The sequence below is a fragment of the Fistularia commersonii genome, chromosome 9 (assembly GCF_037954325.1).
Source record: "Fistularia commersonii isolate RoL2024-O1a breed Wild chromosome 9, RoL_Fcom_v1.0, whole genome shotgun sequence".
Classification (NCBI taxonomy): Eukaryota; Metazoa; Chordata; class Actinopteri; order Syngnathiformes; family Fistulariidae; genus Fistularia; species Fistularia commersonii.
In genome coordinates this window covers 1,597,909-1,668,998 of record NC_141292.1, presented here as the reverse complement: position 1 = coordinate 1,668,998, position 71,090 = coordinate 1,597,909, and the positions used below count along the sequence as shown (strand labels likewise).

At 46.9% G+C, this 71,090-nt stretch overlaps 3 protein-coding genes across 5 annotated transcripts in view; 1 reads left to right on the top strand and 2 right to left on the bottom strand.

The window, feature by feature from the left end:
• ermp1 (endoplasmic reticulum metallopeptidase 1) overlaps positions 1 to 17,187 on the bottom strand; it is a 22,753-nt gene extending 5,566 nt beyond the window's left edge. The window contains exons 1-11 of one of the 2 annotated variants that reach the window (XM_086151832.1): positions 16,820 to 17,187; positions 14,103 to 14,407; positions 9,908 to 10,035; positions 9,723 to 9,828; positions 9,441 to 9,587; positions 9,273 to 9,365; positions 5,782 to 5,994; positions 5,399 to 5,619; positions 2,637 to 2,814; positions 793 to 983; positions 554 to 706 (exon numbers count right to left, since the gene is read on the bottom strand). In XM_086151832.1, the coding sequence (XP_086007958.1) occupies positions 554 to 706; positions 793 to 983; positions 2,637 to 2,814; positions 5,399 to 5,619; positions 5,782 to 5,994; positions 9,273 to 9,365; positions 9,441 to 9,587; positions 9,723 to 9,828; positions 9,908 to 10,035; positions 14,103 to 14,407; positions 16,820 to 17,091 (2,007 nt within the window). In that variant the 5' untranslated portion in view covers positions 17,092 to 17,187. The remainder of the gene's footprint in view (positions 1 to 553; positions 707 to 792; positions 984 to 2,636; positions 2,815 to 5,398; positions 5,620 to 5,781; positions 5,995 to 9,272; positions 9,366 to 9,440; positions 9,588 to 9,722; positions 9,829 to 9,907; positions 10,036 to 14,102; positions 14,408 to 16,819) is intronic. The other variant, XM_086151833.1, reaches the window with a different exon arrangement.
• Positions 17,188 to 21,328: 4,141 nt separating this feature from the next.
• oaz1b (ornithine decarboxylase antizyme 1b) lies at positions 21,329 to 25,939 on the top strand. The gene is given in 6 exon segments (XM_086151834.1): positions 21,329 to 21,529; positions 23,737 to 23,788; positions 23,790 to 23,876; positions 23,958 to 24,130; positions 24,657 to 24,742; positions 24,855 to 25,939. Coding segments are annotated over 6 exon segments (654 nt in total). The 5' UTR covers positions 21,329 to 21,404; the 3' UTR covers positions 24,986 to 25,939.
• Positions 25,940 to 30,052: 4,113 nt separating this feature from the next.
• uhrf2 (ubiquitin like with PHD and ring finger domains 2) lies at positions 30,053 to 67,044 on the bottom strand. 2 transcript variants are annotated; one of them, XM_086151828.1, is made up of 16 exons: positions 66,789 to 67,044; positions 55,925 to 56,431; positions 52,798 to 53,105; positions 44,128 to 44,346; positions 42,785 to 42,894; positions 42,500 to 42,686; positions 40,983 to 41,106; positions 40,357 to 40,464; positions 40,176 to 40,280; positions 39,921 to 40,027; positions 38,223 to 38,385; positions 35,227 to 35,364; positions 34,896 to 35,130; positions 34,308 to 34,456; positions 33,920 to 34,018; positions 30,053 to 33,835 (listed from the first exon to the last, which is right to left on the bottom strand). In XM_086151828.1, the coding sequence occupies exons 1-16, from the start codon at positions 66,939 to 66,941 to the stop codon at positions 33,689 to 33,691; spliced, it is 2,859 nt and encodes a 952-aa protein (XP_086007954.1). In that variant the 5' UTR covers positions 66,942 to 67,044; the 3' UTR covers positions 30,053 to 33,688. The 2 variants fall into 2 exon arrangements, with proteins under 2 accessions (XP_086007954.1, XP_086007953.1); XM_086151827.1 differs by lacking the exon at positions 66,789 to 67,044 and having other exon boundaries at positions 55,925 to 59,434.
• Between the last annotated feature and the right edge of the window lie 4,046 nt (positions 67,045 to 71,090).

The window sequence follows — 71,090 nt, the reverse complement described above, 5'->3', positions numbered from 1 at the left end:
GCAAAACTGGCCTGGAGCTACCGGGCGAAGTAGGGGTTCACAAGCTTTGGGTAACTCGCTGTGCAACTACATCATAATCAGTAAAACTTTATTTGTCCCCAAGGATTGGGGGGCACATGGGGTAGCAGCATCAAACTTGTGAACATCAAGAACAAAATAAAAAACATATATATATATATATATATATATTTTTTTTTATATATGTGTGTGTGTGTATGTATATATATATATATATATAAATTACAAATTGTGCCAATTGTAGTCACGCTCGCTCTGCATTCATATAATAGATATATCATGAGCTGCGGTAATTAATTATATTGTAATAATTACATGGTAATAATTTTAAAATCATGGTCAGGAATAAAGTAATCATACATATGAAAAAAAAATCCTCTTTTACAGGCTTTATTTAGACGAGTGTATGACTTCTTTTGAGCCTTAATTGTATTGATGAATTGAATTGTATTGATGTATTTGTGACATAGTTCCTATGTGTGTGTGTGTGTGTGTGTGTGTGTGTTTGTGTGTCTTATGCATGTGGTGGCCCGACCTGCAGGAAGACCCTCTTCGGCCGCGGGCTGTCCTGACTGCTTGAGTAAGGAAAGAAGAAGCTGCAGGACACCAGCAGGAAAACGACCATGAATACGGCGCCCAGGCCCGCCAAAATCCTCCTGGTGCTCCGGACCAGGTAGATGAAATGAAGCTTAAAAAAACAAAACAAAAACAAGGGAATCTATCAACACCGTATCGATAATTCAGGTTTGTTGTACATGATTTGGAGGTACTCACAAAAAAAGAGGAGAGGAAGATGGTTGCCAGGGTAACCAGAGTGGCCAGGACCACGTCTGGGGGGATCTCGGTGCCGCTTCGCCCCATGATCGGGGTGAAGGTCTCAAAAACCACCCAAATTAAGAACATGAAGTGGACGTACGGCAACGCCAGGCCCAGCAGGTAGAGCACACTGTACTTCAGGGATGCTCCTGCGAGGAGGGGGAAGATAGGGCCGTCATGGTCTGTCCTGGCATATCCTAATTCTCCCTATTGATATCTTTCCCGTTTACTTTTACCCTATTTGTCAGCGATATTCAAATATTGCTCTGTTGGTGCTTTATAAACAGATCCAATCTGGGGTTTTCTAAGTAAGCTTTCTCCCACTCGTGAAAACATTAAAACCATAAACAGCTGGACTGGCTGGGTCCAAAATAGCTCTCTTTTCCCGGCAAGGACTGGAGATTTATCTGGGGTTCCCACACTCCGTCAGAGGTTCTTCTTCTTCTTTTCCTTTGGGCTTTTCCCTTCAGGGGTCGCACCACAACAAATCAACCTTCTCCATCTAACCCTATTCTCTGTATCCTCCTCTCTCACACCCAACTAACTTCATACCCTCTCTCACTACATCCATAAATCTTCTCTTTGGTCTTTCTCAAGACCTCCTGCCTAGGAGCTCCAATTCTGGTATCTCTACCAAGATTTTCACCCTCCCTCCTCTGTACATGACCCAACCACTTCTCTCCAAAACATCTACTATGCACCATCCCTCTGATGGACCCTCCTGGTCACTTCCAAAGAGAACCTCAGCATCTTCATCTCTGCGACCTCCAGCTCTGCTTCCTGTCTTTTGGTCATTGTAACTGTTAGTAGAGCATACAGCATCGCTGGTCTCACCTCCATCTCCACCGTTCCTTTCATTCTGGCTGATAGTCTTCTATCTCACAGTACCCTTGGGACTTTTCTCCACCCATTCCAACCTGCTTGAACACATTTCTTTACCTCTTTTCCACACTCTGCTAGGCTCTGGACTGTTGACCCTAGGTACTTGAACACCTCCACCTTCTTGATCTCCACTCCCTGTAGCTTCACCTCTCATTCACAAACATATATTCGGTCTTGCTGCCACTAACTTTCATTCCTGTCCTCTCCAGCTCACACCTCCACCTCTCTAGATGGTCCTCAACCTGTTCCCTGCTCTCACTAGAAATCACAGTGTCATTTGCAAACATCATGGTCCATGGATTCCTGTCCAACCTCCTCTGTCAGCCTCCATCCCCAATGCAAACAGGAAGGGGCTCAGGAGCTAATCCCTGATGAAGTCCCATCTCCACCTTGAACTTCTCTGTTACACCTACAGCACACCTCACCACTGTCTCACAGCGAGTATACATGTCCTGCACCAGTCAGACTTTCTCATACAATAACAGTTCTGTCAGAGGTTCTGTTCCAGGGTTTTTCCCGGGACCACCTCAGCCTTTACCGGGGCCTCCGTGCTCAATTATTTCCTACAAAATACTCCCACTGATTAAAAGTCTCAATTCAAAATGTCTATAAATATTCCAAAGAAACAGAGGTTTCTGTTTCTTTTATCACCCTTTCCATATATAAACACTCCATTTGAACCGTAAGAAAACTTGGCCCCTTTAAGTTATTGTGCCCTTTGGGGAGCACGCACAAGAACATTTCCCAGGACAACTTCTGCCGGTTTTCCACCGCTCAAGAATTTAGCCATTGTTTTCCAGGTTTTTCATGTTCTTGCAGGATGCGTGCGGAAACCTGGCACCGAACCGCCGCCTGATCCCGGCTGTCGAAATCAAAACAGCGTTCCACCTAAGGGCGAGGCCAGGCGGCTCGGCGATCACCTCTGTTTTTGAATTCCTTGGCCAGCAGGAGTCTGGTGGCCAGAGGGAAGGCCACCATCAGCATGGGCACGTAGGCCGAGCACAGCCCCCGCTGGGTCAACCACACCAGGCTGCAGCACCACAGCAGCAGGCTCACGTCGAAGTAGAGGTCGGCCAGCTCCACCAGGCGAACTCCCTGCTGGGGAAACACAGCGGCTCAGCAGCGTCCAGGAGGAATGTGCAGGAGAGGGCTTTGTATGTTGCTTTAACGGGCGAGGAATAATAAGAAGTCCGGGATGGTTGAAGTTAAAATACAATATAGGGGGAAAGCTTCTAAGGTTTCCCGCCTGAAGCAACATCTCATTATTCTTCACCTTCACCGCTGATCTGAGAAAGTAGTTTTTTATCTTAAGCTTAGGTACAGAACTGTGTTTGTCCCGAGTGGAAAGCAATATCCTATTTCTTGCAGATCTTTTGAAGTTAATTATTGTTAATCCCCGCCCCCCAGACGATTGTACTGATAAAACATTACAAAAGAAAGGGAGCGAAGGGGCAAAGATCAAAACCCAGACTATAATATGCGTCTGCGACAATATCACATTGTTTCATGACACACATTTGTGCCATGATCTGGCCTGCATACGTGCCACCGAGGAGGAACCGGACGTACAGCTCAAAAGAAAACTACGTCACGACGCCTGGTCAGCAAATGTTGAATGAGAGTTAAAAAAGGAAAGCAAGATAAACAGTGACCTGATTTTTCGATGCACCGCTTTGGGCTGCTTGTTAACCGTCGATAACGTCCTACACAAGGCGTAGGATTGTTCTACTGAATTACTCGACGGATCACTTTAACGCGCAAATAGGGAACTGAAATTTAAAAAAAATAAATCCGCATTTTTGATTCAATTCTTGCACCATTAAAAAAAAATTTAAGCTTTTCTGCAATGAAAGCTGACATTTTATCAGCTGGCTGATCGATCAGCTGATCCGTCACGAGGGCCGTCGTCAGAAATGTGTGCAGTGTTCAGCGACGCCGTTTAATCGGTAGTCTTGAGTTTGTAACCGTCCTCTTTGAAACTAAAGGAATGCCGCTGCCTTCTGAGGCCGTGGGGAGGTTTTCTCTGTTCCAGCCACATGATCCTGTCTCTCCTCTTTTTTTAACCAGGGTGGACACAAACCAATGAACAGGAGAGATGTTGGGAGCTGGAGCTTCAAGTGGAAGGATGAAACACACCCATCAGAGTCCGATTTGTGTCCCTCAAAGCTTCTCATCTTCTGTCTAGACTGTGCAGAGGATTCTGGAGTGACAGAATCGGAATGGTCCAGGAATCCAGAAGGGCTCCAAAGATCCCATGAGGTCAGGGTCACCAAACAAGGTCACCATGCTGCAGGTTTGTGGCCACAAACCGTAGGAATGTCGGCAGGTATGACAACGCAACAACACTCCAACAATCCAGCGGCGGCCATTTTTTGCCACTCTGAGATGTGTCTCAGAACCTTGTGACCTTGCTTCCAGAAAAGCTGGAGCCCGTGACAGGACCAGGCTTGAACTCACAACCCACATTGTCACCAATAATTGATTTTTATTTAACGGCTGCGACGACACGTCAGAATGAAGCACCTGATCTCAGTCTCCCTGAGTCCTCTGGTCCAAGAAGTGTCTGCCAGAAGAACCGCAGCCTCTTAAAAGGTCACTTTACGGCAAACGAATCCAAGTTCAGAGTTGATTCTATCCACGGGTATTCCCAGCAACTGCTATCTGTGTGTGTGAATAGTCCCTGTCCAACACTTTGACAGTTCCGTCATCGCGCACACACACACACACACACACACTGAGCCACTGTTCTCCACTCGCTATGAATCAGGAGGAACTATCTGTGCTTTCTTCTCCATCGAAAGCTGCTCAAACAAGTTGTCCTGAGCCACGAGGCCCGAGGGGGTAAACGTGACCCCTTCCTTCACCCTGGATTTATACGCTGAGGAGGGAACCAGGGAAGGGGTTATGGCTCATTTGGTCGCAGTCTTGCAATCTAAACAATCTTCGCTCTGTTGGAATATTTTTTACATCCAACAAGAAGCACAAGTTGCAGATGTAAATCTCACTCAAGCCGGTTTTTCAGACACCGACAGAAACTATTTAGACCTTCACTTTTGGCCCAGACTTGGAGACGCATCGCCTGATTTTATCATCCTATTTCAAATGAGGAAGAGGAATCGCTAACACCGTCCTGATTTGACAGTTAGATCCAGTTTCTGTTTTCTTGAGTCACCGGTGTTCAGTGACAGCAGGGGGGGGGGGGGGGGGGGGAAGCCCAAATCAATTTCCCTTCTTCTTTGCTTTCCCGCAAGGTTGTCATACCTCATCTGTCTCGTGGCGGGGGGTTTCGCACTTCACAAAAACTGCGGTATCGCTGTGATGTCCCAATAAAAAAAACAGATGTGGGAACTAAATTCAGCGGCCCCTGCATGAACCCGACCTGGCTCTCACCTTCACGTGACGAGACCAAACTAATAGGCCGCATTTTTATCTATCATTTAAATGAATTTGTCTCTGAACGCACTCACGATCATGGAGACCGGTGTTCCCGGTCGTTTCTCTTCATGAGAAAACTTTCCTTGCCCATTTTTAGACGATCTTCATGCAAACTTTGAAATAAGTTTCACGCAAGTATTTCCTGAGAACGTGTCGAGTATTTTCTTGCGCTTTTTCTGTCAATCATTGGCCTTCAGTTGTCAAGAATGGTACGCCAGCAGAATAATGCTTAGACGCTCTGACTCACCCCGTAGTACAGGTTCTTGGCCAGCGTGTGGACCAGGATCATCTTGCCGGTTGCGGCGGCCCCGTACAGACAGATGGCGGCGTAGAAGTGGTTGTACCAGAACATGGACTGGCCCAACAGCGTCACGAGCAGCGCCACGATCAGCACCGACAGCAAGGTGACGAACCAGCTCAGCAGGGCAACCCCTGTGGCACAGGCCAGGTCACGAACGTAGCGTCCACCTGAGACGGAGACAGATTTGATTGGGAGAGCATCTACATGGGCATGAACATCTGATTTATAGGACGTCGTATGTGTCTCCACGCAGAATGTAAGATGCAAGGAAGAACCCGCGCACGTCCACAACAGGAAAGCGAGCGTCCGGCGCAGGAAACCTGACCCACCCCCGTTCCCGGGCAGCGAGGCCTTCTTGGCCAGATAGAGGAAGGTGACCGTGGCCACCATGTAGTTGAGGATGGTCCCAACGCGGGCCGGATACGCCACCACCACCACGCCCAGCAGGTCAAAAAACACCATGTTGCCGTGACGATACTCCGAGGAGTCCGCCAGCTTCTCCGACATCAGCAGGTATTTCAGGACGGCCAGGATGTTGTCGCCTGGGAGCAGGACACGAGTTTGGAGTCAGAAATCGTAGAACATGATCGTCCGTGGTGCCGGGGACTGGCAGAAAAAGCTCACGTTACATTCACAAATTAGCAATGTAGAAATAGACTCGCGCTACATTTACAGTTAAATGGGCATTTAAGCACAGCAAAAATGAATGCAACACAAAACCGACACTGAAATGATTAGCCCACATATTCATATACATACATATACACACACACACATGCATATACAGGTATGCGTGTGTATAAACACACAAAACTTCATCATTCTACATGGTAGAACTGTCATTACATGGGAACAAACAGTAAAACACACATATATGATGTGAGTGGTGTTTTCAATAAAAAGTTGCGGCGTGGAGGCTGCACCTCTCGTGATCATACTCTAGTGGGAGGCGACGGCCTCAAGGAAGGAAATGATTTGACGTGATCGAATGTGAAAGTGCAATCTCCAGGGCATTTGTGCAAAACTGTAAGAAATGTATAGTCGTTGGAAGCCTCAACGCTGGAATTCAACTATGACAATGTGGCCATCTGGCAGAATACACCTTTTACCTCAGGTGTCTTTATTTTTTTATCCTTTTTAATTCAATCAGATCAGTAATTCTTGAGTTAGTGTTACTGTTCCACACACATTACACACTTGTTGCCACACAGTTCTGACCAATGGAAAACAAGGTAATTCACACCTGAATTCAGTTTTGCATGCAAAACCACTCAGGTTATAATAATGAACCCTCAAACACTGATCCCCATTTTCAATTTTAGCTTTTTTTTAATTTATCATTTTTGGCTGCAAAACATCTAAAGTTTATTAAGTAAAAAAAAAAAGTGAAGTAGAATTTTCAACATGATCGCTTGTGTAGTCATCTGAATAATTTGAAAGTAATTTACCGCCTACGACCGGACATGTGATGCGCTCTGGAAAAAAAAGTGGTTGCTTTCGACTCATATTATGAGACTTATTCACTGCGCTAATCCATCAAAATCACTACACGGTTTTTAAAATGAGGGGAAAACGCCGTCTGCAAACTCTGCAAGACGTGTCCTGCAAATAGATAGGTAAATGAGGAATGATCAACTTCACATTTTGCAAGAAAGCATGAATAAAAATCAGCAAAAGTTGCTGTTTACAAAATAATCTAAGTGACCAGTATTTCTCTGAGGAGACTCTTAGTTGCAATGTTTGTCCATTTTCACCCCTTATATACCCAGTTGATCAGGGCTGTGCAGGGAAACACCAGGCAGGACTTGTTTCCTGAGTTTGTAAATAAACGGCAGTGAGATGAACTCGACGGGCCTGTTTAATTATCAGCGAAAACCGAGAGCCCATATTTTCACCTATTCCAGAAGTTGGCAACCCGCGGCTCCCTGTGGCTTTTTAACTGTTTAATTAAAATATATTTTATTTTAGTTTGTTCTTTTTTAAAATGTCATTTTAAATTTGAAGATTATGGTGATCTCAAAACATCTTAATAAAACGTGTTAAAATATTTTTGACGCTCTCAACAAGCGACTGCACTGCCAGTGAAAGGATGACAGCACACAGAGAGAGGACGGCATTTTTTGATAATTTAAATTCGGCTGTTTTTTTTTTCTTCCCATAAATACATGAGGGACTCATACAGATATTGAGTATTTTGCATTTTTTTGCACCTTCAACCCAACGTCTTTTTTTCGTTCAAAATGTTTTGTTGCATGCAAAGATTTAATTTAGTGATGATTTAAAAAAAATGCAACACATATTTTGTTTATACATCGCATGAAGGCAAAAAACAAACAAACAAAAAAAACGTTATATGCCATGTTAATTCATTTTTGATTTCAAAAGGACTGCGTGGCTACCGGTGTTTTCTTAACGGAGAGGAAACAGGTCCAAATGGCTCTTTGAGGGGTAAAGGTTGGCGACCCCTGACCTACACATTCAGTTACGGTAAATATTTAGAGCTAAAAGCAGCGGATAACGATGGGTCTTTAGTGGATTGTTGATCGCAAGTGAGTGAAATTCTGCAGAGATGATGTTGTGGAATGAAGGAGATGTGAATGTAGAGCGCGCAGGTCTTAGATGTAATGCAGTGTAATGGCCTCTGAAAGCGGCTCAACAGACCGGCTATTGAACGGACATTCCTCATGTGGAACCTCGATGCAAGGAAATCTTTTATTTACTGTTGGCTGCATATCTGCCCGATTAGTAGCTCACACACACACACGCACGCACACACACACATACAAACACACGCACACGCAAGACAAAGCTCTATTGTTCTTCCGCCTGGTGGATTCTGTGTCGCCAAAGTGTAAACATCTCGGAGCACAACTCGTAATTATTCACGTAGAACTCTGCTTTCGCTGCCGGGGCCAGGAAAAAGTATCAGAGTATTTAAAATGTCTGTGACACAGCGTTTTTTTTTTTGTTTTTTGCCTTTCCCTTTCACGGGCCCATCGATCCAGAGAACGTTGCATCCGTAGACATATTGAGTGCGCTTTTAAATAACAAAGCGTACAAGTATGGCTCGCTCTCTCCGAGAGGATCTGTGGTGACGCTGAGGGGTTTGAATGATCGCTTTGTTTATTGCAAATGACAGCAGAGCTCCCGGTGTGTCTTGTTACTACACCTTTCATGCGCTGGACCTCTCCTCACTTCCCCCCTTCGCAAAACCCTTCCTCTCTAGCTAAAAATACCTCGCACGGTGGTAACTCTGAAATCTCACGTTCTTCCTCTTTTATTCATGCTTCTCTCGGTGAGTTATGGAGGAGGAGGTGTCTGGTAGATGCTGAGAGGAAGATGAAGATAGTCCGGGATTTTGAGCGCTTCACTGGCTTGATCCCTCCCCCACTGAAGTGAAGCTCAATAAGTCTCCCTTGCCTGAACGGGTTAGGCCACAGACCCTCCTCCTGCTAATTAGCTTAGCACAATGAATGGGAGCCCTATGAATCTGTGACCTATCTTCATTCCAGGAACACCGGAAAGCTGCCCAGCACATTGTATGGCCAAACTACATTTCTGCCAAAAGCCCACTGACTGTTTGGGCTTCGCCTGTGGCGCCGCATTCAGATGTCAGGCATTTTGCAGTTGGAAGACTTGCGGCCTTACCAAGCCAATGGCTGAAGTAGTTTTAGCTATTTGCTCCAAAAACTACATCGTCTTAACTACTACTTTCATTTTGCAGTGAATGGACGACACCAAAAAAGTGTACGCGTCCTCTTCAAACTACATTTTTTGCACGGCTGTTTAATGAAAACACATCCGCGACCGATTGACGTACCCGCTCTCTGTATGGAGTCGGTGAGGATTCTGTCGGCGGTGTCGTACTTGGTGTGGTAGATGAAACCGTTCTCGATAAAGGCCAGATCGATCCCTGGAAACACAAACAACTATTATCCTGGATCGACACGCAGAGAGGCGGCACGTTGTGCGATTTGGCAGACCTTACCTGGGATGTTACCAAAATCCCTGTAGATGCGGAAGTCGGTGTCAGAGGGGATGATGCCGCTCTGGAACACTTCTTGGCCGACAACCGAGGCGAAAGGGTGCTTGGCAGCGTGAACGTAGGCCTGGACCAGCCACGGGTTCTCCGGACCTGTCAAACAACATCAGGATGCAGAAGAATTCAAAAACACTTCTGAATGTGACTTTTTTTCCCCCATCAAATATGTTATTTATGCAAAAGAAATGGCATGAGAAGAAACGAAAACACTGCTAAATAGTAAAGTACCTGTCTGGAAGACCACCTCCTTGCCCCCGACTCCTGCAGCCTCCAAGTTGATGAAGGCTCTCACCTGTTTGGCCCACGGATGCTGGGTAATGAAGCCGTGGCTGGCCTGACGGAGGGGTGAGGAAGAAATGACATTTCACAGCTTCCACGGTGTCGAATGTTTATCTTAAATCAACCGAACGTACCTGCAGGACATTTTCCTCTGCGCCATTAAAGAGGAAGATGACGCCGTGACGAAGGCGGGTGGACTGGGCCGCCAGAGAATGGAGGACCTCCAGCATCACGGCGCAGCTGACGGCGTCGTCGCTGGCACCTGAGACAAGGAGAGCGGTGAGTGGCCTGAGCGTGATTCCAAATAAATCTCCTTTCCTTTAACGTTTGCTCAGAGGAAGATCAGTCAGATATGGAACAAAAAGCAAAGGGAAAATGGACGATTAGAAGCTGGAGAAGGGTTGACATTGCAGGACTTGGGGATCTTGCTCTTTCTAGCAACTCCCAGTCGGTCTTTCCAAGACGCCAGTTCCAAATAAGATGAAATTGTTGCATTAGCCATCTGCTGGACATGTTCTAGAGCAGGGGCGGGCAAGCTGCGTCCGGCCCGCTGGTCTTTTAAATCCGGCCTGCCAAAGATCGGCACAGAATTCATACTTGATGTGAATGATTGAATGATTGGATCAATGAATGTGGGAGCAGCTACTTGAGAATTTTCCTGAGCTGAATGATACAGATCGGGTTTGCGATTTATCCCCGGTGATTTTCAACCAGTGTGCCGTGAGGTTGTTGAGCGTCACGTCTGACGAGATGACGTAGAGGTCAATGTTAGCGTTAGTGCTGCGCGACAGTGGCAGATTGGGATCACAGCAAGACGAGCGAGTGACAGTGACGGAGATGGACTAAAGAAAAAAGAAAAAAAAAGACGGTGAGCTCGAGGCAATACGGCGAAAGCTATCTTTCATTTGGATTCACTTTTACCGGGGATGCAACGGCACCGACCCCGCCATGCTTGGTGTGAGGCGAGAAGCTATCCAATAGCGCTACGGTGCCAAGCAAGCTTAAACGCCATCTCCAAACAAAACACCCTTCCGTTCAAAACATGCCAATGAACTATTTGGTACGCTTACATACAAACAATGAGAAACGGGCAATTTTTGGGAGAAAAACCACAAAGGTAAACGAGACGGCCCTCAAAGCGAGCTACCTTGTTGCTGAACTGTGGCACAAACATTAATACTGCCAGCTTGTAAAGCTTGAGGAAGAGCTTCGTGTGTGTCTTCCTACCATCAATGCCAGGAAGTCCATTGTGCGTTCATCGAAACACCCCTAGGTTTCACACTTAGTGAGTATAAATGCATTAAAAACTATATTATTAACTATATGTATTATGTGTACTGTGTTCGTGTCATTTTTGTTGGTGGTGTGCCCCAGGATTTTGTAAATATAAAAAATGTGCCACGGCTCAAAAAAGGTTGAAAATGAACGAGCTGGACGTGAAGCTACAAGGGAAAAACTGGTTTGTCCATGAAATGTGCGCAAATGCCAGAGCCTTCAAAACCAAGTTGGTTTTATTTTCAAAGCAAATGTCAGATGAGTCTGATATGTACCGTTTACAAATGCGTTTTTTTTTTTTTTTTTTAATATGTATCGTACCTTGTGGTGACTCGGCCCGTCTGTAAAAATTTTAAAAGTCAATGTGGCCCCTTAGCAAAACAGTTTGCCCACCCCTGTTCTACAGCCACTCCATGTGGTACCTGTATGTCCATCCAGGTATTAGCAGATTTGCACCTAAGGCAGCGAAGATAGAAGCCGTCCAGCCTGCATTCTCAACATTTGGTGTTTAGTTTTCGCCATCATACAGCAGTGAGAAGATGGCACCCGTGTCTTTTCCACACTCCACAGTCCAGACTGGGCGAAACCACTCAGTCTCCAATGTATACCGTCATTTTCGGACTATAAGCCTCTACTTTATTCACTCACTTTGAACATAATGATGTGGCTAATTTGTGGATTTTAGGGGGGGGGGGCTATCGAGCTTCCTGCCGCCAAAACATTTAGCCTCGTCACATCCGACCAATGAAATGACCGTGAAATTCTGCGGCTGCTCAATTCCGACACCAAAGAGGCCAACTTTAATTGTTTTAGTATGCAGGAGGAAGACCAAAATAGCATTAAGCTAGCCAGTGCAGCTCATAGTCAAGGGCGCTCAATAGTTTGTAAATTACAGTTGTTGCTAGTTGAGAAAGATGGACGGGGAAGTCTGGATTCCCATTCCACTCCCATTGTCCTGGTTTTGTTTCGGCCAATAGCTGAGAAGAAAACCTGGCTCGCGTGGTAAATGGGTCCGCGAGGGTTTACAGGATTTTAAAAAAAGGAATTCAGCTGCTTAATATTCTTCCGATGAACTCGGCTCATTCGCCTTGGTCTTCTGAATATTACCATTTGCTTATTTCGGCAAAATTTAGGAGTTCACTATTTACTTCAATAGACCCTAAATGATACAAACATCAAGACATTGGAAAACGGAGGGTGTAGACCGAGCGAGGAATGCAACACCCTGGTCGAGATCCAGCCCCCCCCCACACACACACACACACACACTCCTGCTTCTGAGATGGTTAGAAAAGAAAGGGGGTTAAAAAGGGGGTGGAAACGAGAGGGGCATGTGAACGGGGCATGTGACGCAGAAAGATTAGACAGGTTAGCGGTGAGGAGCACGGCCGGCGTTCAAAGGAACCCGAGATTGGAGAAATCATGCGCTCTGGCTTTCTGGATTGAATGCATTCGTGTGTGTGCGTGTGTGTGTGTGTGTGTGTGTGTGTGTGTGTGTGTGTGTGTGTGTCATTTGTTCAGTCTGTCTGGGCGGCATTCAGGGTCCTGTCACTGCCACTCATTGGGACCACAGAGAAAGTACAAATCAAATCCAGAAGAATTAACACGTGAATGTTTCACCAAGCACACACACACACACATGCTAAGCTTGAAGCCAGAATGCTCAAAAAGGTTATGCCAATTTCTCCTTTCTGTCTGTATTTACTTAAAGGTATGCTCAGCATGCCGAGTGCTTCAAAGCAGCAGTGGGCAGCACTGGATGTAAAACTGTGTGTTTGTGTGTCTTCCCGGTCCACACCTCATCAATTTCCTTTTGTTTGTCGAGCCTGTGTGTGTGTGTGTGTGCGCACTGGGAAAATATGTACTTCACCAGGCTCTGAGGCATGAGGGGATAAAACAAAACAAAAAAACAACAAGAAAACTTATTTACAAGCTTCTGCTGTAGGCTGGCTGCAGGTTATAATGTCCTTTGGAGGCCGTTTGTATCAACACGGTAAGACTTTTCTTTGCCGTCAAGGTTCATGACGTCAAAATGGCGCCGGCCTTTGATCGGCCAGAGCTCGGGCCGCTTGTCCTTGACGCCCGAATCCACATTTGTTCTAAAGCTTCCCTTCCCTTCCGATTCAAACGCTTCTTTACTGTCCACGGGGCGAATCAGAGCCAACGGGAAAAATAAGGAAGACAACAATGAAAGGCTCGCTTCTGTTTATGAATGGAACAGGAACTTGTGTGACACTGGGTGGGTGAAGGCATCTTCCACCCCCACCCTCCACCCAGTATCTTTGGGTTTGGGAGAATGGAATAGAACTGTGGCCAGAAATAAAACAAAGAAGACAAACAAAGCTTCTGGCCACTGTGAGCACTGCACACAATGCCCAGCCCTCTTGGGTGCTACTCCAGGTGTGGCTGTTTACACTTTAACTTAGCGGGTTACAGACTGTTGCTGTGTTTGCGGTCACAAGACTGCAGGGCAAGGAGTGTTACGAGGGGCAAATCACGCTAAGGGGTTGAGAGGGAATTGCGTTTTTGAAAAAAAAAAAAAAAAAAAAAAAAAAACCTGCCTTGACACACTCGAGTTAAAGATATGGAACATTTGAGGTGAAAAAGGTTGCTGACGTTTTACTTAAGATGTTTTTAAATCTTTCCTTGGAAGTAGTTTGTGGAGATAAGCCTTCAGAATGATGCGTGGTGTTTACATAGCTAATAGAATCAGACAAATGCAGGACTTAAGAATCAGTAAAGATCTATTTTAGCGTCAAAAAAGCACATTCTGAAAGGCTCAGGATTTGCCTGCAAGGACGGCCTGCACCAGATGTTCATTTGTCCCCAGGAATGTGTGAAACCAACTAAATATTCAAAAGTCACAATGTGTGGATGTTTACATTCCCTTCATTTCGCCCAAGCTAAAACACGTCTTTGGAGTTTTCTTATTTCCGTTGCGAGCCGTTGGCAGATCGGTGTCACCAAGTCGAAGTGTAAGTGTGTGGTTCACAGAGTGATTTTGAAGCTAAATGCTAATGATAGCATTATTTCTGCAGACACAAGGTTTCCCACCTGGACTGTTGGCCACCGTGTCAAAGTGGCAGTTGGCCAGCATGAAGTGCTGCGTGCCCGTCTTGGGCTCCAGCTTGACGGCGACGTTGGTGACACGGTCGTAGAAGCTGGTGAATCCCCCGAGAAAGTCGATGGAGAAGGAGCCGGTTGGCCGCTGGACGTCCACGGTCAGCTGATGGGGGCCCTGCGAGGTCTCCAACCGGATAGCTTCGATTTGCTTTAACAGGTAACCCACGGTCAGCACCTCGTTCTCCTGGCTGCCCACAGGCCGAGGCCCCACGCTGGTGATCTGCTCCAAGTGCCCTCTGGATCGGAGACAAACAATAGGAACAAATCATTGCCAGTGGTCACGGTGGAGCTTGTATCCTTATCATGGTGAGCGTGCGAAGAGGAAGCGGGCTCAGATTGTGTTAAACTGAAACTCAACGCAAGGCGGCTGTGACTGTAAATTGTTCTTTGATTCGACGCTTAATACGCTTCTCGCGGTCACCTGGGGAAGAAGCGCCCGGAGTGTGTTATTCATGTCCGGATATAAAATTAACAACCGTAATCTACATTTTGGCGGATTGTCCTCTTCAAACAACCCCGACCGCTCTCCTCTTTGAGTCTCTTGCGTCCGAGCAGCGCCGCCGCTTTGCTGGCGTGATAAAAAGTGATGAAGGTCACCTCTGCTGCAACTCTGTGCAACCGGGAACCCACAAGTCGGATTAAAGCATGTAATAGCAGTCAAACTATTCTTGCAGACTGGGACGGAAAAAGACACTTGTCATTTTTCATTCATTTAATATCTACCCAGGATCGGTCCATCACAGGGACACATTCAGAGACAACCATTCATCTGGACACTTCACGTGGAGACTCACCACGGTGCATTACTACATCCTTTCGCTTTTTTTTTTTCACCACGTCCCCCTTCCCCCGAAGCGGTGACATAATCGGGAATGCCCGGTTACCCCAAAAATGCACTTTTACGCTAGCGTGGACACAGGAGGAGAAGCCGTGAGTCCCCGCGGCGGCTCAAATGCAGCTCGCCTGAATCATTTGAGGAGAAACCGTCCAAACGGTGGTAAATCCCATCGACCGGCATTTTCAGCAGCTCAGCCGCGGCCCTGCTGACCTCACATTCACTGCCATAATCCCTGTGTCTCCTTCCCTCGTTGGGACTGAAACACTGATGAAAGCACTTTTTCCCTGAAGCCCAGAGGCTGCTTCCAGCCTGTTAAGCATTCCTGGAATTCTATCATGGCATGCTCTTCTAGATAAATATGGGGGATTTTCTGCTGTTTGATTGCGGGGGTTTATTCTTAATTAAATCGAGATTTGCGCTCAGCTTCATGCGGCGTCGCTCAGAAAGAAATCTTTAGAATAATATCTGACTGCATGGAAGAGCTGAATAAAGCTCATCTCTGCGATGAAGCCGTAAACATCTCTCCGGAGCCACCATGAGGGCTTGAGAAATGTTATTTTACGAGAAAATAGAGGGTGAATGAGAAGTAACCTGGAGGCCTGGCTATATTCAGAACAAGAATTTCTTTTATCAAACAACCCCGTTGGGTCGGATTTCTCTCGGCCCCGGTCATGTTACTGCCATTTTAAATGTATTTCCATTTTCAAGCTTTTAATGCATCATATAAGGGACTTTTATCTAATTATAGCTGAGGAAGGGGGGGTCACAGTTGTTGGCTGATAGTCCCATTCCATGCCGCCTCCCCCTTCCTCCCGGCTGTCCGACACGCAACACTTCCACATTGTTTTGTTTCTAGTTTGACAACAAACTAGCTTGAAATATTCAATTAAGCAGCGAAAACAATGTCAAAGGTCACACAACACGGCCCGTGCAGTTTTTGACCAAGAGCACAAACACTGCATACTTTTACTCCTTGAAGTGTTTTATGGTCAGATATTCCATAACCATTATACTAATACTGTCCTGCGCACGCACCACAACACACTACAACACTACTCTAGTCACCCGAGGCAGCTGTTGTCCATATTTATTCATGCACTATTTCATGTCTATTTCAATTACATTTTTGAATAGCATACCTTCTCATCTGCACATTTCTACTTGTAAATGATGTCCATAGTTCCTGTCTATAATCTACTAAATTAACGCACATATCAGTCTATATATGATCATAGTATCCTCTCTGTAAATCACTTGTAATTACTGTTCATTTATTTATCATATCCGCACCTGCTGCTTTTTTTTGCACTTCCGGTTCGATGCTTAACTGTGTTGCCCCGTACTTGCACACGTGTATTGTGCAATAGATCTATGTAATGTGCACGGAAAAGAAATGAGTTTCCTCATACAATTAAATTCTCTCTCGTTCGAGGCAGAAGGCCGCCCGCATTGGGCTGGGATCTGTTCCTGCAGCGTTGAAAGTCTGCTTTCTGCAAGTAGGTTTGCCCCCACACCTGCTCTACATGGAGAGTAACTGCCAAGTAGTGCAAATATAAAGTTGTTGTAACATAAGCATTCAAGTGCAGGAATACTCTGACAGCCCGGCTGTGTTGACGTTTCCTCTTTAATCGTGCCATTTTGTTTTGAAACGGAATAGATGGAATCGCCCTGGATTCTGGATCCCCTCCGGAGGCCGCACACCTGTCAGGTATCCGGGGGAGGAGGAGTGAGCGCCGGGGGAGAGGAAAGGTTAGCCCCCGCTAAGCTAAAGCGGGCCGGCGGTTGGCGGCTAGCCGGGGCCGGGGCTCACCTGGCCCGCGTCGCGTCGAAGTCACCGGTCGGATTCCCGACGACGAGCTGCCGCAGCGACAGATGGACGAGCGCCCAAAGCGCCAGCAGGAACCCGCACAGCAGGGACGCCGCCAGCTCCTCCCGCAGCAGGTACAGGCTCACTTCGGGCTTCCTCTTCGGGTCGCTGTAGCCGTTGTCCCCGCATCGCGCCCGGGTGCCGTCGCAGCCCGGCGCCGCGGTGCTCGCGGTTCCGGCCGGTTTAATTCTCCGGACAGCGGTGTCGCTCTCCATTTCCGCCGCAGCCAGCGGTACATCAGCTGCAGGCGTCGCTCTCAGGCGGCCGCTTTTCACTGTTTTTTTTTTTTTTTTTCCCCCTTTCCCTAAACGGACTCCGGACGAGTCGCACCGAGGGACAAACTTAGAGGAGGCGACTGATGCGCATGCGCGGAAAGGACAGGCGCACCACAACAACAATGATCATAATAAAGGGGAATATAACAATGAAGGGAAAATGATTTCATAAATAATGTCATAATGAAGGGAAAATGATTATAATTACAATATTTTTGTTCTTTCAGCTGCTCCCTTCATGGGCCACCTTCCTCCATCTCACACTATTCTCTGTATCCTCCTCTCTCACACCAATTAACTTCATGCTCTCTTTCACTGCATCCAGAAATCTTCTCTTTAGTTTTCCTGCCTGGCAGCTTCAAGCCCAGCATCTTTCTACCAATTCGTTCATCACCCTTCCTCTGTCCATGACAGAACCATCTAAGATTGTCCTTTCTGGCTTTATCTCCAAAACCTCGAACATGTGCTGTCCCTCTGATGGACTCATCCCTTATCCTAACCATAATGATAGCAATAAAAATAGTGATATAATGTGATAATCGTAATGATATTAAGGTTCTCATTTTCCTTTGGGTTGCCCCCTCTGTATCCTCTTCTCGCTCACCACCTAACTTCATATCCACAATATTAATAATAATAATAATAATAATAATACATTTCAACTCAGATTCCTTGTTTTTCTATACACATTTGAATGCAGTAGAATGCGGATACTCACATGTGTACTTTGTACTGTATGTACTGTCTCTACTGCATACAATTTGTGCTGTTTTTTTTCCAATTTTACCAAATTTACATATTTATAAACCCATGTCTGTTTTTACTGCAGGGCATTTGTATAGATGGGGACTAACAGACGGAAATTAGCTTTGGGTAAATCAGATGCCGAGCATCTCTTCCCCATGTTTTTGCATGTGACAAATAGATAAAAGATTAAATGAAATGAAATTCAAGGACTCAAATTAATCATCAGATGCATAGTCAGGAAACATGTTATCTTGCACAATGAAGTTCTTACTTTGTTGCCCGCAGTGGATGTCAGATAACAGCTAGGTGTCAGTTACGTCGAAGACACATAGATAGCTTGGCGAGGACGTCGTAGAATGAATATGTAACAGCACAATGAAAGGCGGAAAGTGAAAGATGCATGGGAAATGGAAACTTTGCAGTGAAATCTAATTCAATTCACTTCTTCAAGTCAACTTACTTAAAATAAAAAAGGTTTATTTTCATAGGTTCACTCATCTAGCTCTCTGCTAAAGGGCTAGAAATTCTAAAAATGTCTAAATAGTCTTTAACAATGGCCTCAGTAATGCAGAGGATGTGAATGGCCATGGACTGAGATATTTTGTCTGGCTGAAAAAATGATCGTACTTTGTAATCTTTGGACAACAAAGCTTTCTTTTTTTTTCCTACTTAATCAGGAATGTCTTCAGTCGAGGCCTCGCAGCCTCAGACGAGCGTATGAATATACACGGCTTCCACAACAAGGTTATTCATACGGTTTCTTCGAAAGGCACTGAGTTTTATACTGCTACAACTTGTGTCATCCCTTTGAATGATGGCTCCACAGATAACCCTCTGTTGAGGGCAGAAGACTCCTCAATCCCCTTTTTTTCCTGTTTAATCTAGTACTCTATGTATATTTTGCAAGATGACCGTATGAGTCGCATGATATAAAAAGTAGAAGATACATTTCTGAATTTTAATTAAAGGATTCAAAGTGGCTTTTGCCATAGGCACAGTTAGGAAACATGTTTACCTGTACAACGAAATTCATTCCTTGCCGTCCGACTTATTATAAAATAGATACATAACACAGTAAAGGGCAGGATATGAAAGATACAGCTGAAATGTAAACACTGCAGAAATGTCAACAACGTAGATAGGACCATATACCGATGTTTTGACAACTGGGCCAGGGTTGGCAATGACTGTACAGATTATTTGTAAAGTGCAGAGAGGATATGCAAACTGAAAAAGGTCAAAAGTCGAGTGCAGATGGTCCGTGAAGATTCTGAGATGTTTCATGACTGACGAGTTTGTCAGCTATTGTGCTATGTCACCAACGAGTGTGAAGATGGGAATGTTTACCAGCTGTCAGTTGTTTCGGAGTCTGATGGCGGTTAGGTAGAACAAGTTCATCGGTCGAGATCATCTTGCAAGCTGTCAGTGGAGCTGATGATGCGGGTGGCGATCTTGTAGTTGATAATAGTAATCTGTTGCAAGCCTTGCCGTAGCTGTCAAATAATGATCAAATACTTTCATATACAGGAAAAGACATTTTTTACAACATAACAAAAAGATAAATTGTGTTTGTCTTTTTCCTGGAAAGGGGTAGCTTAGCAAACTTGTTGTAGTTTTTTTAATTGATATATGTTGACAACTTCACACGTATTTAGATTTATTTAAACAAGGATTGTAGTTTCACACAACTACGTCTTTATTATTTACTAAAAACATGTTGATTTACTGTTTGTAGACATTTTGTCTCCATCTTGTGGACCAACTGAAAAGTGTAGCACAAAAGTATTCATTGTATGAAATGACAAAAGTAAAAAAATAAAATGAATAAAAATTAAACATCTTACTATTGGTAAAGTATACATTCGAAACTAAACAAATATTTGAAAAAGGCCCCCATTCTCGTATCTTTGCAGGACATTATGTTTTAACTAACTCTTATCTTTGAAGGGCTTTTTGACAGACAGTGATGACAGGGCAAAACAAACCTAATCAAAGATAATTAAGAGTTTGTTTATATCCTTTCCTCCAGAAGCCTGGCTGGCAGGAAATGTGCAGAGAGAGAAACAAATTGATAATTAGATGCAAATGCAGACGCCTCCAAAGGCTTTGTGTGAAACCTCTCCTGTACTTTTCCATCACACACGGCTGCTAGGCTAACCAATGCTAACCTGACATGTGCTGGGTGTTTACTCATAAGAGCTAACAGGAAGTTAAGATACTTTTTCTTTTCCAACTTGAACGAAAACGTGAAAATGACCACGATGTCTCAGGATAACACTCGGGGTGTATTTACACATCTTACACGACAGCTGCCGACGATGACAGCATTCGATTCCAAACCAAATGACGATCTTATCGATCGACACCTTTAGCCTTCTCGGTTCGTTAGCAGTGCGTTGTAAAGCTCTCGAGGCCTATTCCAGACGCCGCTGTTTGTAATTTCAAAATAAAAGCACTTTTTTTTCTATATCTGCGGGTTAAAACTTTTAATAATTAAGATTGCGGTAATAACTTCAACGGTTAACAATCATAATATAATATCATAGTAATTAGTCATTAGTAATTAAATATGTTTCACTTGGTATAAGGATTTAAAAGGTATTTTTAATTTACAGCCCTACCTCTATAATGTCCATCACATCAAATGTGACCGGACAATTATTTGTGGAAACTTAAAGGTTGGGTTTGTTTTTTATTTTTCTAAAATAATTCTCTTATAATAAAGCCTTTTAGGCCTTCATGTCAAATTCTGAATTTTGAAGAATGGATTTGAATGTTATTGGTTGTGTTTTCCACTCAATATAGCAGAGGTTATGAACGCCGAAATGTATCAAGAGTGTCTGCCTTATAACTGAATATTCAAGACAAGTCATATATATATATGTGTGTGTGTGTGTGTGTGTGTATATATATATATGTGTGTGTATATGATATAAATATATTTGTCTCCTTATATTGTTGTGTGTATAAACACAGCAAATGTGTTTTGCATCACTGTTTTACTGTAAAAGGAAAACTGTGATATCATACAAGGGAGGTTTATCATGATGTCACACTCACTAGTTAAAGGAATAATACAGTTATCAGAAGATTAAACTCAATCATTACATTGCTGTGTTTTCCCTTGTCTGTTTTTGCCTTTGTCTTACTCAAGCTTGCCTGGAGCCACAGCGCTCTGTAGACCAAGACAAAAAAGTAACTGCACCTGGTAAGTACTGAATTCTGGACGAAACAATATTTTCTATAATATGTATAAGCGTACAGAAGCACTCCTTCTTTTGTTAAAACTATGTATTTGAGTGTTCACTTGTGTCTGTGTTATTTCTCTCATTTGCAGGAAGGCAGACGTTCGGATTTTATTTTGAAGATCAAAAGCGGAAGTGCTTTGTCTTCAATTGTGGAAACTTGACCCCCCCTTTATCAAGTAGCTCCCAACTGTGTTCGGTCACTAGGACATCCAGCATAGCAGAGCGCAGTCAGCCCATCGTGTCTCTACCCGAGGCCGGATGGTAAAATCCAACCTCCAGCGGATCCTAAACAGTCATTGCTTTGCTCGCGAAAAAGAAGGAAAAAAGCAGCCTTTAACTACCATGGCGGATTTGAGTAGCGGTATTTGTGACATGATTGGGAAGTAAGTATCCTCTCTGAGCTAACGGTATCGTCGAGCGGTGGGGGAGGGGTGGCTAGCATAATCCGGCTAACAGGCTCATTATAGCGGAAGTGAAATTTAAATGTACCGTGTGTTTACAGTGCGTCGTGGCAGGGCGTTAATCACCCGTAAAAAATAAAAATGTTAATTATGCCTCGCTTTTATTAGTGTGGAGGCTTTAAATGCAATTCGAGAATTATAAACGTCGAACTTGTTTTGTGTCGCCGCTGTTAACTGCGCAAGCTAGCTCGCAACTAGCATCGTCCTGCCGTGGAAAAATTAAGTGTTTACAGCGATGGGAAGTTAAAATATGATCCTCAATGCTTTGGGGGTGGCCGTAAAATCGACACTTACATGAAGTAAATACGTTTTAGATGTCAGATTGTTCGGTTTGCAACGGTAAGACGCACTTCCTCTTTTAAGAAAGAATAATCCCGCAACGTCACGCAGCAGTTACACAAACAGAACGGCGAATGTTAGCATTCGCTGCCTCCGCGCTAATCCCCGCTATATTAGCTTATCGGACCGCGACATCCGACCGATTTTTTGTTTTTCCCGGTTCAATTTTACCCTTTGTTTTATGACCTCTGTGGATCTCTCGTCTCTGAGATCATGAGGTGAAGATTGTAGCAGATATGTCCGTGTTCAGGTGGGCAGGTTTCCGTGGTTTTGTGATGTGTCAGCAGTGTCAGCTCGGGCAGTTACGCAACTGACATCTGACTGTACGCTGCAGGTCCTCACGTACACCTTGTCTTTATTACTCTGTTCATTTATAATCCGTCTTATCAAAAGGTCACATCTTGGGACAAAATCCGCTCACAGTCCTGTTATGATTTTCCATCATCAGCACAATCTTGTGCTTTTATTGTCTGCAGACTGGAAAGTTAAGCTGCATTGACAATATATATTTGATATTGGACGAATGACATTCTCAGTTTAATGCCATTATTCACTATTTAGATAACTAGGCAAATGTTATCCTGATCTGATAATAAACACGAGTGGCACAGCCAGACTGAAGCCTAAAAGTCCTCTGCAGTATTTAGTTAGTGCTACACACCACAGCCCAGAGCTGCCTTTTTCTTCTTCTAAGTAGTTTGCATACCAAGAAACAAAACGGTGATATTTGTCCCTGTTGGCGTAGAGCTTGCCATTTATTGGTGTTTGCAGAATTCAAGCCACGTGAGGGTTTGTTGCCACACCTGAATAAGAGTTGGGGTCTGGATCTGAAAGCGGCTCAGGTCAACCATTTGAATCCTGTTTTGTGCAGCAAATATCTGGATGCTTTGACCGCATCCTGCTGTATTGGTGCGCCGCTCTTACAAAGCTTCTCTAACAGCCTTATAAACACAAGGCCATTATCCTGAGAATGAAAGAGCATCAGTGTCTGGACTTAATGAAACTGGAGCACTTACATGTCCGTCAGTGCCCTACTCAGTCCTGCGGAATTTTATCCTGACATTTCGAAATTGGGTAATCTGTCATTGTGCTGCAAACAAAAGACCATCAGAACACACCCTCACCTGTTTTTAGATCTCCTCTGCAAATAGTTTCTGCTAAAGTGGCAGAGCGGATGTGCGTTCAGCTGTGCAGAAAAGAGGAAGTGGGTCTGTCTTGAGAAACCAAAGAAAGTCCCGTGTCACAGCTTGTGTCAATACATTTGCAAACTGTTATTATGACAATATTAGGACATCATAGCCTGAAGTAGCACCAAATATTGACAGGGAAGTGCAACTGGGTCTCAACTGAAAGGCAGATAGATGTGCTCTTTTTCTTTTACGGTTTCGACTCCATACATTTGATTATATAACAGATTTTATTGGTGTGTGGGTCCTGCAAGCACAGCAGATTGTCTGGGCAGCAGTTCAAACAGCTACCTAGTTTAAAAAAAAAAAAAAAAAAAGAAAATGTTCTTCTGGATTTTCTTGGCAAAGGAGTACTTATTGAGCTGTGGATAATAGACTGTATCAGACGAACGATGCGGAGAAGGATATTTCTCTTGAAATATTTTGCATCAAATATTAACATTTCCGAGAGTGCTGTTACATAAAGGATAAAAAAAATTAAATCCCAGAAATGGATTTTTGGAAATGAATTCCCCATAGTGAGTCCTGCTAAATCAAAATAAGCCCTTAAAATGAGGGTTTTGTGTTAATTTCTCGCTCTAATACCTTGACTCTCTCTTCCAGTCTGTCCCTGCACTGTAGTAGTACCCGTGGCCCGGGGCCTCTGTGGTGCTCCTGATGCCCCTCTCCCACCCCTGAAGATCCCAGGTGGGCGAGGGAATGGCACATGGGATCACACTCCTTCAGCTCGGCCTCTATATTCAGTGAGTCTCATCTCGTCGTGCAAATGCGACATAAGCCGCGGCAAATAAACTGCATCGTGGTTCTCCCCATTTACTTTCCAGGACCTGAAGTTGACTGTAACAGAGGAGCCAGCGGGTAACGGTCGTCCCAGGATACTCCACTTCCAAAGTCACCCCACCGTTACCAAGACCATTCAGTGGGATGCTGTTCTGAGCAGCAGCGCTCTCTACGTGGAGATTCCTCTTGACCCGCTTCCTGAGGGCAGCAAGGAGAGGTGAGGACACGTGAGCGGGCGCCAAGTGGGGAATAAAACATCACGGCTCCGACGTGAGATGCGTTACAGGCGCGTTAAGAGCCACTCAAAGCGAGACCGAAGCGACGTTGATCTCTTTAAAATGGAGAAGATCAAGCCGAGAGATAATGGAATAGATCGGTTAGCAGACTCGAAGGGCCTTTTTATCTATTTTATGTTCAAACCGTGTGGTTATATGGTTATTTGCCGTTAGGGGGTCTCACGTCTAAAGTAAAAACAAAACGTGATAGACATTTACGTCCCTTTTTTTCCAACCTCCCCCCCGAAGAGAAGGAAAAAAATAACGTTAAATATCATTGCCTGACTTATGATCAAATCCTGTTATTTTTTTCAGAAAACACAAAAACTTGAGCTTTATGTTGAAATAAGGAGTTGATATAACCCCCCAAAAAAACGGCATTTTAAGAAGGTGGCATGCGTGAGTTCTCCGTGCTGCGCGGTTGTTTTTCCACTTTCTGACTGAATCTGCATTTCTGCTCCCCTCCAGTTTTGCGTCTCTCTTGGAATACGCTGAAGAACATCTGAAAGTCGTTAGCGTGTTTGTCTGCTTTTACAAGAACAGAGATGATCGTGGTACGTGCCAGCACGCTTTCTTTTTTTTCCCCCCCCCGTTCAATCGACTCTTAATTCAAACTATCACCCCCTCCCTTGCTAACATGTCGTCTCCTCTGTTTCCCCCCCGAAGCTAAACTGGTGCGTACGTTCAGTTTCCTGGGCTTTGAGATTGTGAAACCGGGCCATGCCCTCGTCCCGCCGCGACCCGACGTTCTCTTCATGGCCTACAATTTCGACAGGGATTCTTCTGACGAGGAGTAGCCTCTCCGCCCCGGCTCACGTCCCCCCATCCCGGCTCCCTGCCCTCGTACATTCGTCCATCCCAGCTTTCTAATGCATATATCCTCAGTGGTAGCTCTGTAATATTCATCCCCTCCTCTCCCATGCTTTTGTGTTAAAGGGAATACATAAGATGTGCATCTCCTTCCCACCATCTATCCTCGTGTGATATTATTATTATTATTATTATTATTTTACTGTTTTTCTCATTTTGTTTGACTTGTGAACAGGAGAGAATTTTAAGGTTTCTCTTTTTTTTTTTTTTTTTTTTTAGACTCACGTTTAGTGCAGTTGTCATTGCTGGAAGTTTAGTCCTGATTTCATTTCCATTTCTCTCCTGCTTTTGATTTCCTTTTGTGGCGGAGGATTCTTCTTTGTTTTTGAATGTACAACAAAAAGGTCATCAGGTTTACACTCGGGTACTTCAGCTTTTCCTTCTTTTTTTTTTCCAATTGGCTATCCGGTAACTTTGAAAACATGTCCAACATTTCTAACTTAATCACCCAGGCGTTCGAGCTGGACCGCTTGTTTTGTAGCACTAACACTTTCTTCTAAAAGTATTGCATTTTATTACGAGTTATGTTTTGAGCAACAGCCCAAGCGATTGGTACGTCTTGGCTGCATTCGGGTGGCACGGAGAGGTCGGATGCCCGCGAGTGCGTCAGCACGAAAGGCAGTTAAATAAATAAACAGAGACGTGAATAATCCAAAGTGATAACGCTTCTCTCCGCCATGTTAATCTGACAGCATTGTAACTTGTTTCCGCGTTGGACAAAAGCTGTGATGTTACGATTGGATATATTCTGACTTAGCATTCCTTTTAAACCTTTTTATCTTTTGGGTGTTTTTTTTTTCTCCATGATAGTTTTGGGTTTGTTGTTCACCTGCATAGTGGTACCTGTTGTGCTTCTGTAATAATAAAACAAATTTGAAAAATTTTGTGCATGTGGATTTTTTTCTCTCAAGACCTTTTTCCGCCCGTGCAGCCGACAGCTGCGGTCGGAGGCGGCATATTTTCCAGGTTCTCGGCTCATTCCTTCCCCGTCAGTGCCATAACAGGAATGCCGCTTGGAGAACTGATGCTCTAAAAGAAAAAGGTCCAGGTGGCTTCCAGACGAGACGCTCAGGCGACGGACGGCAGGGCGGCGGCCAGAGGTTAAAGGTCACTGCAACGCCACCACGCTGCTTGCTGCATTTCCTATAATCTACCATAAACATGGGTTGGAAGAAATGGACATCTGGACAGTTTATGTAAACAATTACAGACTTCATGCCTTTTGTCTATTTTCTTTCAGGGAAACTCATCTGGGAAATTTAATAGGCCAAAATATGGGTTATGGTTTGTATCATAATGTGTTGAAATTATTTATTTAAAAGTTGAAATGAATATACACTGCTCAAAAAAAATAAATGGAACATGAACACATCCAGGATTTGAATAAATAAAATGTTCTTATTAAATACTTTGTTCTTCACATTACTGACTGTGTCAACAAAAACTCAATGGGAATCAAATGTACGAACCCATGGAGGTCTGGATTTGGAGTCCCACTTAAAACGCAAGTGGAAAAACACATGAAATGTCCTTAAAACAAGTCTAAATCAATCAGGTTGCTTCCTAGTTTGATTTCACACAAGTGCGATTGACTTGGAGTTCCATTGTATTGTTAAAATGCTCCTTTTATTTATTTTTTGAGCAGTATATTTTAACCCATGTGGGCCGCAGTGCATGCTGGGCTTATGTGTACTGGTTGCTCGCGTTAACTTTGGCTCAGTACGGTACTGTATATATGGTAAAAAAAACACATTGTGGTGCTTTTAGGTGCAATTTCCAGTCCGGGGGGAAACAAACGGACCGATGCAAGGCTACACAGCTTTGCAAGGGACAAAAAGACAAGAAAGGAGTGGGAAATTGCTCGCGGAGCCGCTGCTGCACAAGTAGCATCTGATGACCGGATCTGGAAGCGGCAGGACTGAGGAGGAAACTGACGGCCGGTCAGCTCAGCGGCCCGCAAGTCTGCAGAGAACACCCGACAGCTGTCTGTAAGTTTGCAAAGAACACCCGACAGCTGTTTGTAAGTTTGCAAAGAACACCCGACAGCTGTTTGTAAGTTTGCAAAGAACATCCCACGGCTATCTGGAAGTTTGCAGCTTCTCACAACAGATGCTAGCTCTGTTAGCTTTGCAACACTAGCGACTTGTACCGCCGCTTGTCTCTTCGCGTCTTCATTTCGAAGCTCAATTTGTTTTGTGTCTTCATTGTTCTTCTCCTCGCTGGCGTCTCTCTCGGATCCAAACGGGAAGGTTTGTACAAATGACGTGTTTTTTGCTCCGTCCGGTGAAATGAACGGGACCGCGCCGGCAGCCAACCTTGTGACGTCACTTCCCGTCCCGCGCTGCGATGTAAACAACAATGGCGGCCATCCAGGGGAGAGGTTGTTTTTTCTAAATATACTGTATTTTTCGTTTATAAAATAATATAATATAAATTTAAATAATAATAATATAATATAATATAAAAGTGCCAAACCCCAGCGCTCCACAGTATGGTGACAGATATTATTTTATTTTTATTTTATTGTAGCAGGTACAAATTTACCAAATAGGAAAATAATGTCTTTGCTAACCAGGGATACGTTTTTCTTTTCCTTTTGGCTTTTTCCTTCAGGGGTCTCCACAGTGAATCAAGCTTCTCCACCCAACCCTATTCTCTGGATCCTCCTCTCACACCAACTAACTTCATATCCTCTCTCACTACGTCCATCAATCTTCTCTTTGGTCTTCCACTTGAATTCCAATTCCAGCGGCCCCTTACCGATATCTTCACTATCGCTCCTTGACACAACCATCTCTTCTCTCCAGAACATCTAGCATGTGCTGTTCCTCATTCCTGATCTCCTCCATCCTGGTCACTCCCAAAGAGAACCTCAGCATCTTCATCTCTGTGACCTCCAGCTCTGTCACCACCACCTCCTCCACTTTTCCTTTCATTCTGGCTGATAGTCTTCTATCCAGGGATACCTTTGACTATCTTGACAGTATTTCCCCAGGACTGTCTCTGGGACTCTAAGCTGGGCGGTACGTTGGTGCAGTGGTTAATGCTTCGGCCTGACAGCCTGAAGGACCCTGGTTTGATTTTGAAGAAAATTGGAGTTTGCATGTTCAAGATTCAAAGTGTTTATTGTCATATGGCCAAAGTGGAAATGTGTTTTCCGACACAATGAAATTCTTACTTTGCGTTCTGCAGTGCATTTGGATTTGGAATAAATAAGTATTGCAATGAATCGGTACTGTAAACATTATTATAACTGTGAACAGTGTTGGCAGTGCAAGTAAAATGTTGTAAAACACCGAGTGCAGCTTGGTGTGCAACTCACAAAGTGCCGCAGTTCCATGTATAGTGCTGCATTAAAGTACAGAAAAAGAAGAATGAGTGTCAGCTGTTAAGGATTCTGTTCTCCCCGTGTCTGCGTGGGTTTCCTCCGGGTTCTCCGGTTTCCTCCCACGGTGCAAAAACGTGCAGCAGGTTAATTGAAAATATTGGGAAAACGACCCTGATCGAGTGAGCGAATGGTTGTTTGTCTGTATATTGACTGGCGACCAGTCCAGGGTGCACCCTGCCTCTCGCCCGATGACAGCTGGGATATTCTTCCGCGACCCTGAGTGCAGGATAAGCGGCAGAAGATGGATGGATGGAATCTAAGCTGTCAGAAAGTTATTTTCAAGCGTTGTCCTCTTAGCCCATACGGCACCGGCTGGCCTGCAAATGTGTTCGGAATGAAGAATTCGAAGAACCGCATCGTGACCTCGTCCTTGCTGCTTGAGCGGTTTGGCTAACAAAAAATTTGTTAAATAAGAGTAATTCTACTTTGCATAATCCCACCTGATATTAAATCTCCCGAGCCGCGGATCGGGTATCAGACGCTGAACGTCAACGGTGGGATTTAGATCCAGTCTTCATAACGACACCGTTTCCCTTGATACAGTGGAGATCGCAGAGGGTTTTTAACGACTGGCATCCTTATTAGCCTGCTGATGGTGGAACGATCCGATAAGGCCCGGCCCTGGGGCACTGATGTAACTGGTGTCCAAGGTGGGGGCGGGGAGGTTGTTGCCAGGTCAGCACAAACTGCAGGAAATCAGGTCAGTTACAAAAGAACAGCAGGACCTGCTGTACACCTTCTCACCACCAGGGGGCTCCAAAGCACACTTATATATTCCTCAGCTGAATGAATTGTGTTTTGTGTGTGTGTGTGTGTGTGTGTGTGTGTGTGTTGATAGACGTATCGATCTTATCTTATTAAGTTTGTATTTGTCTTGATTTTCGGTAATTACTGGAAATGTGACCATTAACCCCTCCCCCGAGCAAATCTGCAATTAAGTAGAAAAACGGTTCATAACAGCTCTCTGTCAATTCCAATTTTCCTTCCCCTGACAAACAAACGAGGGGGGGGTGAAGGACATGATTGGTATTTGACTGTAAAACCACTTTAATAGTACATCTTACTTGCTGTTTTCATATTGTTGTTATTACCATGGCGTCTTTATTTGATAAAACGCGGCAGCATTGAACCACGGGAGGAGGTACAGAAAAGCAATAATTGTAGTGACAATAATAGAGCAGTGATTTATAATCGTTGGAATATCAGCGTGAGGTGTTACCGGCGTATTCGGCACAAAAATAAACATGGAAAAAAATACATAGATTGCGTAGACATGGAAAGAAATAAGATTAAATCTGCTTCCCATCGAGGATTGAACCCCAAAATAGGCAGAAATCACAAAAACCACTCACGTGCTTGAGCCACATCTGGGGTCGACGGGACGCCGCAAACATCTGGCGGCTTTTAGCTCGGACGGCCGGGACCTGAAGATGGTGTTTTAGAGTTCAGAGGATGAGAATCATCAAAAAACGTCTTCACCAGAAAACTTCTCCAGAAGGGCGAAGCTCTCGTGGGTTCCTTACCGGACTCACAGAGCCAAGATGGCGGCCGCGAGCAGAGGAGAGGCGGCAGAAAAAAAAACAAAACAAAAGAAAACCAGCAAGTGTTTTCTGGAATCCAAATATTTAATAGGTACATATCAAGTATTATGACATGTAGAAAATTTCAGATCACAATATGAAGCAATGGAACTGGCGTACGCTGCAAATGTTTGAGGTCGGCACATAAAAAAAAATGACTAATGATTAAAAATGGAAAGGGAGGCAACTAAAACTAGAGAGAAAAAACAAAATGGCGTACAGACAGATAATAGTAAGCATTCTAGGAAAATTAAATGTGACTTTTTTTTCTTCTTCTTCTTCTTTCTTCTTCTTCTTCTTGAATAAGGAAACAAAAACAAACAAAAAGGAAAAAACTGCACAGAAGCAAAGCGTCCACAAGACGTCTAAAAGTAGTTACGGTAGGTTCACAGGAGACAGCGAGGAGGAAAGAGGGGGTCAAAGGTCACAGCGGAGAAAGAAAGGGAGGGGGGGGGCTTAGCTTGCCAGTCAATGCAGGGAGGGGGGGAAGGAGGGGGAGACCGACAGCGGAAGTAATGCACGTCACAGTTAGCTTTAAAGAGCATTTATAATTGCATGTTGTTGATTTAAAAAAAAAAAAAAAATTAACAAAAAAAAAAATAAACACCAAAAAAAAAAAAAAAAAAAAAAAAAAATCCTGAATGATTAAACGGAAACGAGGACATCACCACAAACAAACAAACAGCCCGCCGAGAAGGGGGGGGGGGGTGGATGGGGGGAGGGCGCGCACACACACACACACACACACACACACACACACACACACACACACACACACACACACTGCGGACAAGCTTCATCTCTGATCTGAAGGTGAAGAGACGGCAGGAGAAACTCAACTTTGACACAAAAACGCTCCTCCAGGCCCCGGGAGGCGGTGTTGAGGGGGGTCACCGGTCAGTGCCGGGGGTTTTTTCAGCCAACCTTCGGCATTTTGAGCACCGTGGGGGGGGGGCAGGAAGTGATGTCGACCGTCTGTTGGGCGGGGCCGACCCAAAAATGAGAATAAACATGAAAAAAAAAAATCTTTTCCTTCGCGCCGCGACGAAAATGGGAAAAGTATTCGCCCCGCGCCCGTGACCGCGGTTTCCCAACTGCTGCCCGGCGATTTGGAGCAACCTGGCGTCGGCCGCTAACGCCGGGCCGGCCCGAGCTGGTTGAAGTTAGAAGTAGCACCGCCAGCGAGCCTCTTTCCACGTCTGCCGTCCAAATTAAACAAGAGCTCGGGTCCCTGAACGTCTCACGGCGTGAGTCACCTGCGCAATAATCAGTGTAATATCGTGTAATCAGTAACTTGGAGAACGGCGCTCTTGGATTCCGCTCGTATCTAATTCCTGAAAGCCGCCGACGCGCCGGCCGAGTGTTTGCTTTTCGTGACGGCCGGGAAACAACGTGAAGGTTAAAAACGGTTCAAAAAACAAACACCTCAACCAGGAAGTGAGTCACCTCTGCGTCGGAGTCGGAGGTTGGAGCGCGACGGGAGGACGGGGGGGGGGGTTTCGCCGAGGTCTTCGGCGCGCAGAAACAACTTTCCGAAACCTCTCGTAGTGAAACCGCCGAAATGAGTCACGGCCGCTCACGTGCGGGGGGAAAAAAAATAAAAAGATGGCGTTCGCTTCGACCGAACCGCCTAAACAACGCTCTGGATTTTAATCCCGCCGGGCATTAAGTGCTAGAGTTCTAAGTGCTAATCTGTCCTAAGGGGTCGGCGTGCGGTGACATCATTTCCTGCAGCGACCTTCTTCCCCGACGCCGTTTCCACCCGACGCCCCCCTCGCAGATCCTGCAGCGGGGCTGGTGAAAGGAGAGGGGGTTGGGCTGGATATGCGGCGAGGAGCTCGGGACGGCGGCACGGGATTAAAAGTCAGCTGCAGCGGCGGCGGCGGCGGCGCAGGAGCGGGGGAGGGGAGCCGAGCGGGAATGGTAGCGGGGGAGGGGATCGCAATAACCTCGGGTCCGTTTTCAATTTATTTCTCGCCAGGCAGCGGCGGGCGGCGTGCTCCGCGCGCATCGATCTATTTGTCGCGTCCCGCCGCGACGCTGGCGAGGAGCGTCGCGCTCGCCACCCCCCTCTCCGAAGCAGGAGTGGACCGACCCGTCCGCCAGGAGGATCACCTTCAGGAGCCTCAGCGTCCAAATCCTTTATTTACATCATAAACTTTATGACCTAAATATATTAAGGCCTGATAAATTCCTCTCTTCCCGAGGAGCTGAGAGGTCGGCCTTTTGCTCCCTGTGTGTGTGTGTGTGTGTGTGTGTGTGTGAAAATCACTCAGCCGATGAATTGGGCCGTCAAATACCAAGCTGAAACGTAAATGTGGAAATAAAGGACAGATTTCCGCCTGCTGCTGGTTTTTCAGTCCCGTTGCGAGGAGCCCTGATAAGATGGCGGCGGCGGCGGTCGGGTTACCGACGCCTTCGCCGCCTTCCGATTCCACCGGCGTGACCCTCCCGCGCGGAAATAGCACAAATAGCCGTCGAGCAGCCAGGCAGCGCCGCCGGCCGCCTCTTTGTCGGGTCCCCGGTTGATTTCAGTTGCTTGGCAACGGCGAAGATAATCGGCGCGCCCTTTCCGAGCGCCGACGGAAAGCGTCAGCGGAGGGGAGCCGGGACGCTTTCCCGACAAAACGGAGGTCGCCATTTTCCTCACGCCGCGCCGCTCGGAGGAAAAGACGCCCTTAATTTACCGAGTCGGAATTGAAACACGCGACTGAAAACCCTGCAGAGTCATTTCCGCACAGAAGCGGCGACCATTTCTAAAACCAATAAAAAAAAAAAAAAAAAACGGATACAAAATTAGAAAAATAACACGGAGAGGAAAGATCAGCACGTCGCCACGGGAGTTAAAAACACAGAATGTGTTAATAAAAGGCGAGATAAACGAGGAATCCCGGATCCCGTTTTCTGCAGGGCTGCAAAGCGATAAAGTGCTTTTGATACGGAAACGCTAAACTTGACTCGGCCGAGAGCTTGAGTGTGTGTGTGTGTGTGCATGTGTGTGTGTGTGTGTGGGGGGGAGGCGGGGGTCATCGGCGTCAACCTTTGAAACGCCCAATCGGTGAACGGGCGAGCTGCAGGCACGGTGCACAAAATGTCCGCGGGTTGGCAGGCGGGGCTGGAGGCCGAGGCGTGGATTCTAGCGGGCGGCGCGGCGGCTAAAATTAAAAAAAAAAAAAAAAAAAAAAAAAAACGGGGGAGGGGTCGTATCCGTGGAGATGGCTTGCGGGTTCACGAGTCAGGGCGGGGTCTGGGTGTCTCTTGTGCATTGGTGTGCGTTTCGAGGAGGAGGAAGTGGAGAAGGAGGAGGAAGAGGAGGGGCGGGGAGGTAAAAAATGTCCTTGGTTGTTTTTTTTGTTTTGTTTTTTTTTTTCAGGCTGGTGAGTTTTATGGAGACGGTCCAAGTTCAACAGATGAGGTCAGACCCTACTGAGGTTGTTTGTGTATGAATGATTGTATACATAAATGGCTGTATATGCAATATACATCTGCCCGTGGGTAAGTACAGTACGTGTGCGCAATGCGTTTTAAAGTGGAGCTCTAGGGTATATGTGGGTGCACAGAATGGATGCCTGTGTGTGTGTGTGTGTGTGTGTTTGTATGTGTATGTGTGTGTGTGTGTGTGTGTGTGTGTGTGTGATCTACTTATAAATGGAATCTGGATCTCATCGGCCCTTGCTGTAGCCGGGAAAGAACTGGTCGAGCAGCAGCTGGAGCGTCTTGTTTTGGCTCATGACATAGTCCTTGCCCAAGTCGTGGCGGCAGGCGGGGCAGGTGTACACCTTCGCTCGGAACGACCGCTGGAGGCAGCTCTGCGGGCGGAGGGGTCAGGGGTCAGGGGTCAGGGGTCACGCCGGTTTTCGGAAGGTGTGTGGAGCGAAAGCGGCGCGGCCTACCTTGCAGACGTTGTGCGAGCAGACAGTGGTGATGGGTTGGAAGGCCAGCTCCTGGCAGCACACGCACATGAAGATCTGCTCCATCTTACGCAGGAAGTTCTTCACGTGCGCGCACGCAGGGCGAGGAAACGGAAAAGGAACGTCATTTTCCGCGAAAACGGGATGTTTTTTCACGACAATGATCCCGCCGACACAAACGCGATCGACGCCGGGGGTTCCTGATTGCAGAACGATCAAAATTAGCATTTTAGCTCATTCGGAAACATCCGCGGCGTCGTCATGGCGACATCAGCGGGTTCAGCCAAACGCACCACGTGCAAAATGATGGCAACAAAGGGCCGATGGGAAGCTGCACCCGTGTGTGTGTGTGTGTGTGTGTGTTGCTTACCGGTCCCTCCTTGAGGTGCTCCATGGCTTCATCCCATAGTTTCTTGTTTGCTGTGTCCTCCTGGATCAGCTGCCGCTGCTGCTCCGACAGCTTGAAGGTCTCCTCGATCTTCGGCCGCTTGGACGGCGGCTCCTCCGCCGGCGACGGTTCTGCCGCGGAGGAAAAAAAAAACAAAACGAAACGGCGAAGTTGAATTAAAAAATTAAGACGTCAGCCACCGAACAAACCCTGTCAGTCAGAGCTCGGGGGCGAGCGCGCCCGTCTGTCATCTCGCCGCCGTTCGCCAGATGCAGCTCATTTGGGGAGGAGAAGCCCTGGAGGTCCAGCACCTCGGGGTCGGGGTCCCGCAAACACTCGCTATCATCCGGCATCTTTGTGTTTTAAAAGAAAACACCCGTCGCTACGGCTACTGTATTCTCAGCCTCATTAGAATTCCTTAAAAGCACCAATTTGTAAGAAAAAGTTTTGACCCAGTTTCAGACGCGGAGCGAGGAAAACCCCGACGGAGTTACTTTTTCAAAATAAACCGGTGTGTGTGTGTGTGTGTGTGAAGCTAATTTCCCGGTATGGCCGGGCTCAGGCTCCCACCGCTGTCCCCGCTGGTCTTCTCGTCCCCGTTGCTCTGGGGTTCCTCCTCGTCCAGGCCGGCCCCGAGCAGCTCGCTCTCTTCCTCCTCTTCGTTTTCGTCCCTCTCCTCCACCTTGTGCTGCCTCCGCGGCCTCCCCCTGCCGGGGTGGTGTTTCCCGCGGCCGCCGCGGCCGGGTCTGGCGACCGCCTCTTTCTTAGTCTTGTTAGCCATGGCTGCCAAGTAGCCTGGCGGGTACTGCGGAGTCAAACACACACACACACACACACACACTTGGGATATTATTTAATGCTCACACTGAGCGCTCGCGTTCGTACGCACTTGCGCGCCGACCTGCACGGAGAGGCCCAGCTTGTTTATCCTCTCCATCCCCTCCGGGGTCCACGGCGCCGGCTCCAGGTCGTCCCGCCTCAGCAGGTACCGCCACACCAGGTAGCCACACTTCCCGATCTCCGGCCAGTACTTCACCACCTGAGGGCGGACGGACGGACGGACGGACTTGTAGCTCGAGCGTCTCCGTTTATTTTTATTTTTTTTGAACATTTATTAGAACAGGTTCCTTGACAGAGTCGCGCACGTTCTTACAAAACCTCATGACAAGATACACATTATACAATATCCTTTATAGGTCACTTGTTTCCTCACTAGCAAGCAAAAAATGAAAAAAAACAACAAAAAAACAAACATCTAGCTCAGTCAAATACAGATAATTTCTTCAACTCTCCAAATATTTTTTGACAGATGCCCATTTGTCAAGATATAGGTCTGTCTGAAGTGGTAAGTTTGCTGTTCTGCGTTCCATGCAGTTTCCATCCTTAAGCCTCTGACGCCGCTGGTCCAGTAGGTTTGTGAGGTTTAAGACAGTTTACTGGGATCATTTTATGTGCAATTAATAGAAGAACTCTTAAGCGAAAACACCTGGTTTTTCCCTAAATCGCTTGTTGATGCTGCACCCATAATAAATTGCTGTGGATCAATTGGTCTGTTTAATTTTAAAATCTCACTCATTTGTTTTTTTAACCTCTTCCCAGAATTTCATCAGTTTAGGGCCGTCCCAAAAAATGTGGGAAAAGTCCCCCGTTATGCCACAGCCCCTCCAACACAGGGGAGAACAGTTATTATCATAAGAAGCTATTATCAAGGGAGTTTTAAAAGACCTTATTCTTAACTTCCAGCTGAACTCCCTCCATGTTGGGCTGCTTAAACATGTTTGCCATGGCAACCAAGAACTCTCCCGTTCTCCATCAGCAATCACGGCATTAGATTCCGGTAAAGTGTCCATACGTATCCTGCCATATATATCTAATATTGTATTTTTAATGTTCATTTTGTTCTCAACTATCTCAATCCAATATTGTTCAAAATTAGTTGAAGCTTCTTTACTATTGTCCCATTCTTTGTGTGTCATCAAATAATGTCAAATTTGAAAATACCTAAATAAATCCTTCGAGTCAATGCCGTATTTTGCCTGAAGTTGTGAAAAAGCCCTCAGAGTTCTTCAAATAACTGATTTGATACAAGATTCACTCTCTCATTTGCACATCATATAGACATAAAACCGTTCACCCTCTCATTCCTATATAGACAAACCATTCAGTCATTCACACAAAACAGAAATACAACCGTTCACCCTCTCGTTCAGTTATTTAAATACAGCCATTCATTCATTTACAACTAATATCGAGACATCAAATCATTTGTTGTTGTTGTTGTTCATCTAAACCAGGGGTCGGCAGCCCGCGGCTTTTTCATCTTTACACTCCGGCTCCGAGTTTGCTCGGGAAAATAAATTTTAAATATTTAATTGAAGCGTATTTCGTTTGTGTTAATTCCTTTTTTTAACTTTTAGTTCGAAGTTGGAATATTATTACGATATTATTACGTAACACTCGCGGAAGCCGGTAAAGTCCCGATTTGCAGATGCTGTGCGCAGAAGTTCAGGCGCAGAAGCCCCATAAACCAGGTAAAATAAATATTTATGAAGATATTTTGCAAATATTTATTTTTTATTGTTTACTGACACAGTGATTTTTTTCCCCGATTTACTTTAAAAATTCAGGTCAAGGCTCCGCTCCACGCTCTGAAAGCCCAAAGCTCAAAATGAGCTCATTACATAAATACAATTTAATTTTCCACGTAACACTTTGTGAATTTCAGAAGCAACACACTACACACTTGTTTATACAAAAGTGTAAAGGTAATAAAAAGCAATATATACAGTGGTACCTTTATTTTAGACGTCAAAAAGTAATTGCGGCTCCCGGTGTTTTCTTTTCCGAGGAAAACGGGTCCAAATGGCTCTTTGGGTGTTAAAGATTGCCGACCCCTGATACAGACCTTTCATTCATTCACACATCATATGGATATCATTCACTCATTCACAGTCCAATAGAAATACAACATTTACTCTCATTCAAGAATCATGCAAACTATGCACGCTGTCATTTGCAAAAAATAGAGAAATACAAAATTCACCCTCTCATTCAGTCATTTAAATACAGCCATTCATTCATTCACTCACAACTAATATAGAGACACACAATCATTCACCCTCTCATTCAGTCATGTAGACATGTTGTTGTTATTCATATGGACATATGCAACCATTCATTCATTTATTCACATGTAAACAAACTTCACGCTGTCATTTGCACAAAATAGAGAAATACAAAAATTCACCGTCTCATTAGTCATATAAATACTGCCATTCATTCATAACTAATATAGAGACACACAACCATTCACCCTCTCATCACATACAGATATTAAACTATTCTTTCACACAAACAGACTCAACCGTTCACTCATTCGAATGCTCTAATTCTCATTTTCGGGTCTCGGCCGAACGTCCTTGTTGTTTTTTGGGGTTCTCGTCTGGAAAACGATCATTTGTTTTTGTTTCTCTGCGCTTTACCGCTGATGATCCTGCGCCGCGGGAGGTGCGAGCTCAAACCTCCTCGGGTTTAACCAGGAATAAAAGACACATGAATGGCACGGCGGGTCCCACGGCAACGATATCACGGCCCCGTTTTTGAAATATTAAAGCTGGAGATCCTTCGGAGAAGAACACGGATCGTCCGTCGCCGGGCGTTTCTGAATGACGCGAGCAGCCGGGGCGGAAATAACGCTTTAATTTAAATGTATCACGTTCCTTATTAGCAGGGAGGGAGCGCTGCGACGGCTCTCTGCAGGATTAGGTGAAAAAGCCATTTCCCCAACCTAAGCAGATAAGGTGAATTATATATGAATATTTTTTCCGTGCGGCGCGGCCCCCGGGGTTAGGGGAGGGGGGCGGGGCCCCGGGCGGCGGCGGCGGCGGCGGTCTGTACCTTGTAGATACCGTCGTAGCGGTTCCCCTCCTCGGGAGCGTACTTGCTGATGCGTTTGCCTTTGGAGCTGCGGACGACCCGCACCGGCTTCCCCGCCCGCCAGTTCCTGGACTCGGCGCCGTCTTTGTCGTTGAGCGGCGCGTCGCAGTTCAAGGCCAGGGCTCTGGGAAAATAGAAAAATAAAGAAATAAACCCATCGGGCGCGGAGTGATTCAAATGGTGTCTGACAAGGGGATTACGCATGTTAACGCCTAATCAATTATTGATTGCTGTTGCAAAAGCTATTAGTCAGGCTGATTATGCGCCGCAGACGAGCGCGGCGTCGACGCGGGGTTTGATTTTTGAGGACGATGGGACGCGGCAGCACCGTTACGCAACCGTCACCCCCACCGCACCGACACGTGTTTGATATTTGTCCGCCATGATGTCATCCGGCCGAGGCCTGTGACTTCACTCCTCAAGTGTGTTATTTACACCGTAGGAGTCAAACGCCGGCCCGCGGGCCACAATCGGCCCGCGGTCTAATCATACTTGGCCCGTGACGCCGTAACCAAATGACTATTTATCACTAATACGACAAATCCCGGAAAGCTCTGCTGGTGTTTTGGCGCGAAAATCACGACGGGACCCATAAACGGCCTCTCCTCTGTTGACGACCTCATGCTAATACTGGCTATCAGACTTTTGAATTCCTCTTCCCTCAGCCGCAGGGAATGTTCAAATCTTTGTAGTTAACAGTGAAAAGTTAAGACAATTTATATTTCATTGTATTTCTTATTCTCCCTCCTTCCTACTATTATCTATTACTGTTATGTTTTTACTTGAAACTCTGGCACAACGATTTCCTTCGGGATAAATAAAGTTGTTCTCATCTCATCTCATCTCATCTACCCCTCCCAAATTTTTAGAATTTTAATTTTTTATTTAAATTTTTTTTTTTTTTTTTTTCAAGAAATGAATGCCATTTTTTAACATTTGAATTAAGTTATTTTATGTCACATTAAGCTTAAGTTGTTCCATATTCAGTTTTTAAGCAGAACTTGTTTGCGTCCGTATGGAAAGGTTTATTGCTACACTTGGAGGAAGATTTTTTTCAATAAATATCAATGTGCATCTTTTTGTGTGTTGCGCTGTGTATTTGCGTTTAACACCCCTGATTTTTTTATACCACAACACCTGATTTCTCTGTTCCGTAACAAAAACAAACATACACTCGATTGCAAATGTTGTAATGACAAATCGGTGTAGGGGTTTGGCGGTTTGATCCCCGGCCTAAATGTGTGTGTGTGTTTGTGTGTGTGTGTGTGTGTGTGTGTGTGTGTGTGAGTGAGTGTGTAATCAGATAGTGTGCTCAATATTCTGAAATTACGGTGGCTTCTCTCCTATCCTTGTTTGTACCAGCCTGCAACACATCCTGCCTATTTTTGTTTATTTATTTTATTCAAAGCTATTTATTTTCGTCACTCTATTTATATTGTCGTTTAGCCGGTTGTGTATTTTTCACCCTCACTGTTCCTTAATGTTGCCCATCGTTGTCTGCCGTCTATTTATCTGCTGTCAATTTATTTCTATTTTTTTTTTTAAATATTTGAACTGTTTACGCTGTTGTGACAATTCCCCCTGTGGAAATTTTTTCTTTTCTTTTTTTTTTTTTTTTTTTTTAATTTGATGAAGCCAGGAAGGGAAACATGGGCGTACCTGTTCATGTGGGTCAGCGTCTGGTCGAAAGAGTGCTCGCCGATGCGCTTGTTCCCCGAGAGGTCGCGCCCTCCGCTGCCCGTGTAGGTGAATTCATCCCCCCGGTCCTGCAGCAGCAGCACGACATTGTAACATAAAGTCACTGGCGTCCTCCAGAAGGCGTGACGTTTCCACGTTCCTCCACGGATGCCTGTTTTTGTTTTGTTTTTTTTCCACCCGGTCTGCGAAACAGGCTGCACACAACATATAACCTACCACTTCGTCCTCGAAGCCCCCGGCCAGCACCAGCGAGTAGGAGCCGTCGTTGCTGCGCCCGTGGATGCCGCCCACGTGAGGCCGGTGGACGCCCGCCTCGCTCACCTGAGAGAAAAAAAAAAAGGGGCGTAAATGAAGAGGGAGGGACTTTGCATCCGAAAAACAGTGGGGAGACGCTCACCTGAACTCGAAACTTCCATGTGGTTCCGACAGGAACTCCAGGTATGGGGCCGTAGTGGTTTGAGGGAACAATCGTGCACTCCTTGGTCCGGCCGACGCACGCCATACCCTGCCATTACAAACAAACCCCGAGCTAGGGAAGCGAAAACGCCGCTACTCGTCAGCATGGGGGCGCCAGAGAGCGTCTGACGCGTAAAGGTTGCAGAAAAAAAAAAAAAAATACCGTCGTGACTCAACGCTAATAAATGCGCCCGGCTGTTTTCAATTAGTCCGCAGAGAGAGGCGGCGTTCCGCTAAAGAAAACTTTTTTTTTTTTCCGGCGCCGCTTCCAAGAAACTGCGGCGCGGTCGCGCTCACCGGCGTCGTTCTTCGATTAAAACGGATGCCGCGTTTAGACACGCTTTAATTCACGTCACCTGTTTCATTTTCCGCATCGGCGGCGGGAATGAGGCCGTGAGACCGAACCCGAAAGAGCGACGCGGGGTGGTCTTTATTTTTTAATACATAAAGAATATAAGTATGATTATTCTGAGTTCCTCTCACGGGAGGTTCGCCGCTCGTCTCTAGACGGCGTGTGAATGAGAAGGCGAATGTTTTTTTTTGGTTTTTCCGCGTCGTCTCCTCTACCTTTCCCCAGTCCCTTTGGCTCTCGGTGGTGGCTGAAGGCATCTTGGCCTTCTTCTTGCTGGCTTTGAGCTTCTCCCCGGCCTTGACCACCTCGCTGGTGTCGTTCTTGCAGGTGGGGCAATACCTGCGGGGCAGATAGCAAACGGGGTCACGTGGTTTGGACTGTATTTCGACCGCAGCAGCTACAAGGGAGAACTTTCCGGGGTTTTCTCAGAGGACAACCGACAACCTGTCTTCACCTCGGCGGCATCTCTGGAACCCATTTGCGCCCCCCCTTGTCACTTTCAGCCTCGGGGGACGGCGAGGGGAGGGGGCGCTAACGTTTAGCTCCAGATGGGACCAGAACATATTCAGATCAGGGGCTCCTCCCACACATGTGCAGGAGAACCAACATGAACCCATACATGTGAATAAATGAGGACTATAAATGTTTTCAAAATGAATGGTTGTATGACTACATGACTTGCAAATGAATCTTGTTATGCCTCTTAATGAGCTAAAAAGAAAACTAGTCGGTTCATGAATGAGTGAATGGTTGTACGTCTGCGTGAGCAAACGAATGAGTGTCTCCGACGTGTGAATGAATGATTAAATGGCAGTTCGTGGAGGAAGCGAGTGATTAAATGTCTGTATATGTCACGTAAATGAATGAGTGAATGGTAGTTTGTCTTTGACATGTGAATAAATGAGTGAATGGTTGTAAGTCTCTATAGGAGATGCGAATGAATGACTAAGTGGTAGTTTGTTGATGACCTTTGAATAAGTGAATGGTTCTATTTCTATATATGACGTGTAAATGAATGAGTGAATGTTTTTTATGTCTATATAAGGTGCGAATGAATGAGTGAATGGTTGTATGACGACATTTAAATGAATGAATGACCAGTTTAATGTCTCTATATGAGGTGCGAATGAATGAGTGAATACTAGTTTGTCCATAATTCATGTGAATGAGTGAATAGTTGCATGTCTAAGCGAGCAAGTGAATGTTATTTCTTATGACGTGTGAATGAATGATTGACTGTGGTTGGTCTGAATGACACGTAAATGAGAGCGAACGGTCGTTTTTCTCTATATGACGTGTGAATGAACAATTAAATGGTCGTTTGTTTGACTCGTGAATGAGTGAATGGTCGTTTCTTATGACGTGCGAATGAACGACTGACTAAATGACATGAAAATGAGAGTAAATGGCTGTATGACTATATTTTGTTTGAATGAATGAGTGAATGAGAGGGTGAACGGCGTCCGTTTTGGTGTTTCTGTCATGGACTGATCCCCCTGCAACTGGTGAAAACGAACGAGTGAATAAATAAAACTCCAGAATCCGCTGAAAGGTGTTGGTAATCATATAAAGACACGTGAAATGATGTCGCTCTTCGCCGCGTCAGATGAAGCCATTAATTCCCATCGATTCCTAAAATCAATCATGGTTTCGTTACACCTCGGCCGCGACACCACGCCGTCAATCGGCCCGGTTAGAGCGGCCCGGCTGCTAACCGCCGCCGCTTTCTTACCAGTCCTCGTCGTCCGGGATGTTCGCCAGCGGCGGGTTGAGGCAGTAGATGTGGAACGCCATGTTGCACTCGTCGCAGAGCAGCTGCATGTGAGCGTCCTGCTTGCCGCCGCAAACGCAGCACGAGCAGAAGCGGCACTCGGCGTCCGGGTCGGCCTTGCAGTGCTTGCACTCCGGACCGCTCTTCCCTGGAGTTGCGAGGAACAAGAAGAAGAAAGATACGTGCGCGTCCGTGTACAAACGGCGAGATCTTCCGGTTGGACCTGCTCGACCGCCCCGTCCGTACGTTTGAACTGTCCGTCCGCGGAGGACAGCGCGGGAGCTCCGGGTTTCTCCACCTGGTAGATCTCGTCCAGAAACTGGACCTTGCAGTCCCCGATGACGTCTCCGGGACCCCTGGGGGCGACAGGAAGGGCCGTGAGGAAACAGGAAACAGGACGGAAGGTCAAGGGACAATAACAGGAAGTGGAAGAGGGTGGCGGCGGCGAATGCGGGGGGGGGGGGTTCGATATCACACCTCGGCGAAATCGTTTTTATCTTCTGAGGAAACACAACTCAAACGGAGAGTAGGAAGTTACTCCACCGGCAGCTACTGATTGGCAGCCACTTCCTGTGACGACTTCTTTTTGATACCAAGTCCTTTTAAGGTGTTTGCATTGAATATGGATGGAATGAACCTGCTCAGATGCTTCATTGTAAAATAAAATCAGGTTAAATGAATAAAAAGGGAGTCAGACAAATAAATGAAAATTGTGATGAGGCAAGTTATTTCTGAGCGGTGCGGCGGTTAGCGCCTCTGCCTGGCGTCCCTGCTTGGATTCCCTTCCTGTTTGTCCATGTTCTGCACATGTCTGCGAGGGTTCCTCAGGGTTCTGCAGGTTCCTCCCACGGTCCAAACAAATAAATGAGAGGGCGAACCTGAGTATATCTATATGACGGGTGAATGAGTGAGTGAATGTTTTTGTTTCTACACGGAAAATTTGAACGACAGAGTGAAACAGTTCTATGTGACATATATGGTTTATGTCTAAATGATGCATGAGTGAGTGAATGAATGGTATTTGTGTCTATATCAAGTATAAATGAATGGTTTTTGTGTCTATATGATACATGAGTGAGTGAATAAATGGGTTTTGTGTCATTATGATATAAAAATGAATGGTCTATGTGTCTATATGATGTATGAATGAGTGAATAAATTGTTTTGTGTCTATATGATAAATGAATGAATGGTTTATGTGTCTATAGGATGTATAAATGAATGGTTTTCGTGTCATTCTGATGCATGAATGAGTGAATAAATTGTTTTTGTGTGTATATGATGAATGAATGAATGAGTGAAAAATTTGTTTTTGTGTCTGTATGATGTATAAATGAATGGTTCATGCGTCTATATAACGTATGAATGAGTGAATAAATTGTTTTTGTGTCTATATGATGAACGAATGAATGGTTTATGTGTCTATAGGATGAATGAACGAATGCATCCGTACGATGTCTGAATGAGTGAATGAATGTGTGGCCCTGTGATGGATCCAGGGCGAACCCTGCTTCTCAAGCGTCACAGACGACGAATGGGTGAATTATTGTTTTGCTCAGGATGGCCGGTCGCCCCCTCCGGCTCCTCACCCCAAGAGAATCTTGACCCGCAGCTCCTTGTTGGTGCGCGAGGTTTGGCTGAGGGTCTGCACCTCGGCGTCGAACCAGAACCCCCGCTCCTCGGGCGTCTCCATGTTGTAGTTGACCATCACTCGCATGCCCACCATGAGCTGGTCCCAGCGCAGCAGGGTCCGGGCGCGGGGCCGCACGTGGACCGGCTGGATCTCCACCAGGCCGTTCTCCGGGTAGCTGGACGTGAGCAGAGGGGAGCAGAGCGGAGCGTGGGTGCACAGATAGCGGCAGAAAGAAGAAGCGTCTCGGTGGAAAATAACCGGAGGACGTCGGCCGCCTATTAATCTGCGTGTAGAAAATAAAAGGGCCGAGCCGAGTGACCGTGACGCGGTTTGGGAGGAACCGACGATTACCACCCGGAAAGGTCTGAAAAGACGACGTGCAGCTGACAGACCGGCGGGCCTTAATACCCAGCAGATGTATCTGCGCGTCGTGGCCGCTTTTGAGAACAAAGAAGAAAAGCTGAAAAAAAAAAAACAACCAAGGAGCGGACGGGGAGGCCTCGGGTCTCGGACTGGGATCATCCACATCCTCAGCACATTTTCCAGGAAACCGCTGCACCCCCTGACCCGCTCGCTAGCTGCGCCACGACGGCCGGTTGCGTTCTGCAGAATCGGGGCCGCGGACAAAACTTCCGCGGTTACAAATGCTTCGCTGTTTGAAAGTTTTGGCTAACGCTACACTGTATTTAGTCGGCGGGAACTACGAGACGGGCTACAAAAACTCGTTCGTTTGGATATTTGGATCCTCGTTGCAAAGCCACTGATTTCTAAATCGGTTTATCCTCTTGTCTCTTTCATGGAAGAATTTAAAACACGCCTCATTGAGAAAAACTCGAATCTACCGATACAATCGGGAGGTTGTTGGTCTGATTCCCGTCTAGTCCCATCTGCAGACACCAAACACCCGGTTGCACCAGATAGCCTGGTTAGCGCCTTGCATGGCAGCTCTGCAGCCATCGCGTGTGTGTGTGTGTGAGCGTGTGTGTGTGAGATCAAATGGGAAGCACTTTCAGACCCCAGGGTTTGAGTATCTATAGATGGAAAGGGAAAATAAAGTTGTCTAGCTTGAATCCCTCTCCAGGAACTAGCCTGGTCCAGGGGAACTTTTTATAGATTATAATATATGGATCCTAAAAGTATGGGACATTTACCAGATGGAGGAGATTAAATATTCATTAAAACTTCAGAAGGTTAGACTCTGGCACCGGACATAAGCATCATATCCTTGGATTTTTTTTTCATTTTTATTTTACCGTTTTTTTCACCTCCCTTTTTTTATATGTACATGTTATATTGATGTAGAGAAAAACTATTTAGTAAAAAAAAAAAAAAAAAAAAAAAGTCCAGCCAAGGAGAAGAAGAACGAGACTGTGGAAGCTTTCCATGGAATAACAAACATGGACTACCAGATGGTTGAGGTGTTTTTATCTTCTCCCTGCACTGCTTTGCCGTTAGCTGTTAGCTGTTAGCCGTTAGCTGTTAGCTGATTCCGCGCTTGTTGTTGACAAAATATAGATGTTCCTTGGCGCTGGAAACCCCTCGGAGGAGGAGCAGGCCAGAAGACCCCGGACCTCTCCGTCCCTTCATTTCTATTTTCTCCCAAGAAAACGTCTGACCATCATTTTTGAAAATGGCACTCTGCGGTCGGCAGGAAGTATCTGGTAATGGCCGTGGCTTATGAGCTCCACCGATCGCCGTGGAAGTGTTAAAAGACCTGAGATGGTTCCGGGAGCCGAGGTCCCCGGTCCCTCTGCTGTCTGAATGCCAAGGAAATGGCTCTCGGAGCAGCGAAAAGTTCCTGCAGTGCCGAAGGAGGGGGGGGGGGGTTCAGTCAAGACGCCATTTCGTGTGACTCCTCTGCAGCGTTTTCAGCTCGGCGCGAGATGAAATTGTGAAATGGGTGAAAAATAACGGCGCTAAATCAACCTTGCATGAAAAAACAACCCGATCGTTGGGATCGGCGCGCGTGCGATACACCGTGTCGCCCCCCCCCCCCCCTCCGCCCCCTCGCGTGAAATATCCCGATAGGCGCGACAGAAAGGAAAGAAACAAAACAAAACAAAAAAAAAAAAAAAAAAGACTCAGATTACAGGTCTGTTAATACACGACGGCTGATTCTCCGTACAGGAAGCATCTGGCGACGTCGTGTGTTTTTCAAAAAACGTTCCTGCTCCGAACGCGTCTTCTTGTTTGGGGTAAATCCGGAGTGGGTGTTTTGGAGGTTAATTGCGCAGGTTTCCTGTCTGCCAGTCACCGTTAAGCTCCGAGGATCAAGCCCGCTCCGGAGTAAAACCGACAGCCGCCGCCGCCGCCGGCGAGGGAGCAGCGCCTCGCGGCTCCCTGACGACGTCGAGTTAAGGGAAAAAAAAAAAAAAAAAAACCAGCACGACGACTCGGGCAGCGAGAAGCGAGGAAGGGGTGGGGGGGGGGGGGTTGAAAAACTGCGTGCATGAGCGAGCCGTGTATGTTTGCGTTTCGCGCTACGACGGGGGGGAAGGCAAAGTACCGGATTCGTGTCTCGCGGCCTCAGATCGTCTGCGCAGATGCGGCGCCGACAAACAGCCCCGCTGCCGCACATCCGCAGAGGCCGGCGCGCATTAGCCGACATTTTAAGACGTAATCCATTCGCGCTGGACAAAACCGGAGCCCGGAGGATTCCTCACATCGCGAACCAGGAGCTGGACGCCTCCCCTCCTCCGTCCTCCACCTCCCGCGCCATCCAATATCACAGCTGTGATGTCGATGGAAACGGACGGGGAGGCAAATAATAGTCGCCAACTGGATTAGCGGCGCGTTGAGGACATGACGTTTGCAGAAAACGCCGCTCGGGAGCGCCTTCGCGTCCGGCCCCGGAACATTTCATTCCAGACAACAGCCGCCTGATACGGCGACGGCGGTGCGGCGAGGGGAGATCGCCGACCGCGCGTGATTGATCGGTCGAACGGCGAGTTCGCTCATTCAAGGTCGTGGCGCGTCGGCGCCTGATAATTCATCTCGCTTGACCCGGACAACCCCCCCTCCCCCCCCCCGTGTCTTGAAGGCCGTAACACCGCAGACAAATAAAATAATTACAAAAACAAAAAAAAAAAAAAAAAACCCGTCCGATCCTTCGGACCGCCAGGGACCGAAGGTCGGAGGAAAAAAAAAGCCTCGGCGAACGTCCACACACAGGGAATTCATTCCAGAGGCACATTTAAGCGGTTGTGCAGACAACAGGAATCATTGGCCGACGGGCTCCGACATTCTCTTGTGTTATGACTCCATTATTAATGTGTGTGTGTGTGTGTGTGTGTGTGTGTGGGGAGCAGATGAGCAGCCGAGTGCCTGCAGGCTGAAGGGGACGGTTCACCCTCTCACGTCCGCCGGGGTCGTTATTAACGTTCCCTCGCTCTCTGGGATCAGACGTGTCGAGATGAGCGTTCGGGGTCGCGAGGGGGCGGAGCCTATACCGGCACGCGGCATCATTTAGACACAAACAACCATTCACCCTCTCATTTGTGGTGAATCGGACGTGTGTGAAGGAGCGAATGACTGTTCATGGCAGGTATATGATGTGTGAATGGTCATAAGTCTCTTTATGACATGAGCGAGTGAATGGCTGTAGGTGGCGAGTAAATGATGTCGCGTCTCCGAATGAGAGGGTGAATGTATGTTTTTATACGTTTGATTGAAGGGGCTGCTTATGTTTGTGATTCTATGAGTGAGAGGGTGAGTGTGTGTTTTTATATGATGTGTGAATAAAAGGGTGGCTATATGTCTCTACGAATGAGAGGCTGAATGGTTACGAGTCTCAATTTGATGTGGGAATGAAAGGATGAATGTATGTTTTTATATATTTGAATGAGAGGTTGACTGTTCATATGTATCTCTTAAATAATGAGAGGGTGAATGTTGTATGTGTGAAAGAGTGACTGGTTATATGTCTGTGTTTAAGAATGAGAGGGTGAATGTACATTTTTATATGATGTGTGAATGAAAGGGTGACTGTTTATATATCTCTAGTTAAGAATGACAGGGTGAATGGTTATATGTCTCTTTATGATGTGGGAATGAAAGAGTGAATTTATGTTTTTACATGATTTATGTTTAAATGAAAGGGTGACTACTCATATGTATCTCTTTAATAATGAGAGGGTGAATGCTGTATGTTTTCAAATGATGTGTGACTGGTTATATGTCTGTGTTTAAGGATGAGAGGGTGAATGCATGTTTTTATATGATGTGTGAATGAAAGGGTGACTGTTTATGTCTCTATTTAAATAATGAAAGGGTGACTGTTTATATATCTCTAGTTAAGAATGACAGGGTGAATGGTTATATGTCTCTTGATGATGTGGGAATGAAAGGGTGAACTTATGATTTATGTTTTTTGAAAGGGTGACTGTTTATGTCTCTTTTTAAATAATGAGAGGGTGAATGTTGTAGTTTTTAAATGATGTGTGAAAGAGTGTCTGGTTATATGTCTGTGTTTAAGAATGAGAGGGTGAATGTACGTTTTTATATGATGTGTGAATGAAAGGGTGACTGTTTATGTCTCTATTTAAATAATGAAAGGGTGAATTTATGTTTTTATATGATTTATGTTTGAATGAAAGGGTGACTGTCTATGTCTCTTTAAATAATGAGAGGGTGAATGTTGTATGTTTTCAAATGACGTGTGACTGGTTATATGTCTGTGTTTAAGGATGAGAGGGTGAATGGATGTATGTCTCAATATGATGTGGGAATGAGAGGGTGAATGCATATTTTCATGATTTCTGACTGACTGGTTACATGTCTCTAAGAGTGAGAGGGTGAATGATGTTTTTATATGATGTGTGAATGAAAGGGTGACTGTTTATGTCTTTATTTTAAGAATGAGAGGGTGAATGTTGTATGTTTTCAAATGATGTGTGATTGGAGTGACTGTGTTTAAGGATGAGAGGGTGAATGGATGCGACGAATCCAGGATCGACCCTCGCCTCTCGTCCAACCAACGCCGAATCGACCAACGTTCTGACTCCCGCCGACCCGCCGGACGTTTGAGAGACCATGATGTTTTTCCGGGACGTTGTCAGAATCTCATCCGGATCGGCCTCGTTCCTTCCTCCTGCTCTTCCTCCCGAAGCCGTTTGCCTTTTTCAAAACAAAAAAAAAACAAACGCAAAGCTAGCGGCAGCCGGACCGTCCCTCCGCAGGGTTGTTTACACACCGCTTAATTCGACGCAGCCCCGGCAGCTAATTAACGCCGCGGCCGCGGTAGCCCAAAGCCTCACCTGCTGATCCGCGTTTTATTTATTTATGATTGTGTTTTCTTTTTGTTTGGGTGGCTGATCTGAGGAAGGAACCGGCACAGAAGATAATGTGGGTCGGCGCTCGGAGCCTGGAATGCAGCCAGGCCATTCCTTTTATTAATTAGACCTGGGCTTTCCCCCACTGTGACATGTCAAAATGTGTGTGTGTGTGTGTGTGTGTGTGTGTGTGTACAACATACACGACCGCGTTTGCAGTCGCAGCCGTCCTGACCCCCAAAAAACAAATAGTCCCGTACGAATAGAGCGGCGCAAAGTAAATAGCAGCCACCTACTGTTTTGGTTGGTAACAAGATACAACTCGGATCAAACAATGACTCCTCTGTGTGGAAAAGAGATACGAGAAAGAGAGGAGGGAGAGCGAGAGGCCCGACTCCAAACTCCACCGCTCTTTATTTCGCCGTCACGTGCCTAATTAGAAACAGCGAGAGATAAAAAAAAAAAAAGAAAAAAAAAAAAACAGGAATGCTCAGATCGCAGCACGCCGTGCCGCGGCTTTCCACGCAGGTGAGCCATCTTCGCCGGATGCTGGATGGAAGGGGGAGCGAAGGGAGGGGGGTCTTTGCTAATTAAGGGGGATGAAAAGCCGCTTAGGAAGTCTCTCCTCCAAGCCAACCCACCCCCCCCTTCCAAAACAAAAAAAAAAAAAAAAAAAGAAAAAAAAAAAAACACGGACTTCACTTTTAATGGCTGCATTTCCTCGCCAGCTGCAAGGCTCCGGAAGATGTCGGCCATTTTTACTCCCCCCCTCCTCCCTTGCAGACTTGTCCGCATATGTGTATTTTGAACTTTCATATTCGACGCATTAATAGGAAATAGGAAGTGTGTGTCTCCATTTTACGACTGAAAGTGAAAAAAAAAAAAAAAATTACCATGATAGTGTTTCATCCTTTTCCAATAAAAGTTGGGGCTTTTAATTAGTTCGACGTGGAAATTACGTGAACACGCGGCTCGCAGGAGCGCACGAGTCGACGCCGGCGAAAAATTACCCGACGCTCTCAGACGGCTTGGAAAATGCGACAGGGGGATTCATCGCGCGCTGCATTATTATTATTTCATACGCCAATAGATTTCCTTTTCCCAGGGTCAGCTCGCTAAACAGATGCGTAAATGTAGGATTGTGATTTATTCAGAAAATCGCTCGCGGGGGTTCAGGGCTGGGAGACATTCGAGGGGAGAGAAATGAATGAATTGTGATATTTAGAGGCTTTTCTTTTCAAAAGAGATGATGAAATGGTGGGAAGCGCGGCGGCTCGAGCGTTAAGAGCTTCACACCGAGAAGGTCCCTGGTTGGACGACTTCCCTCCCGCCGTCGAAAAATACGCGAGCGTTCACGAGAGCGCGTCTCCATCGGACGCCGATCCATATCTTGATTTTAAATGGCTTTATAACGGAACTAACGCGCGCATCGTGCGGAAAATGTGCACGCCATTCGGTGCGCGGGGGCGGCGGCCAATCGGACGGTTGGCTGTTCGAAGTATCCTCGGGCAAGACACTGAACACCCCCAGTTGCTCCCAGACGACCTGGTTAGCGCCTGCCGCGGCATCAGTGTGTGTGTGTGTGTGTGTGTGTGAATGCAGTGCTTTGAAACCGCGAGGTGTTGAAAGTGCTATATAAAGCGGAACGGGACAGGAAGCCGGGCTGCAGGAACATTATAAATAATAATTCTGCAGCAAAAAAAAAAAAAAAAAAAAATCAGCATCTCTGTGCGTCGTTACACATTTTACATGATTATGCACAAAACACTCCCGACTGCGGTCCGGACATGCGTGTGTGTGAGTCCAAGCGGTGAATTTTAAAAACCCCGACGCCGGGGCTGCAGCCAGATTAAAACCATGAAATCACATCCGGGTGTCTCGTTATGGAGCGACGTGCACGCTTCGTGCACATGCCGCTTCGCTTCCTAGGAGCGGCGGCGGCGGCGGCGGCGAGGAGATACGGCCGACACATCACTTTGATTTTGTGGCTCATTACTTTCCCCAGAAATACTGTCCGGGGTGGCTCCATGCAAAGAGGCGGCCATTTATTCCGTGGCGCTGGTTTCCTTCCTTAGGTGTGTGTGTGTGTGTGTGTGTTGGGGATAGGCGGAGCAATCATACCCACCCTACGCTTTTCTCGGGGAAACAAAATGATGGCAGAAGCCTGGAATGGCGCTCAGGACAAAGGAGGGGATGAGACGCGTCTAATAAAATGGAAAACGAGGTTCCTCGCCGCCGCCGGGCCCGACCCTGGCGGGCGGCGAGGAACGCCAGATGAGCCGCGGCCGCGACGGCGGCAGATTAAAACTCGTCCGGGACATTTGATGTCCTTCGTCACATCCTCGTCTTCATCTCGCCCTCGAACCAATCAAATTTACCAATAAAAGGGAGCCGCCGCCGCGGCACGAAAACAAACAGTGATAATTATGAAAATGACATTCAGCTAAATATTAGCGGATGCCCCCTTCAAGCACACACACACACACACACACACACACACACATCCCCACCGACAATTTTTAAACGTTAAAAAAAAAAAATAGAAGGGATTTGCACTTATAAATGTATTGCTCAACACCCTGTGGTAGATTCTCTGTGGAACAACACATTGTCACACACACACACACACACACACACACACACACATGTGATAGACACCGTGCGCAGGCCATGCCTCACCAGTGGCATGTTCACAGCAATTACAGACAAAGCTGAAGGAGGCGAGCGGAGAAGTAATGCTCCTGAGAACTCGTGTGTTACCATGGAAACATCGGCTTCTGAATGAATTTGCAGGGGTAAAAAAAAAAAAAGGGGGGTGTGCAAGAGATACAGTCCAAATTGTAGCATTAGCTACACACACACACACACACACACACCATCCCTATGTCCTGAACTGCCAGCAGAAAGATGAAATACCCAGCGCAGAACCGCTGCTACTGATGCTTGCAGCCACTTGTATTGCACACACACACACACACACACACACACACACAGCGAATCACAACGCACACCACGTATTTATGTCTGGTGGACACTCTCATCTCGACTGCCACATGCCAGCGGCACGGGGGGGGGAATGTATTTTTAAACACGGAGGAGCGAACAAAAACCCTATTTCCTGCCGCGCTCGTACGGCCCGAGCTTTCCAGCCGCCGAAATATCCCGACGCGTTTTCCGTTTATCCCCCGAGCCGATTTAATGAATTAAAAAAAAATGTATAAATTCAATTTCTGAAATGCTGGGAGAAAAAAAATCGGGAAATTAGCCGTAAATATGTAAATTAGAACTGTAAATATCCTCCTCATTCGTATGAAATGCGACTTTTCACAGCTGCGATTGTCCGAGCCGTTACTTACTCTTCGTACTTAATGTGGTAAACGACGTCCTCCTCCCTGTCCTTGGCCTCGGCGGCGGCCGCAGAGTCCGTCTGAGAGGTGGAGGCTCCGTTACTCTCGGAGTTTAACACAACGATATTCCTGTTAGTGTCCGCGGCCGGGCCCTGGCCCTGCTCGGCCTCCAGCTTCCCGTTAGTCCTCTTAGGGGGCCGGCCCACTTTGCCCTTGGTGGGTGTTATCTGTCCTTTGGGAGCGTGCGTCACGTTCTCGATGCAGGCCTCGAACCAGGCGCCGATGCTCACGTCCCTGCAGTCCACCAGCTCGTTGATCTGCGGGATGGAGAGCGGAAGGAGGGGGGGGGGGGAGGGAGGACGCGACAAGGTCAAAAGAAATAAACGGTTCTTCCGCAAACTAGATTTTTATTAGAATTAAAAGGAACGAAGACAGGAAGTCATCCGGAGCGCGCAGATGTTAGCACGACTAGTCTGATGGTTCATTCATTTGTTTGTTTTGTCGTCTAAACCGGTGATCCTGCCCGTCCGTGATTGGCCGAGAAGCGGGGTTGACCTTTGACCCGTCAGTCACAGAGCCACACAAAACCATTCACACAACATAGAAGTTTAAAAAATTCACCCTCTCACTCTCTCATCATAAAGGTTTGCAACCATTCACTCCTTCATCCACACATAGATAAGAGATAATCAGATAATCACACACACACACACACACACACACACACACACACACACACACACACTTGGAGACATACAACCATTCACCCTTTCATTCTCACATTGTGCAAGGATATACTCATTTACATATATATCATTCTAATTACATATATATGTATATATATAAACACACAATGTGTAAATAGATATATATATATAAACACACAATGTATATAATTTTCTAATTTCCAGACTGTAAGCCGACTATAAGACTTTTTCCACAAGCTTTAAGCACTGCGGCATAAACGACGACGTGGCTAATTGATGGATTTTCTTTGGCTAACGAGCTTCACGCCGCCAAAACATTTAGCCTCGTCACATTGGACCGATGAAATAGGGGTGAAATTCTGAGGACGTTCAATTCCGGGACCGTATAAGACTTTAACGGACTTTAACTTCACCGGTTTTAGCGCGCAGGAGGAGGGCTGAGGTAGCCGTCAGCTGGAGGACGACAAAGCGGGGACGGAAAACAGATGGACTTTTCCTTGTCTTATTTATTATTTATCTTTTTCATCGGCCGTGTTGCAGGCTGACGATTAAAAAAGTGTTTCTTTGTAATATTTTCCTGTTAAAATATCTCATGCCTATATATGTAAACATAGATTTTATTTAGTTATTTCAAGCCGGTGCGGCTTATATTCTCATGCACTCAATAGTCCAGAAATTACAGTACATTTATATATATATATATATATATATATATAAAAGTACATTATTTATGTGTATACCTACAAATATATTATAATTTATATTATATACAGGACTGTCTCAGAAAATTAGAATATTGTGATAAAGTTCTTTATCTTCTGTAATGCAATTGCAAAACAAAAATGTCATATATTCTGTATTCATTACAAATCCACTGAAATATTGCAAGCCTTTTATTATTTTAATATTGCTGATTATGGCTTACATCTTAAGAAAACTCAAAAACCCTATCTCAAAATATTAGAATATCATGAAAAGGTAATTACTGTTTTTTTTAATTGGAGATAATTGAAGATAAAGAACTTTATCACAATATTCTAATTTTCTGAGACAGTCCTGTATATTAAACAGAGACAAATCACTCATTAATGCAACAGTCATACAGAGAATTCCAATTCATTTGCTCATTTAAAAATCACATGGACGTACAAATATTGTACTGGTGTGGATAATTTAAAATGATAATTATATATCCTTTATTAGTTCTCTGCAATGAACCCATCATGGAGGAACCATGGATGAGCAGTAGGCTGCCGTCCACCAGCGCCAGGGGAGCAGTTACGGGTTCAGCGTTTTGCTCAACAACACTTCGACACACTAGCGTCGGTCGGTATGAACCTCCTGCATGTGATGAGGAACCCTGAGAACCTTGAGGAACCTCACGCAGACACGTGGAGAACATGTAGACTCCACACAGAAAGGAATCCAACCGGGGACCTTCTGAAGCACGAACCACTTCACCGCCTTATTATTTTCCCCTCGTGGAGCTTCGCCTCCAAAGACCCCTCGGCTTCTCCTGAGCTAAACATTGTCCTAAACGTCAATCCTGCCGCTCAGGTCGTCCAGGAGGAAACCACCGGTAGTTTCCTCCACACAGAAGGAGCCGCTGGAGCCCTCGGGGGCTCGAAGAACGTGCAGAATTACCCCCGACTCCCCCTCCCTCCCGAAAAAAAAATCTTCTTCAGCAAGCAAAAACCAAAGCCCCAGAGCGCCGAGGTGCTCCGGTATGAGCGGGAACCTTCTGACAGGGCTGTGTTTTATTTCAGTTTTACTTTGTGTGAAAGACCGAGACGTTAAATCGACATGATCAGACCGGTTGGAGGAGGAGGAGGAGGAGGAAGAGGAGGTCTGATGGGCCCCTCATCTGGCAGCTGGTGGATATTTGGCACCAAAAAAACAAAAAAAAAAACCAGATCGTTGGCACACAGTGTTCTTGTACACATTAGAACGTAATAAAGCTGCGCTGACACACACACACACACACACACACACACACACACACACACACTCGAACTGCCTCTCCTCTATTTATAATTAGCCAGCGGTGCTTGACTGGGTCGTAACCACGGCTTCCTCACGTGACTTTTGGCCGCTTCCACCCCCGCTGAGGTGGCCGCATCGGCCCCGCTCTCCTATTGGTCGCTTCCGCGCTCCTCTTCCTGTCCGCCCGATGTCGTTTCTCCGATGCGCGGATGCAACGCCGCCGCAAAAAGCCTCCGGCCGCGACCCGTCTTCTTGGGCGGACATATTAACGCCGCGTGTAGAACCGTAGCGACCGCATTCCTCGTTACCCTGAACCCGACACCGTGGGTGGACTTCTGGCCTCGGACTCCTGGAACGCCGTGAATCGATTCGCCGATTCGACGCCCCTGTAATTTCACGCGTCTTCAACGGTGCCAAGCGCTTCCCGAATATTTATGCGATCTTACCTTGTACGCCCCGATCCCAGGGTCCACCAGCGCGTTCTTGCTGGATGTCGGCGGCTGGCTGTCCACCGGCGGGCTGGAGGGCTTGAAGCCGTTTTTGGTGCCGGGTGAGTTGCTGGCGTCGACGGTGTCCATCTTGGCTTCGTTCACCGTGCCGGTGGTGGTGATGGTGGTGGTGGTGGTGGCGGCGGCGACGGCGGGGGCGGTGACGGTGGCGGGGGCGGGGGCGGGGGCGACGACGGTGGCGGTGGCGATGGCGGTGACGGTGGCAGCGGCGGCGCCGCTCTCATTGTCCGTGTTGGCGGATGTCTCCATGGCGATCGGTGATGCGGGAGTTGGGGAGTTGTGGCTCTCCAGCCGGGTGTCGCCGGGCGGGGTGGAACTGCAGGCGACGGCGGCGGGGTCCTTGGCGACGGGGCTGTCCGGGGGGTCCGTCTGGGAGCGGATCAGCAGCTGGACGATGTCGTTGAGACCGACGTTGTAGTCAAACAGGGTCTGGCCATCTTCCATCTGGGAAAAGAAGAACACGAATGTGTCAAGATGTTTGAGCAGCGCAGATGGTGATGGGGGTATTAATGTACAAGTCATCAAGGCCCTGTTTCCAAGACAACTCTCCGTTTTAGAGACGCAATTTCGACGTCGCTCCAGATGGTGATGATATGAAAACGTTCTCGCATTGTAGGATACATCGGAGTAGATGGAACGCACATGCCAGGCCACCAGGTGGCGCTGTGTTGAGATGAACTGAAACATGCACGTATGTCGAGATACTTCCTGTCCGGGCGCCATGACAAACATTGAATCGACGGCGAGTGTAAACATCAACAATGGCTAGCAGCTGGGTATTAGTACTACTTGAAGACCACGGGCTACGAGGACGGTCAATTCCTCAAGGATGTAGACTGGGAGTCAAGGCAGTGAAGGTGCGACGTGGAGTGCTTTTCCGGAGTGCTTTTCCGGAGCTTTGACACGTTCTGTTCACTAGAGTCAGGAGTACAGGCAGTACTTTGTAGTCTCGGGTACTCCAGAGTACTCTGGGGTCTGCCATTGGTGTTTGAGTCAATCAACACATGCTTAGACACTTCCTGTTCACTAGAGTGATGATTACAGGCAGTACTCTGGAGTACTCTGGGGTACTCACAGTACTCTGGGGTCCACCAATGGCGTTGTGTCAGTCGACACATGCTTAGACACGTCCTGTACATTAAAGTGATGAGTACAGGCAGTACTCTGGGGAACTCTGGGGTACTCCATAGTACTCTGGGGTCCGCCATTGGTGTTTGGGTCAATCCACACGTGCTTAGACACTTCCTGTTCACAAGAGTGATGAGTACAGGCAGTACTATGGAGTACTCTAGAAGACTCTGGAATACTCTGAAGTACTCTGGAGTCGGCCATTGTTATCAACCGCTGTTACTGAGAGTGAACTTGTAGCTCAGTGGTAGAGCACATGCTTCACATGTATGAGGTCAATCCCCGGTATCTCCACTGTAATAGAATATGGATTGGACAAAATGATCGAGCATCCTATCAATAGAGTTAGGAGTATGATCAGTACTCTAGACTCTTCTGGAGCCTGCCATTGTTGTTAAAGTCAACCTGAGCTGGCCAGGCGTACAGACAGTACTTTACCGTCCGCTATTGTTGTCATGGTCAACCTGCATATGTGTAGACACTTCCTGTTCACTAAAGCAGTATTCTACGTGTACCCTGCAGTCGGCCATTGTTGTTATGGTCGCCCCACCAGCGTATGGCAACTGACTGTAACCTTGTTCCTTTCCTTGTTTTTGAATGTGTCGCGTCCCCCCCCCCCCCCGCCCGTCTCCATGGAGACAGAGGCATTTTCAAATCTTTCCACTCCGGAGCACCATTTTTTTCCGCTTTGTTCCTTTTTCAGGCGCCCCAAACAACCTTGCGGAAGGTTGACGCGTAAGCGGAGCCTAAATTTGACGCGTGATTCTCCGGGTTCGGACTCTCGCTGGAGACGCTGGAGGAGCTTCTGTGTGTTCGACCACAGTGAGCAGGTTTTTTTGTTGGGCTTCAAATGGCGCAATTAGTGCATTTCCTGTTATTCTGAAGGAATGACGTGATGTTCCGAGCACACGTGGTTCCCCAAACAAGCTGTTTTTTTGGGGGGGGGGGGGGGCAGAGAATTCACTCCGGTAGTTTCAGGTCACTTCAATCTGCTTCTTAGGAAATTACAAATCCTTGCCATTTATTTTTTTTTGTTTGTTTTTCCAAACCGGAGCTGCCAAGTTACATTTTATCTTTTTCTTATCCAGCAGAGGATTGAAAAAACATTAATTTGTTCATTATCTACTTATTTTGGAGTCTATCCTAGGAGGGGTCCGTACAACCATTCATTCACTCACTCATTCATTCACACAGAGAAACATACAAACTTTTATTCACTTATTCACATGTCTGGACGAGATAGCGTCTCCTGAATTTCCTGCATGTTTTTTGGACAATGGTTGGAACCCTACGTAGACATGAGGACAACATGGAAGCTCCACGAGGAATCCAATGGGAATCCAACCAGGGACCTCCTCGCTGTGAGATGGAAGCGCAAAATATATATATATAATGTTATATATACACTTGTATTTCTTTGATCGGTTTCCAGTTAAGCGGTGGGAATCACTACTCTGGATGTGAAAACCTCGGTTATCCTCGTTAAATATTCAATAAAAATTCAATAAGCGCTGGCGACGGGGCGGGAATTCTTAAAGCAACAAATTAGTGAGTTCGCTCCTGCGCGCCTCCTTAAAAGAGACGCGTGACACCGAATGAAACCGCCGCGCCGCCGATTCTCCTCCGACGAGCACAATAGGCTGCTTGTCAAGGGCAAACAAAGAAGGTGTTAGTCGGAGGGAAAAGCGAGGGAGAGGAGGTGTGTTGATGTTGTTGTTGGGACCCCTAAAGGCGGCACATGGAGGAGAGCGAGATATTCATTTCATCTCCGAGCCTGGATTTATAGCGCGGTGGCGTTTAATGGCGCTAGGCGGGAGGCCCCGGCAACAAGAGCTCGCTCACGTCGGCTCACGATGCGGCGCATTCCACGGGAAATTCAAAGCGGGGCCGCCGGGTGGACGCCGCCGGCCTCTGGGGGACAAAAAAAAAAAAAAAAAAAAAAAGGCTAATGCTCTGAATGGCTGCCGATCGGTGGCGGGCTTGTTTTTTTTACACATCCGGCGCTGCGGAAAAAAAAAAAAAAAAAAAAAATGGACGCAGTGGCGGCAGCAGCTGTCCCTGCGTTTTTCTCTCTCCGGAAGGTTTAAAAAAAAAAAAAGAATGAATGCATGACTTAAAGCGATAGAAGAAACGACTGGGTTGCTATGACGACGAAAGGAGAGCAGCCCCGCCGCCGCCCCCAATGAACCTGAATCATGTATGTAATCTCTGTCCCGTCCTGTCGAAAAAACACCATCGCGCCGCCGCCGTCGCCGCAATCCACTGAAAACATGTTCGAAGGAGAGACCGGGGAGGAAAAAAAAAAAAAAAAAAAAAAAAAAAAGATGGCGCCGGCCCGTTAGAAACCCATATTTACCCCTCCGTCGCGACCGATCCGCTGTTGAGCGCACAGAAATACTAGCGCCTTAGGAACGGAGCTGTTGGCGCCGATGCCAACTCATTACAGACATCAGCTATTCATTTCAGCCCTCGGCCCCGCCAGCACATTGTTGTGCCGGAGAGACGAGCGCGGCGCTCCCCTTCGCTCCCTTCGTTATTCGACAGCGAGGCGCGGAGCATGTCGGGAGGCGAGGCGGCGGCGGCGGCGGCGGCGGCAGAACGGCAGCGATTCCTCCATCCCTTCCCCCTGTTTTTTTAACGGTCTCATGAAATTTAGATCAAGCGGAGCGGCGGCGCAGACGCAGACGCTCACCTGTCTCCTCGCCGCATCGCCTGAGATTTAATCCCGCAATTATTTATCCCTTTCATTTTGCTCTTTGACACGGCGGTGGGATTGAATGACAATCCGAGCGTATCTTAAATAGACAATAGCGCCCGGCGGCGGTTGCGGTGGCGGCGGCGGCGGCGGCCTCTTGCCGCAACCTGCCTCGGTGTTTGGTGCCGGCTTGATGGACAAAGAGCACAAAGAAACGACGGCGGGATAATTGATCCGCGGAGATCCGGTGTCGTTTGACCGTGAGATCTTAACGGGGATTACCGATAAACAACACGGCGGTCACTTTCGGCCTCTTCTCAGGAAAAGAACCCTAGAAACGGCGTGCGGAAAAGCGAGCTATTGTGTAAACAGATCCAAATCCGACATTTCCAGCAGATGAGGAGGCGTTTATGAGAACGGCGGGACAATATCAGGGAATAGGTATCAATTTCTAATTACGGCGGAGGACGGATAAGTGACGCTGCGACGCCAATTAAATAAAAATGGGGTTTAACGGCTCCTGTTTGTGCAGCAGGAAGGATAACAATTCCCCGCCGGGGTGATTCGCCGAAGCGGCTTCTCGTAAAACAAACAAGTGGCGTTTCGGACGAACGCCATTGTGACTAAGACGGTTGTGTGAAGAAAAAAAAAAAAAAAAAGAGCAGGATGTCCGAGCCTTCGCCGAGCTCCCTCCGCCGTCCCGGTCAAATTAAAAAAAAAAAAAAAAAAAAAAACACGCCGCTTCCTGCCGGTGACTCAGTGCGACGTCACCCGGCGTTCCAGCGGGAGACGTCGGTTTCCCGGCACTCGGCGGAACAAACCGGAGACGAGCGGATCCTGACATGGCGGCTCGGCGGATCAGATTTGGGGAAAAAAAAAAAAAAGAAAGCGTCCCATCCGGGGGAGGCCGCGATTCATTTCCATCTTCTGCTCACGTGAGAAAATGGAAGCGTTAGAGGAAATTCAAAGTTTCGGTCGCGATCTTGTGTGTGTGTGTGTGTGTGTGTGTGTGTGCGCTCAGGCGAGTATCAAATACTGGAGTGGAATAAAATTAACACCTCTCCACGGGGCTCGTTCCTCTGTTCTGTGTCGACAGGCGTTCTTTCAAAGGGGCGAGTTCTTATTGTAACCGCCATCAAAAGAACAATGTCGGACGCAAAAACCTCAAACAAAGACGAGAGGAGGACCTGTGGCTGCTGGGGAAAAAAAAAAAAAAAAAAAAAAAAAAATCCCGCCGCGGAGCGCATCTGGTGCCGAGTCCGACCCCGTCGGGATTTAACTCGCGCCGCCATGGCTGTATCTGATCGCCGGCGTCACGGTTGGAGAAAAATAAAAATCGTCATTGAGCGAGGGGGGCAAAGATTTCGGACGTTCGGTCGCGGCGCCGTCACCCGATCCAAGCTCCGGGAGTTCTGCGAGCGGGAACGTCCGGCCCGAACGTGCGCCTGCAGGAGGGGGATAATTAAATGCGATATCGATGGATTATATAAATATACGCCCGGATCTATAGACAAAGGAATCACAAGGGTGTTTAATACCGGCGTCTGGTTCTACGGGGAGGGGAGGAAGGGGGGGTGGGCGTGGGTTCAGCGGTGTGAAACCGAAGCCGGCCCACTCTGCTGCCGCTGAGGGGGGCGGGGGGGGCGTTATCTACTGGCCGATCCGACCATCCAAACCCCCCGACTCCGTCATTTTGCCTCCGGCCCGGCGAGGCAGCGCAGCAAAAATGGGTCATCCTTCCAAAAACAATGACTCGGGGCGTGTCCGCGATCTCTGTGAGGCTCGTATGGAAAAAAAAAAAAAAAAAACGTCTCGGTATATCGGGAGGCGGTGTGGGGCGTTCCCATAGCGACGGATGCCGGCGTGTCAATAAACGGCACAATTAAGGAGTTTGTCGTGGATTGTGTTGTCGGACAAAGACCAACATTCGTTAAAAGCGCCGCGTTCACTGAATAACGTAAATAACCAAAGTGCAGGGGCGGGTTCGTGAAGTAAAATCTTTACTTTGAACGTAAAGGACGACGGGCCGTAGGGAAAATCTGATATGTTGCAGTAACCATGCATGGCCACTAGTTCGCGCTAAAACGCAAAACACTTCCTGTGCGGGAACCATGACAACATTAAACGTCAAGAGCGGTGGTAGGTTTGCGCGGACCAACGTTTCCGATCGACGATGGGCCGTAAGGAAAACCCGATACGTTGCAGTAACCATGCATGGCCACTAGTTGGCGCTAAAACACGAAACACTTCCTGTGCGGGCGCCATGACAAGATTAAATGTCAAGAGCGGAGAGCGGCGGTAGGTTTGCGCGGGCCAACGTTTCCGGTCGTCGATGGACCGTCCGGAACGCCCGATATGTTGCAGTAAACATGCCAGGCCACTAGTTGGCGAGTAGAAGTACTCCGGAGTACTCCCGAGTACTCCGGAGTCTCTCGGTCTCCATGGAGACATGAAACCATTCACTCTCATTCACACTGGACAATCCGGGTTTTCCAATTGACCCCCTGCTTGGTTTTGGACGGTGGGAGGAAATGTAGACCGGGATTCATGGCAGTCCAAGTACTATGGAGTAGCCTGAAGTACTCCAGAGTACTCCAGAGTACTCGAGAGTCGGCCATTGCTGTCACGGTCTGCCCGCCCGCGCATGGCAACAGACGACGTTCGCCTGTTTTCGTCGTGTTGTGTTTTTTCCGTCTCCGTGGAGACCGAAGAGTTTTCAAATCCTTCTCCCCTGAAGCCCATTTCCGTTTTCTTCCGCTTTCAGGCGCCACTGACGCCGTTCGGCGGCCAGCTAGGTTTGATGTTTTCACCCGAAAAACAGGACGTGACGACGCTTCCGGCCACAAAACGTCGTAAACGAAACTCGGAGCTCGGAGGTTTCACCGAGAAGTCCGAGAGGCTTTTGTCGTTTTCAACCGGTTAGCCGAAGCTACTTACGACAATAGGCTCTTCGTTCAAAGATCATTTTTTCTGATATTCGGAAGGGTCGTTTTGTGTTTCCATCTAATTGCCGGTTTTAAAATAGGTCATCTAGCGAGCTCGATCTAATCCGTCCTATTTATCTTTCACGACTAAACGGTGCGAACGGCTCGGCGCTCGGAAAGCCTGGCTAACGCGTCGTAGCTTCGGTCGACCCCAAAAATCTTTTTTTTTTTTTAACCAATTTGACCGATCCGATCGCGGAAAATAATGTAAATCAGAACAAGAATAAAAATCCGATGCTGTCGCGGTAGTCGTCCGACTGGTCGTTATTCAACCGACGCGCCATCCAATCTCGTCACCTTCCCGTCACAACCAGTCAATCATAACAGCTTGATTCTTCATTTTCAGACCTCGCCGACCGAGCGGAAGGTCACGTGCGGGCCGTTCGGCCTCGTTTCTACTTTTTCCCGATTCATTCGGGCTCCGGTCCTCGCCGAACCTTTCACTGTAGATGTACGTCGGAGGGGGAGGGGCGGAAAACGCCGCAGCGTTTAGCGACAGCACATGTTCACCCGTAAGCCTTTGCACTCCTTTGTTTCACATGCGCTCACATGACGCAACGCGACCGATCGTTTCTCCGAGCGAGAGAGTCCACGGTCGCTGATACCGCGCAAAAAAAAAAAATGTCTGCGTTTTTCGAGGAAACAAAGGGACGCCGTGTCCGGAGAGTGAAGCCGTTGGACCCGACACCCGGCAGGAAGTGCGTCTGAGCGGCGAGCGGGGCTAACGCTAGGAGGAGGAGGAAGGGGGCTAAACTAGGAAAACACGCGAGCGTCGTAGGCCCGGGTGTAGCGGCGCTCTTTGTCTCGGCTCTTTGTCCTACCGGGGCGATCGGTTAAAGAAGGGTGTGCCTGTAACCGCATGGCTGCAGCCACCTCTGCTTCCCCTCTGAAATTCTTCCGTCTACGGCGCGGAGATGAACGCCTGTCGCTCGCGGAGACGCCAAAAAAAAAAAAAATAAAATAAGCGCCTGTACAATGAAAATGCGGCGATATCTAGGTCACGGCGACTGTCTGTGTGTAAATAGCTTTGATTAAGCCCCGCAGTGCAACAGCTAGCGGCGGAGGGAAGCCCGACACCGAACGTGTTGCTGCCTCGGTGGAAAAACATAAAGGGGGAGAGAAACACGAGCGAGGCGTCTAATAAACAGGCCTTTTTTTTTTTTTTTTTTTAAATTAAGCAAAAAAAAAAACAAGGAGGCAAACGGGTGTTGCGCAGAAAGGCCGCGTGAACGGTAGAAGTGTGTGTGTGGTGGGTGGAAACGGAACACACACACACACACACACAAAAGGAACCCACGATTGGTACAAACAAAAAAAAAAACAACAACAACAAAAAAAAAAAAAAGTTGCGCGCGCGGCGGCGGCGGCGGCGGCGGCGGCGGCTCGAGACCCTCCCGACTCCAAGGGCGAGCGAGGCTTTGAACTGGTGAGGCAGCGCACGCGCGCGCGCACGCACTCGCGCGGTGAGCTGGAGGAAAAAACAAGACGCCATTTTGGAGAGGAATTACACAGCTTGCTACGAGCGTAAGTCCTAACACAACGCAGGCACCATTGCACGCATGTAAGGGCACTAGCTAGTATACACTGGATGTCACTGGCTCATTCCATGCATTACTTAACACGTGGAAATCCCCCGAATCAACCCCCCCACCCCGTCCACCCGTCCACCCCGCCCCCCACACTTATTTTCCAGCGAGGTGAAGGAAGCACAGGATTTGCTGCACGGGCCGCTGCCTCGCCGCCCCGGCGCTGGCTGTCCGTGAAAAACTCCAGCTAGCATAACAGCTATTTAATTATGAATAAAGCCAATGGAATTCGACCGCTTGAAATCTACGACTCTTTGTGGGATTCTCGCGCCGCCTGAAAAAAAAAAAAAAAAAACTCGCGTGCGTCGGTGTTGGGTTAACTCCCCGCGATCCTGATGCGTGGGTGCAAAAAAAGGTGTAAAACACACACACACACACACACACACACACATGCGAGCAGACGGCGTCTTTCCCTCGCGATTGTTTATTGTTATCGTCACAGGCTATCCTCTGTCCGCCCGCTTCGCCATCTTTAATGTTCTTTTGTGTTTCAGAGGGACACACACACACACACACACACACACACGCGCATGCACACACACGTGCCAGCGGGCCGTAGCGATGCATTCAAGTGCTGCGGTTCACGGCACCGCTGAAATGCAACAAAACCCCGGCGTTGAAATCTACCCCCCGAACCGCCCTTCCAAGGACGGGTTTTCTTCCCGCGGATCAGCGAGCGAGCGAGCGAGCGGCGAGCGGCGAGCCGCCGTCCGCGTGATCCGGCCCGGCAGACTTTACTCCCCGTTTTACGACCCGAGAGGAAGTAGGTGAGACGATTTTTGAAAAACGACACCGTTCATAAAGGAACCTCTCGGCCCGTGACTCATATGGAATAAATAAAAGGAAAGTGTGACGAAGAAGTGTAAACGGCGGAGGATCCGCATGTTGCGTAGCGTAGCATAGCGTAGCGTAGCTTAGGTTCATCGACCTCCGCCGGGCGGTCCCAGCTAGTATCGCCTCACAGGAAGCGAAAGCGGGGGTTTCTCGTGGTCACCCGTTCCGCAATAACACACCCGTTATTCCAAACGGATCGATCTTTTTAGCGGTAAAATACCCCGAGTGGTATACGCGTGTCGCTAACATCTCCCAAACTGACGACGTCGTTTGGTTTTCGAAACCAAAAACACCAGACGGGCGTTCGGAGACGCCGGGCCTTTCCGACGGCGACAATCCACGCCTGTCTCCCGTCCAATCAACGTTTATTCCAAAAAACGACGCCTCCCTTTCCTTCCTCGCTCCAGCCGCTTCCAGTACGATCCCGCGGTCGGACGCCGGGGAATCGGACAAAACGAACGGACGATATCTAAACATTAGCCGGTAAACACCCCTGGTTCTCCTCTAGCTTTCCCTTGACCCGGAGCTCCAGCGTCTGCACGGAGGAAGCTCATCACAGCGCTGCGGGTCACCGTCACAAAGTGCGATTGAAAATATACCAAAGTGTTACGTCTGTTTGGAGGAATTGCAGATTAATCGCTTATATCAGTGTAATAATAAGTGTATTAATAGCGCTCCGCGCGCGCGCGTGTGTGTGTGTGTGTGTGTGTGTGTTATATACCGATTTTAAACCCCCATTTTCCCGTTCGACGCGTTCGCGGAATCGCCGCCGATCAAGCAGACAAAGTTCCCGTTTTTGGAGCGTCTTTATCTGGGTCAAAGGTCACCTGACACGGTGAGGAGGACCTGGATCCACAGCGGGACGTGGACGCCGGGCGCGCACGCCGAAACGCACGTTACACAACCGTCCCCGCGCAGACACATGACCTCATGTCTGGAGGATCCCATGAAACCACATGGACTTCATTTAGAAGATCCGGTGGATTTCAATTAACCTGGCAGGTGAGACACCTCCACCTCCACCTCCACGCAACCCACCCGCCTCCAAAGGGGGGGGGGGTGCAAACCGGATGTCACGCGGGTCCCGTTACAGTGCATGGATGCATGCACGCGTGCAGCCGCGCATCGTGCACGGCTTCCAGCCTGCATGTGGAGGACAGGGGGCGACGTTCTCCCTCCATTCTCTCTCTCTCTCTCTCTCTCTCTCTCTCTCTCTCTCTCTCGACAATGTAAACAAACATGTCTACGGCGGCGCGGCGTTTGTTGCACGCACGTCTCCAATGCACCAACCCAAAGCACTCGACGAACACGACAAACACGTCTTTTCCCGCGGGGGAGTGGGTGGGTGGAAGAAGAAGAGGGGGGTGGGTTGGGGGGGGGGGGGGGGGACACCACGTACCCCGGGGGCCCTTGCGCAGGAACTATTGGCGAATTCCTATCAAAACAGGAAGCACACACACACACGCACATGCACACGCACACGCACCACCCTCCGGGCTTGCGCCGCGGGAGGAGGAAGGAGGGAGGGAGGGAGGAAGGAAGGAAGGAAGGAAGGAAGAAGAGCCGCCGTTTACCTGCTTCCCCCGGTAGAAGAGGCGCTGCTGCTGCGGGCTCACATGGAAGATGTCCTGGATCTTCAACCGCAGAGACTCGATCTTGGTCAGCCTGGAGAGATCCTCCACGGTCCGCGTCTCCTTCCCGTCTATGGTGCGGATCTGGATCCACATCGTTGCGCCCGCCCTGTTGCGCCGCGGAGAAAGAAACAGGCCAAGCGGCGGCTGCGGCGGCGGGGCTGCCGTTGTTTGCTGGCGGTTAATAGGGGGGAGAAGGGTGGGTGGCGGGGGGGGGGCGTCTATTCAAAAAGGGGGGAAGGAGGGGAGGGAGGTGGAGGAGGAGGAGGAGGAGGGGGGTTCAGGTCTCCATCGCGGTTTTTCCCTCTGCAGAGGCAGCGTCGGACTGGATCGCGCAGATGGTTGTTTCACATGAGGTCGCGGCGCCAAGCAAATCTCGCGAAACAACGCAGTTAAAGGCGCAGCGCGCCGGGCCCGACGAGATTTGGACTGGGAAGGGAGAGGAGCAAAAGCGCCTTTTCGGTGTTTTTATTTTTTTATATCAACCTCACATACCCAGAACACTTCTCTTTCACCCTTATTATTATTTTTTTTTTTTTAATTTTATTTATTTTTTGGATCATTTTCTACTTTCCCCGCTTCTGCGTGTTTTTGCAGGGAGTGCGCACTCGACCGGGGGTCGGCAACCTTTACCACGCACAGAAAAGAAAACACAAGCCTTTGTGGAAAATTTAAAACGAAGTAAAATAGAAAAGAATACAGTGGGGAATTTTCAACCGGCAGAAGTGCAAGACGAATCATCAATAATAGAAAAACTAAGCAATTAACAGTGCTAATGAGATCTATAAATAGGTAGCTAGACAATGTGATAATATACACAGCTTAAAAAAAATAAAGGGAACAATAAAAAAAACACCTCCTAGATGTGAATGAATGGCATATTCTAATGAAATACTTTGAAATCGCACAAAAACTATCAATGGAAATCAAATGTGCGAACCCACGGAGGTCTGGATTTGGAGTCACACTTAAAATTCAAGTGGGAAAAGTTGATGTAATGTTCTTAAAACAAGTCCAAATCAATCCGTGTAGCTTCCTAAGTGGACACTTTGATTTCACAAAAGTGTGATTGACTTGGAGTTGCATTGTGTTGTTTCCGTGTTCCCTTTATTTTTATTTGGAGCAGTGTAATATAATAATAATAATAATAATAATAATGATGATAATAATAATAATAATAATGATAAGTGACTGGATGAATGAGAGCAGAGCTCAGCAGCTGCCAGGAAGAACCTGCATCTCCTAATTAACACGGAATATAATGTTAGTTTTTTTTTTTGCCTTTATGCTACGTAGAAACAAAAACGTGTTGCATTTTTTCAAATCAATGAACAACTGCATGGAAAACAAAATGCCATTTCTGCATGCAACAAAAAATTTTGACCCTAGGAAAAAAAATACATTGAGTTGAAGGTTGATTTTAAGCAAAATGCTCAATGACTGTTGGAGTCCTTCTTGTGTTTTTGGAAAAAAAAAAAACGGTCTTAAATGATCCATAAATGGCAGACATAAATAACAGACATAAATGTCTGTGTGTGCTGTCAGCCTTTTACTGGCTGGTGCAGAAAGAGCAACAAAAATATTTGAACACATTTATTTACATGTTACAGTCACCGTATTCTTCAAATTTAAAATGACATTTTACAAAATGAACAATCTAAAATGAATAATATATTTTAATTAAATACGGGTGGAGCTGCGGGTTGCCAACCCTTGCTACGTAGTACTACTCATATCCGGGTATTCAAATCGTAATACTTTCCTCCGGCATTAACTTTATTTTTTTGAATTGCACTTTAATATGTGTGTAATGTCATGTTATAATACATTTTATTCAAGCCGCCTTATTCAACGGTCCAAGACCACGCACAGACATATACACAAAATACAAATTTAAAAGAAACTATAAGTTTTCATAATGAAAGTGGCAAAGTGGCACTAATTAGTAGGACTAAAAATGCACTAGTATCCAAAACATCGCAAACGGACTCCTCATCAATTTACAACAATATTTAAATACTTGTTTAATTATAGGTTTGCCATTTTTGACCTTTTTTTGCCTCAATCACCTCCTTATTAACTCAGTTTTTTGTCTTCTGCAAAATAAAATAAAATGAAAAATAAATGAGGTGAAAAATGTAAATTTTAAATATATATATATATATCGTTATATCATTACCAATTTAAAATGATCACCTAATTCAATTCAATTTTTATTTCATATGCATGATATATATTGTTATATTTATTGTAAACTGAGTATTTTTTATTCATTAATTATCTATACCTCTGTCCTGCATGTAGGGTCATTGGACATATAGACATAAAATCATTCCCTCATTCAAACGTCTGCACAACGTGAACCCCCTGCATGGTTTTGGCCTGAGGGAGGAACCCGGAGAACCCTGAGGAACCCCATATAGACAAGGAGAGAACATGGAGACTCCACAAGGAAAGGCAACCCAGCGGGAATCCAACCAGGGACCTTCTCAGCCGCTGCTCCACCGTGCCGTCACTGTAGAAACTGATGATATTGTTTAGACTGAATGAACGCTCTCACTTCGGGCTCCTGGTCATTTTTAATGACAAAGTAATTAGCATATTTTTCAACAATGAAAGGAAGCATGGAAGCCAAAAATGAGCTCCACAGCAAAGCAGTGACATACGCGTTTATTTCCCCGCTCCATAAGTCACGTTAAGGAGGTACAAGAAGGTCCGACTGTGTGGTCTCTCTTCTCTTACGGGTGCAAAGGATCTGAATACTTCCTGCAGGATGTAAGAGGAGCTTTGCAGCCCAGTGATGCCAGGACGTTTAACAGGAGTTGAGGCCTTGACTTCGTAGAAAGAGGAGACCCGTGATGCCGTAGAGATAAACCTCAAGGTCCCTCTTTACCTCCATCCGTCCACCATCGTGTCCAATATTCCCATCACACAGGCCCCATGTTTCCAAGTGCAGTTGAGCGGTACGATTTCACGCCGAGGTTTTAAAGATGTTCCATGAGGATCATCTAATGAGGCTGGAACTCACCAAGAGGCTTCAGGTATTCCAGGATACAACCTCAGCGCGGTGAACCTACTGCTTCCACAACCTCCGCGTTCTCGGGCGCCTGTTGTCGCTGCTTCCCGGGTGGTCGTCCAGATTTGAACCCCCTTCTTGTGCGGGATCAGAGGACGAAAGATCCGGCTTCGGCCGACGCCAAACCTCATAACGACATCAGCCTCGTAACCAAAAACTCTCTGTCTTAAACCGTAATTGGTTTATTGCAACTTGATCAAATACGCCTTCTGTTGTACATCCAGGCAGATGTGCCAATTGTCAAAGACAACAAAAAAAAAAAAAAAAGAATAGAAAAGTCCATATTTCAGCCGAGGAACCTTCTAGAAACCACACAAATTGATTTCCATCCAGATGAAGGTGGAGACTTCATTATAGGTTTTAGTGTAAGTGCATTGGTCCTCATTAATGTCATATAAAATGATACTTTACATTCCCGCTCACCGTGTTGGATAAGAGCCCGGCTCATGTAGCGGTAATTTGACGATTAAATATAAGATGTGTGATCATAATCTCTTATCTTTACAGCAAAAGTCATACGTCTCTCATGGCACACTTGCTTAATTAACAGCTGCCCCAACTGGAGACCGTCGCGATCCGCCACCGGCAAATTTACATCTCCAATAGAAGATGAAGACGAAGACCTATATTTTATCACGCTCGGTTATAGATACATCACATCTTTATCGGCTAAATTTAACCCATCATGGATGAACGCAGCTGACAGACGCTCTGCCGTTCCTCCAGAGGCCAGCGGGAGCCGGGGAATCCGATCGGGAACGTCCGATTCCAAGACGACCGCTCCTCGCAAACAACCCGGGGTCAGCGGGAGGATTTGCGCGACGGACAGCGAAGATAGGGCCTTCTAGAAGGCCCTTCTAGCTGCAAAGCGGAAGCGCTAACCCCTGCGCCACCGCGCAGCCCTATTGGTACCATTATTAGTCGTAGTATTGTTCTTTTTTTTAATAAAATATGATTATGGGGGTCCTCGACTTATGTTGGAATTTCGTTCCGACGGCGCAACATAACGCCATTTTCGCTGTAAGTGGGAACATACATGCAGGAGTGTACAGAAATACCTACGCTAACACAGTGCTAACACCTGCAGAAGGTGCCGGAGAGCCTGGAGAGTCTGACGACGTATTCATCTGCCAATTCTTGCACAATATTGTTTATTGAACGTTGCAAAC

What these genes read in the sequence shown, in the direction of transcription:
- uhrf2 (XM_086151827.1), bottom strand. Translation starts at nt 56,743, where the DNA reads ATGTTTACACTCGCCGTCGATTCAATGTTTGTCATGGCGCCCGGACAG. An exon ending in CGGGTCAAGATTCTCTTGGG is followed by an intron (nt 42,895 to 44,127) that starts GTGAGGAGCCGG and finishes TGTCGCCCCCAG; the next exon opens with GGGTCCCGGAGACGTCATCG. An exon ending in ACGCTGACCCACATGAACAG is followed by an intron (nt 38,386 to 39,920) that starts GTACGCCCATGT and finishes CTATTTTCCCAG; the next exon opens with AGCCCTGGCCTTGAACTGCG.